Raw genomic sequence first — 57,092 nt, forward strand, 5'->3', positions numbered from 1 at the left:
GGAGAACAAAGAAAAAATTCAGAAAAAGTAAAAACAATATGTTCCCAAACTTCGTTTTGGGAACATAATAAGGATAAATGAAATGTAAAGGAATACGGGGATTGTCACGATGTAGTTACGTTGCAATTGTTTAAATCCATGGTCGTCTCAAACGTCTTCTATAATTGATTTCGGCTGGTATTCAATGTAGAAAAAGAAAAGACTAAATGTGCAAATAAAATACATACCTACTATCATTTGTTTTGCGGAAAAACAGATCTTAAATCATAGTTACAAATTATAGTCTTAAGAAACAATATCGATGTATATATAGTAAGTATTAAACGTATCCACTGTTTTGCTCATGCACACTTGAGTAATATTAAACTAATAGGAAAGACAAACATCAGAAAAATATTTTTTTGAAGAATTGAGTTTATATTAATATTCTTGTCTTAAAGATATGATTTAAGTTATTGAACATAAATGGTATCTGATTCCTTTACCGTCTTAGGGCGACACATGTTTTTCAGCGAAACATTTCAACCTTTTCATGAAAGTTTAACTAATCGAGATAGTTCAGTATGGGGATAAACAGGAAATTTAAAAAAGTAAAAAAATATAGCAGTTTCATTGATTTATTGTTACTTATCTATTTACGTCATAGAATTTGTAAATGTTTTACAAACAATTTCTTTACATTGAAATTTTAGCTATAAGAACGTTCTTTTTTTATTTCCATTGAAGCTATCACACCTATTTAATGGGACATTCCAAAGAAAAGGCACGAAGATTCACTCGTGGCGTTTGGCGCTAAATTTTGAATAGTAACCCGCCTTTCATTATTCTAAGAACGATGTACTGTTTCAGAAGTATATACAAGTAGATTTAGGGCTGTGGTCCCCATAGCGTAATAGTAAGCGCTTTGGATTTTCATGCTGGCGACCCGGGTTCAATCCCCTTTGTTTCCATAAAGTTTTATCACTTTTTCAGCTCGATTTTGCGGGGGGTTTTTTCGGAATCGGACGGAAGACCTCTCGTTGCTCGCAACGAGTTTCTTATCTAGTTATTATTATTATTTTTTTTTTCTTATTTCTTCTCCGGTACTTTTTTTGTCCGCGAGTGTTCTCAGAAACTGTTCACCCAACTGAGCTAAAACCTTTTTAGGGTTAATACAGTGTTTTCAATAAGATTTTCAATAGAAGGAAAAATAGAAGGAATAGCAGGAAACCAGGCGAGGGGTCTGGGGGCCGCCTTAGGCCCCCAGCGGGTCCAGGGCAGAGCCCTGGGAGGGGGCCCAGGGGGGCAAAGCCCCCCCGGCCGAAAACGAAAATCAGCATTTTTGACTCATTTTCTTACCTCTCAGACTATTAAAAAAGTACCATTTTTTCACATTCCTGTCACTATCAATTATCAAATTTTACCTTAAAAAGCCAATTAGAAACATTTTTTTACCTTTTCACAGATTTGTTTGACAGTTTTTTGACAGACTGAGTTTTTTTTCTTCTGAAAACTAAGTGTCTATACAAACATATAGACAACTTAAAAGTATGAAATTCTAGTACAGACAATTGTCTGTGGTAGAATATTATACTGAAAATTCTACATATTTGTCCCTTTCACATAAATTAGTCAGGTCTTTTATTCAAAATTCAAAAAAAAAATTATTTAGTTAAAAATGTATTTTTTTTTAACACTTGGTGATATACAGTACCCTCCAAAAATTGAAATATTCTGCAATCTTAGACGTTTCATAAAATAATTTTAAAACTTATTTATACTTTGGCATTTTCATTATGTACAGATTGTCAGAACAAAATAATTAAGAAAATGGAATTTGATACAAAATACTAGTACATTAAAACCTTCCCAAATGTGAAAATGACACTGTTCCTGTATTTCAAGATATCTTTACACGAATAAATGAGAATAAAATTTTACATTTTCAGTTTGAGGAAATTCTGTAAGAATATTTCTACATGTACGTCTGAGTCACGATCAAAATATTAAGACTTTTATTCGTAATTATTACGTCTTAGCTTAACACTTGAGATTTTCAGTTTGAGGAAATTCTGTAAGAATTCAACATTTTTCGTAAGGGCTTAAAATTATATTTATTTGCCGTTTTTTCACCGGGGAACCCTTCACTTAATATTAAGGCTGCCGCACAAATCAATTTTCAATCGAAAATTATAAAACACAAACAAATCTTTTTGGAAGGGACCATTCTTTATGCCTCTTAATGTATGTGATCTCAAACGCATGTGTTACAGCAGCAACAGCACGTTTCTCCACGACTTCGCTCAAATATTCGTTGTCCGCGCCGCCATTGCATAACACGATCGATCTAACCAAACTTCCATAAAAAAAGAGCGCACTCAACGGAAGCTACTCTAAATCATGGAAATAGTTGCGACAAAATCTATGGATTTCACGTATCAGCCCCGGCAAAATCTTAATGACGGAAATTTCATAGCCGGCAAAATTTCTCGTACAGGCGGTTAATTTTGCCGGTTGCCGGCTCTTATTGAAAACACTGGTTAATAGGTGTGTAGTGTAGGTGTGCGGAACGAAGGTCATTTTGCGCGCATACGCATGCACGTGCGTGCGCGTGAAATGAGTGAATTGACTGATATAATTAATATAGCTATAACTTTTACATTTTTTGATGAAAAGATTTGAAACTCATTATATAAGGATAGATTAGTAGTGTAGATAATGTGATACTGTCAAATTCGCACGAACTCACGCGCATGCTCGTGCGCCTTGCTCTGATTGGCTGAAACAAAAATCTCAATATCTCTTGTTTTTCGACGAAATGCTTTGAAATTTTTGACATTAACATGAATTAGGATATCCTACAACATAATATGGAAAAAATTTCATGAAATCACGCGCATGCACGTGCGCTGCAATCTGATTGGCTGAAACTTTAAATGGCTATATCTCCTTTGTTTTTTGACGAAATGCTTTGAAATTTAAAACATAGTCATGCATTAGGATATCCTGCAATATGATATACAAAAAAATGCAAGAAATCACGCGCATGCACGTGTGCTGCAATCTGATTGGGTGAAACTTTAAACGGCTATATCTCCTTTGTTTTTTGACGAAATGCTTAGAAATCTAAAACAAAGTCATGCATAAGGATATTCTACAATATGATTTAGAAAGAAATTCTTGAAATCACGTGGATGCACGTGTGTCGAATCTGATTGGCTGAAACTTGGAATGGTTATAACTCCCTTGGTTTTCAACCAAACAGGATGGGATTTAGAACATAGATAGATATCAGGGCCTCCTACAAGAAAGTATAGTCATCATGCACGTGCACGCATGTGCATGCATTTGGAACGAGTGAAATTAAAAATACACTTGAATGAGTGATTTTTTAATACTTTTGGACTGAATGCTTTAATATAAAGTATATCTAAATATATAGAAAGTGTAGACAAGATTATATGATCATCGCACACGTGTATGCACATGGGCACGCGTTCAATGTTAAAATTTGAATATAATTGGTATCCTTTTGGATAAACGTTCTCAAAGTCAAAAATGCACAGATGTTGTCTTATTTAATGAGGCTTACAAGGAATATGGCACCAAAAGGGAGTTGGGGGCGCTTGGGGAACATCTGTAACGGTTCCCGTTACAATTAGCACTAGTTACTTATAAATTAAATTATCATAGCCATTCAGGAATCGTTTATATCGTGTTTTGCAAATCCCATACTCGGTCATTCAAGTGATGTAGTTAAAATCGTCCACTAAATTTTCTCAACATTGCACCGAAGATTTAACGTGGGATGTAATTGGTCAACAGCGTTTTTCAAGAAAAGATTTGACTGATAGCTTTTCGCCTTCTAAGTTGCATGGTTTTTCAAAATGTCGTCTGTTCTCAGCTCGGTCCTTCCCTTGAACGAAAAAAATCAACAGTAATTAAATTAAATTTTTAGTACACGACTTAAAGTACATGGATTCGCACCATTGGATATCGAGTGAGTAAACCCAGCTTAAAGGATATATTAAGGTTTCAGTTTTTTTCAAAGAATATTTATAAGGGCCACGCTCGGCGGGCGCCCTATAGTAATCAGTCTGTCCGTCCGGCTATCCATCCGAGATCTCTTGTCCGGAGTATATTTTACCTCCCCTTGGCCCAATCTGGCTCGCACTTCACCAACAGAGTGCCTTTGGGTAACCGGTGTGCAGTGACCTTGAACCATGTTTCTAGGTCAATGATCAAAGTCATAGCAGAATTATTTTTAAAATCCTTGTCCGTAGCATATCTTCTCTCCCCTGGAACCAATCTGGCTCATTCTTCATCCACAGAGTACCTAAGGGTAACCGGTGTGCAGTGACCTTAAACCATGTTTCTAGGTCAAAAGTCAAGGTCAAAGCAGAAATATATGAAAAATCCTTGTCCAGAGCATATCTCTTCTCCCACTGACCCAATCTGACTCATACTTCACCCAAAGAGTGCCTTTGGTTATCCATGATCCATGTTTCTAGGTTAAAGGTCAAAGCATAATAATATGAAAAATCCTTGTCTGGAGCATATTTTCTCTCCTAGGATCTGTTCAATGTGGCTCATACTTCACTCACAGAGTGCCTTTGGGTAAAGGGTGTACAGTGTTTGTGAACCATTTTTCTAGGTCTAAGGTGAAGGAAATAGCAGAATTATATTAGTATTATTAGTATTAATATAAGAAAATGCTTGTCCGGGGCTTGTCTTCTCTCCCCTTTGTTTTTTTAATGTATTATTTTTCAGGGACTAGTTACTTTTTGTCCCCTTTAATCTTAAACACCTTCAAAATTAACCCTTTTTTCAGCTACATTACATTTTCATGTTCATTGCTAAAAGCAGGGCTTTTGAGATGGCCACCATCTCGATGATATCTAGTTGTAAAATGATTTTAGTTGTAATTTTATTCTCTGCGTGCTATTTTCAATGAAATACGAAACATTTCCGATATAAACCCTGTGTACATTTTGTTTACTTTCCCTATTTGCATATTTGTATACATTGTTATACGTAAATTCAAATATATATTCAAATATATACTCAACAAAAAAAGACACGCATATTGTTTTACTCGTCAAAGAAATTTTTAAAATGTACTTGGAACAACAATATTTTATATCATTGGATACCTGTGACCTATTTAAAGGACATCATGTGGTTTTAAAACCCAAGTGTTGAATTATCTCGCTTGATTAAAAGTTTTTTATGAATGTAGTATTTTTCCTGATTTCTTTAAAATCGGTTGTCTATTTTCGTTGATATTTTGGATTAAGAGGAACTATTAAAACTCCTATTTAACCCATTTTTAAGATTTGATTGCAGTGTTGAAGCTGCAATGCCACGCCAAAACAAAGATGAACACAATCAAGCTAACGATGATACTAAACGGAGCTACGCAACAAGAAGTTGCAACTTCATTAGAAATACATCAATGGGCTTTGTAACCTTTAAACTAACGTAGGAAGACCATTGGCCGTCCGCAGGTAACCACACCCAGGCAGGACCGTCAGACCCCCCCCCCCCTTCAGCACCTCGTGCGATTCAGAACTTGCTGTAAAACTGCTGCTACAATTGCTGGATGAAAAAATCAGCATAAAAGTGCATAAATTGTTCGCAAGAGACTAAGAGGAGATGGTATTCCTCCACGACATCCGTACATTGGAAACCCACTAGCGTTGAGACGTCGCACAGTACATATTGTTATGCCCCTTGAATTTGGGGGCGATAAAAATGACATGAACTTGACTTTTCATTTTGCAACGTAGGACATGTTTGATTTTTATCACAACACACTCTAAAATTGCTTAAATAGAATAAGGTTTAAACTGAAAACTTAGATTTTTATATTATTCTGAATATGCGTTTCTTTTTTTGTTGAGTATAGTACCCCGGTATGTTACCTGCGATTGTGGGTTTTTCAAACACACCAATCCATTTGAAACCAGATTATTGCGTTACAGATGCCCACAAGATCAATATCGGTGCTAATGTGGAATCTAATGGTCAGAACAAGAAAACAGTGGTTTGCCCTAATGAACCTTTTAAAGGAATGAATTATACAAGCGCAGGAAAAACAGGTACCAAGTTCTTCAAGGAATTATTTAAATGTTTTTAAATTTCTTTAAAAAAATTTGAAAGTATTTAAACATTTTTAACGTTTGTTTGACAGGAATTCAAGGACGCCAGTTTTTGGTCTGTTTTACTGGCAATCACAACGATGTAGACAACAGAACCAAGACAATATTCATTTTATCGGATGAAGATTTTGAGTTTAAATTAATTTCGAAGTTTTCTACACAGCTGTTTAATGAAGTTATGGCACCAAGGAGAAATGTGAAAGAAATTAACGTTTCAAATTCGATTGCACTTTTATACAACAAAATCGAAGAAAAAGCACTGTTGATCGAGACTTCCAGAGACGCATCCGTTATCATTATTGATAATGATATCCTTTCATCTGATAGCACTAGCATTTTACCAATGAAGACGATATCTAATTCATATGTTATTTCTTCACCCAAAATTTTCAACAAAACTTCACAAAGTTCACAGTTTGCAATAACCACACCAGAGAACGGTACCATAATCAAAATTAATTTTCGTTTTTATCCTGATTTGCCGAAAAAGATAGATGGGGTAACTTACCAAAATGGCAGTGAATTTATTCTCGTTTTAAATGAGCTTCAAACCTATCAAATATGGCACAGGGTTGACATGTCAGGAACATTAATTGTAGCAAGCTCGGCTATCGCCGTTTTTTCTGGAAGTCACTGCCATAAAGTACGTTTTGAAAACAGCACTGATTTTGGAGCTTGCAGTAAGCTTGATGAACAACTTCCACCAGTTGATAGACTGGATAAAATGTATATAGTCCCACCTAACTATAATAGGGAGGGGACATTCCTGAAAATTATATCTCCTTTCGAAACTCGTCTTACATACAAGATTGGAAATGAACAAAAAGAGAAAATACTTCATCCCAGTGGATATTTTGAAATAATATTTTCGGATCAAGACGTCGTTGTCATAGATTCAGAAAAACCGGTTTTGGTCACCAGTTTTGCCACTGGGTCTGACGACATGGGGACCCTTACATGATTACTGTACCAGGAATTAGACAGTATACAAATAAATATCTCGTGATGGTTCCTGAAAACTTCAAAGATAATTACGTCGCTATGATAGTTGAAGCAAAATCACTTGACAACTTGATGTTGAACGAAACGAAAATCATCCATTACTTGAATGACAGAAAATTCTATAAAACCGTAACATTTAGGGATTTGGACTTTGTCGTTGTTGTTTTACAAGTACAGGGAGGTCTGTTAAGAGTTGAATCGACAAAGAATGCGGCGTTCGGGTTAATCGTGTATGGTCATAGAAAAAACGATGGACACGGATTTGCAGGAAAATCAGTATTGCCTGACGTATGTGTTCCCTCTCATGAATAATTTCATTACTTTTTTTCCGAATATGGAAACATTGATCGACTGGACAGAGAATCATTGCGTACATTCCTATCTTACCATTAGAGTTTTTTTTTTTTTTTTTTTTTTTTAATTCAACAGAGTAGTGCAGTATGGTTTTTTATGCGCTCATTTACAGATAAAAAAAAATCATCATCAGATCAAACGAGACGCGATACCCCCTTATAACTAACTAAATATAGCAAAATAAAACTTAAGAGATCAATTATATAATCAATTATATAATATTTATCCATTTAGCAAAGCTTAATAACAAGGGACTTTTTAACGCGCAAGAAAAACGTCATGTTTTTGCGTACTACGTCATCAGTTTCAGAGAGTGGTGATATGCAATCGCAACTTCTCGGGCCTTTCCGACTAGTGGAAAAACGACCTCGAATGTATATGGTAGACGCCATGACAACCCTCCCTTTTCACGATCTTTGAAATAAATGCATGGGGACTTTTTATCTGTAGAATATGGAGTTTAACTTTATTCAATTTAATGATATTACCTAAAATATAGTATAGAAGGGACTTCTAACTCCGTATATCCTATATTGAATAAACAGGAAATGTATAAATTTTTAACATCTGGTGATCTTAATACATTCGAGGTTGTTTTTCCGACCTCTGACGGAAAGACCCGAGATGATGCGATTGTGGTGATATGGATTCAGAAAACCAAAGTGTGGTGATTCGGAAAGTGGGATCACGACATCACGTGATTGCGTAAAATCAACAGTAAAATTGGGTGATACACATTAGGTATATTACAAATGCCTAGATCACATTTTTACTATGTCGCATGCACAGGCCTTTAGATCGCTTAGAAAAAAAAATGAGGTGTTGAAAAAAAAAACTTTACACCGACTTTTTAGCTCTACTGGTCAGAGACCAGAAGAGCTTATGCGATAGTTATGCGTCCGTCGTCCGTCCGTCTGTCTGTCTGTCTGTCTGTCTATCCGTCTGTAAACAATTTTTCAAAATGTTACTCCTCCTACAGTTTTGGTCTGATTTCAGTATAACTTGGCACACAAGTAGACTACACTTAGATACATAATTCTGTGTATCTGTTTTTGATTTCGATGAACGGTGTTGCTGTTGTTACTAAAAATAGAAATTTTTGTGAAAATCATTCAAAATGCTACTCCTCCTACAGTTTTGGTCTGATTTCAATATGACTTGGCATACAAGTAGACTACACTAAGATACATAATTCTGTGTATCGGTTTATGATTTCCATGAACGGTGTTGCCGTTGTTACTAAAAATAGAATTTTTTGTGAAAATCATTCAAAATGTTACTCCTCCTACAGTTTTGGTCAGATTTCAATATAACTTGGCACACAAGTAGACTATACTAAGATACATAATTCCATATATCTGTTTTTGATTTCGATGAATGATGTTGCTGTTGTTACTAAAAATAGAATTTTTTGTGAAAATCGTTCAAAATGCTACTCCTCCTACAGTTTAAATCTGATTTCAATATAACTTGGCACACAAGTAGACTACACTAAGATACATAATTCTGTTTAGCGGTTTTTGATTTCCATGAACGGTGTTGCCGTTGTTACTAAAAATAGAAATTAAAAAAAATACTTTCAAAATGCTACTCCTCCTACAGTTTTGGTCAGATTTCAATATAACTTGGCAAACAAGTAGACTACACTTAGATAAATAATTCTGTGTATCGGTTTATGATTTCCATGAACGGTGTTGCCGTTGTTACTAAAAATAGAATTTTTTGTGAAAATCATTCAAAATGCTACTCCTCCTGCAGTTTTGGTCAGATTTCAATATAACTTGGCACACAAGTAGACTATACTAAGATACATAATTCCATGTATCGGTTTTTGATTTCGATGAATGTTGTTGCTGTTGTTACTAAAAATAGAATTTTTTGTGAAAATCATTCAAAATGCTACTCCTCCTACAGTTTAAATCTGATTTCAATATAACTTGGCACACAAGTAGACTACACTAAGATACATAATTCTGTTTAGCGGTTTTTGATTTCCATGAACGGTGTTGCCGTTGTTACTAAAAATAGAAATTAAAAAAAATACTTTCAAAATGCTACTCCTCCTACAGTTTTGGTCAGATTTCAATATAACTTGGCAAACAAGTAGACTACACTTAGATAAATAATTCTGTGTATCGGTTTATGATTTCCATGAACGGTGTTGCCGTTGTTACTAAAAATAGAATTTTTTGTGAAAATCATTCAAAATGCTACTCCTCCTGCAGTTTTGGTCAGATTTCAATATAACTTGGCACACAAGTAGACTATACTAAGATACATAATTCCATGTATCGGTTTTTGATTTCGATGAATGTTGTTGCTGTTGTTACTAAAAATAGAATTTTTTGTGAAAATCATTCAAAATGCTACTCCTCCTACAGTTTAAATCTGATTTCAATATAACTTGGCACACAAGTAGACTACACTAAGATACATAATTCTGGTTAGCGGTTTTTGATTTCCATGAACAGTGTTGCCGTTGTTACTAAAAATAGAAATTTAAAAAAATACTTTCAAAATGCTACTCCTCCTACAGTTTTGGACTGATTTTATTATAACTTGGCACACAAGTAGACTTCACTAAGATACATAATTCTGTATATTGGTTTTTGATTTCAAAGAACATTGTTGCCGTTGTTACTAAAAATAGAAAATTCTGTGAAAAACATTCAAAATGCTACTCCTTCTACAGTTTTGGTCTGATTTCAATATAACTTGGCACACAAGTAGACTACACTAAGATACGTAATTCTGTATATAGGTTTTTGTTTCAATGAACGGTGTTGCTGTTGTTACTTAAAAAAGAAATTTCTTTGAAATAATTTGAAATGCTACTCCTCCTACAGTTTTGGTCTGATTTCAATATAACTTGGCACACAAGTAGACTACACTAATATACATAATTCTGTGTATCGGTTTTTGTCATTATTCCATTCATTGCTTTTGTAAAGTTTTATATCCCAACTGCTACTTTTCTCTTTCTTTATTATAACTACAAACCAGTAGAGCTTCAGTCTCGACAGAGACTTCTGGTTTTTAAAGCAATCCAAAGAACTGTGGTCGCATGCATAAAACTTGAATCGTTACTATGTCGGAGAAAATTTTACTGTGTACGGAAAACAGCTCATGGAAAACCCTGGTCACTATTATACCACCGGTATTAAAGTATATATGTTATTGTAGTCACTAATTCAGGGGTCGTTGTGACAGGGGCTTTTATCATGGTGTACTATCTTATACCCCGTTATTGATAGAACCGGTCATACCCGCAGTGAGGCGTACGTATTGATTAGATCGACGAATCTTTAGGGTGTTTCAGGTATATTTGCATCAGGACATAATAGCGATATTAAATACTTAGCATGACTTTTCAAAGTATACATTTAAATTTTTAAAAATTGCAGAACTTCGTTTATTTCTCAAACTTTTGCTATGGACTAGTAAAGTGGACAAACTTGGAATTCGCAGGGAGAAAAATGGGAAAAAATACCGGTAGTGTTTTGGGGGACGACATTTAAATTCTGAGGGTAGAGTTGTTGGCAGATTGGCTATATCCTGTTATCTGCAACGCGTTGCTTATAAGTTTTGGGGTACTTCAACTGTATTTGAAAAGATGAAGTCCAACATTATCAGAAAAAGGCAAATTATCGATCTTTACGCTTTTACAGAATAAGCCGCATGATTTTAAACTATCCTAATAACAAACACACTCACTCACAAAAACAAAGCAAAAGAAAAAATGTAGTTAGCCAATAAAAAGTACTTAAATTACATTTACAATTGGTAATTTTATCTCGGACAAAGACATTGGAAATGTAAATATTATTTTGTAAACATTCATAGAAAATTTTCTCATCACTTTCATCTATTTGTTAAAAAAAAAAATATATGACTGTATTTGTTGCGATAGGTATCACATTTTATTCCAATAAATATTCTTATATTATCCTTTTTAGAGGTTAAACCAAATTTCTTGGAAGAAGAAACATATATTTTTTTTCATATATATTCAGTTGAAATACTGAACAGATGAATTGCATTTTTTTTTCAATATTCGACTATCAAAACCATCTTCCAGGAAAATATTTCGTTTAAAACAACATAACAATGAAATCCGTGGCCTTATACTCCTGTCGTTTACTAATTATTGAATTAGAAATTCAAATAATGAGTACACGACAATTATAATTGTCGTGTACTCATTATTTGAATTTCTAATTCAATAATTAGTAAACGACACTCCTGTTATTTGCAACGCTCTATGGAGAAATCGGTCATTTTACTATGGAGCGTTGCGTGCAACGCATGCAAAATAAAATAGCGCTTTATTCCGTCAAATGTATTCATTTTTGCTTGATCCCCCCCAAAATAACCAAGCCCCATTTTTTCTGATATTAACCCCCCAAGAAAACCTTCTTCCCGGAGACACTTCCACTTTATGTACACTTATATATTTCAATAGCAGGAAAATAAAATTCGTCGCCCTATATATACTCCTGTTATTTGCAAAGTTCTATGGAGAAATCGGTCATTTTACTATGGAGCGATGCGTGCAACGCATGCAAAATAAAATAGCGCTTTATTCCGTCAAATATTTCTATCTTGATTCCCCCCAAAAAAGCCAAGCCCCATTTTTTCTGATATTAACCCCCCAAGAAAACCCTCTTCCCGGGGAAACTTCCCCTTTTATGTACACTAATATAGTTTCAATATCAGGAAAATAAAATTCCTCGGCCTATATATACTCCTGTTATTTGCAACGCTCTATGGAGAAATCGGTCATTTTACTATGGAGCGTTGCGTGCAACGCATGCAAAATAAAATAGCGCTTTATTCCGTCAAATGTATTCATTTTAGCTTGATACCCCCAAAATAACCAAGACACATTTTTTTCTGATATTAACCCCCCAAGAAAACCCTCTTCCCGGGGAAACTTCCCCTTTTATGTACACTGATTAGTTTCAATAGCAGGAAAATAAAATTCGTCGCCCTATATATATTCCTGTTATTTGCAACGCTCTATGGAGAAATCGGTCATTTTACTATTGTCGTTTACTAATTATTGAATTAGAAATTCAAATAATGAATACACGACAATTTGTCGTGTACTCATTATTTGAATTTCTAATTCAATTATTAGTAAACGACACTATGGAGCGATGCGTGCAACGCATGCAAAATAAAATAGCGCTTTATTCCGTCAAATGTCTATATTTTCATCTTGATTCACCCCAAAAAAGCCAAGCCCCATTTTTTCTGATATTAACCCCCAAGAAAACCCTCTTCCCGGGGACACTTCCACTTTTATGAACAATAATATAACTTCAATATCAGGAAAATAAAATTCGTCGCCCTATATACTCCTGTTATTTGCAACGCTCTATGGAGAAATCGGTCATTTTACTATGGAGTGTTGCGTGCAACGTTTTCCAGAATCAGAGAATTAATAGGATAAATTTGCTTCATACTTGTAATTTTAATTATTCTTAGACGCCTTAAAAATATTTCCTTATAATTTTCTCAAATATACCTGAATGAATTTAATTTGATAAGGATCGGGTATATTATTTCAATTATTTTCTGTGGTAAAAACTTAAATGCAACGCGTTGCAAATAACAGGATATAGCCGGCAGATTTATAGAAATTAATAAATTGCCCCGGAAAATATATATAAAATTTGTGGACTAGCGAGATTTTTTTTTCAGAGAGGGGGGTGCTTGGCAAACTTTTACAGTGAAGAAGAAAATAATTTGTCCTTGATCTAATCAGAAATTTCCCAGGCCCTCCTAACCTTAATTGGATCTTAAAATTTTAAAATGCTTTTCCTGTCTAATGCATGTGCAGCAATTGTTGATGTAAATTTAGGTGAATACGTGAGGTATTTTAGTGAAATATAATAAAAAGCATGAATAATGTACTTATTTGGAATTTGTACCATGACAATGGACTTTGACTAACCTATTAAAGACTAAGTACTCAAATCTGATCATGCACATCTACTTGTAAAATTTGTTTTTATGTACATCTATTTTTTTTTAAATGTAGATAGCGATCCCAAACACTTATATTCTACTTCAAATTTGCTTTATTTTTGTTCATCTTTTTATTTGTTTGGTTCGAGTTCTTAATCTCTTTTGAGTAAGTAGTACTTCAGAGGAAGCTTCCTAACTGTTACTAGAAGATAAAAAGCCGACATCAAATCAAAAAAAGAAAAATAAAAAATAAACAATGAAACGGCGATATATTCACATTTTATACAAAATGAAATCTGTTGTTACTCTATATAAAAAAAAATGGCTCTGAATTTTGACTTTCCTACTTTTCCTGATTTATCTTCCTGGTTTAATTATTTGTATATGTATATTTTATAACTGAGGAACATTTTTAATCCATTTTCAAATCCAATCGCTCTTTTGAGGAATTCATTTATGGGATTGCTGAAGTAAATGTAAGAGAAAATATTTAATTTTAAAAATTGATGAGACTTTTTTTTCAAACTTATGTAATTACCGAGTTTCATGATATTTTCATTTCGTTATAATCTATTTCAGTTCACTTTATGCCTTCTGTAAAATTGATTTTTTTTTTGTTTTGTAAAACCGTTTCTCTTTAGTTAAGAAATGAGAGTTCTTCATCTTTTTGGTGTAAGATTACTTGAATATTGCTTAAGATCAATCTCGGGGACTTTTCACTTATATGGAGACGCCACCAATTGCCAATGGAGAGCTGTAAATGTTGTCCTATACTCGGCACTTAGGGCCATTGAGCAGCGAGATTTTTTTCGTGCCAACACCTACTGCAACACCCCGCCTCGACATATACGGTCTCATTCGAAGAACCGGTCTTCACGTCACACGATGATATTCGAACCTGCTGTGTAAGGATCAATTCCATTCTTCGTTGCCATTGAGCATACATGAACGCTCTAGCCACCACACCACGAGGGCGACTTTTGAGAAATGAACACCAAAAAAATTGTCTTCTTTCCTTGTGCTCAAAAGAATACAGAAATTTCGTTCAGTAATTATACCCCAAGCAACAAGTTGCGTGAGGTATAATGTTTCTGACCCGTCCGTCAGAGTGTCATTCAGTCAGACAGTCCTGTTTTTTTTTGTGTGTGTTTTTTTGTCAGCGCAACTCATCATAAACCGTTACAGAGAATTTCGTCAAACTTTGCAGATTTTTAGGACACAATGTGCAGATGTGCATATCACCAGGAAATACCTATTCCTTTACTTTATCCGGTCATTTCCACACTTTTCAAATTAGATTTTTTGTCATACCTTGAATATAGAGATGAACATTTTGTCAGCACAACTCCTTTTAAACCGCTGCACAGAATTTCGTCAAACTTTGGAGATATTTAGGACGCAGTGTGTAGATGTGCATATTACCAGGAAATTCCGATTCCTTTATTTTTCTGGGAATTTCGGCACTTTTTAACTTAGGTTTCTGTCCATACCTTGAATATAGAGATGAACATTTTGTCAGCGCAACTCCTCATAAAACGCTGCACAGAGTTAGTCAAACTTTGTAGGTATTTAGGACAGTGTGTAGATGTGCATATTACCAGGATATTCTGATTCCTTTTTTTCTGGGATTTCAGAACTTTGAGATTGGGGGAGTGTGGGGTATATGAGCTTGCTCAATTTTTCTTTTAATTAAAAGAGTTTCAATTTGCTCTTCATTAACAAAAACTGCCCTCAAACTCGTGTTTAAACAAGATGTGTTTGTGAAACACTATGCGCGCGACGGCAACAAAATTCCAAAAAAAAAAATATTAATTTTGCATATAGGTCACATTCAAGGTAACAAGGTCATTGACCTTGATGTCCTTTGAAGTAACTAAATTAGTGGAGTATGCATAGCAAATATGAAGACTCTTTAGTCCCAGAAGTCAAAAATTGTGGCGAAAGTTTAAAAAAAAAATTTTTAGCATAGACAGTAGGTCACAGGCAAAGTAACAAGGCCATTGGCCTTGAAACATTTGAAAGAGTTTAATTAGTGAATTAAGCATACTAAATATAAAGGTTCTATCTCTCATGGTTTAAAAGTTATGGCGCAGATTCAAGTTGACAACAGACATATAAACAGACAGGACAAAAACAATATATGTCTTGGAACTATCAGGACAAAAACAATATAATCGATCAGGGCGCATAAAAATGAAGATAACTGAAGTAAAGATGTTCTGGATTTAAAAACCGGTAATTAGTTTTTAAGAGATATTTTATGCACCCCCTTGCTGTAACATTACATAGATAGATAGCATTTTCAGTCCACAGAATATGAGAACTGGTTTGTTTATAGTGCAGGTCAAGTTAGATATTTTTTCTTTTTCTCTTCCCAGATGAAATAAAAACAAGAACATATTATCTTAAATTTATAAAGAAAAATTTTTTACTTATATATTTCCTATTTTTGTGTGTAAAAATAAAATAATTGAACATGATTTTCAACTTTATTCTTTGCAAATATGTTATCCGACTTGATTTTAACCCTATATAATATTTTTCTCATCCTACTTATACAGCACAATATTACAGAAAAAATTGTACAATATAAATACAATGTATAGAAATTTACGAAGCCCAAAATAAATTATATATTTATGTACTAATGTAAGTTAAAATTATGTTTAGGTTAGGGAAAATCGCGGAAAAACAACTATTGTAAGATGGCAGAAAACAAGCTTGAGCAGGTACATGTATATCAATCATCATAACCATTTTCCTTAACATTACATGGTCATTGAAAATATTTTAAAAACGTTTTCATATTCTATATTCTTTATTTTGTTACTTAATTATTACGTTGCCAAAAAACAAGATTTAACTACCATTTTCTTTCTTACTTTGGGCTCAAATATAATTTTTACAAAACAGATCTCGGATCACGTATAACGGATAAAAATGTGTACCTTAATTGCAATTGTAAAAGTATTGATGATACCAAGGACTTTTTTTAAAGGCTTCTTTCATTTTATTTATTCCTTGCAGCGGTTTGAGAACGATTATTTCACGATGGGCGATGTCAACCCGTATGAAGTTCTGGTAAATAACTACTAGACAAAACATGATGTTTTTTTCTTTTATTTTTTGAAAAAAAAAGTTTTGTTTGCAAAGATCTAATTTAAAATATATTAACGTGTTACATTCCCTTAGATCCTAAATTGTTGATTCAAAAATTATATTTGACGGGGAATACTAATACGGAAACCTGAAATCTACTATTATTTTCATTGATTTTTTATTGTTTGCCCCCCAAAAATATTACTTAAGGTGCTTTGACAAAGAATTGAAGTTAATGATGTTTTTTTTTTTTATTTTCTGTTTAATATCCTGTTGCTATAGCATTTCATATCATTAACAACTCATTTTATTGATAAATTTTTGTAACTATGAATATTGGAAAGGGTTTGATTGAAACCTCCTTGCACTTTCAGAAGTTTTTTTTCTGAATACTTATTAAGAAAAATTGAAATTCTAAAGCGTTTCATAAAAGTTTCAATTCTGTAAATTCATGAATTTTTTAATTCGGTAAATTCAAAGTAGAATGTGAGAAATCAAATCCAATTCATCAGCATTAATGCTGCTTCCCGACTTACACAACTTTTTATTTAAAGACCACTAATATGAATTCCATTGGAGATTTTGAAGAGCATACATGCAGAAAACCAAAACGGACGAATACTTCGAAGATTTGTGTTAAATCACTTGTCATCTTCGTCGTCCTTGTTTTAGTCATCGGCTGTACAACGATGACTGTTTTATATCTTCAGGAAAGAAATAAAAGTCGAGATGAAAATGACGGTAAGTATCTTTATCTGAATTCCTTATTTGATGCACTAAATTCTTATACTTTATTGACGTTTATTGTATTTTAACATATATTACATCGTAACATGGTGTCTTACGTATTCCCAAATCAATTGTTGCCCTCTACACAAAGCCTTGCCCGAACGAATGCTGGACTCTGGTGGGGTTTTTATACACACAAATCCTTTTAAAATTATATCATTACATTACAGACGCCCACAAGATCGGTCGTAATGCAAATACTCATGGTCAGGACCAGAAAACTGTGGTTTGCCCTAATGAACCCTTTAAAGGAATGAATTATACTACAGCAGGAAAAACAGGTACCGGGTACTTCAACGAATATAATCGTTTAAATTTATTTTAATTTCTTCAAAAGCCTCTTATGCCCAGGGGTAGAAAGATCCTGGGAGTTCTGGGGGTATATTGTTTTTGTCCTATCTGTCTGTTTTCTACTTTAACCTGGCCCATAACTGCGCTGTCAAGGGTAAGTGTATACCACTTCAGTCTACATCCTACTCCACTGGTGGCATACTGTTTCACAAACACATCTTGTTAAAAGTATGTTAACGTGTTTAACATTTTTATAATTTGCTTTACAGGTATTCAGGGACGGAAGTTTTTGGTCTGTTTTACTAAAAATCACCCCAATGCTATAAATCAAACCAAGACCATATATATTTTATCGGATGAAGATTTTGAGTTTAAATTGATTTCGAAGTTTTCTACACAGCTATTAAACGAAGTTATTACATCAACGATAAATCTGAAAGAAATTAACGTTACAAGTTCGATTGCACTCTCATATTTCGAAATCGAAAAAAAAGCATTGTTGATTGAGGCTTCTAGAGACGTGTCCGTTATGATTATTGACAATTATAGACATTCCTCTGATAGCACTAGCATTTTACCAATGAAGACGATATCTAATTCATATGTTATTTCTTCACCCACAATTTTCAACAAAACTTTTCAACAAATTTCACAGTTTGCAATTACCACACCAGAAAACGGTACCATAATCAAATTTTTTTTCGTTTTTATCCCGATTTGCCGAAAGAGATAGATGGGGTAACTTACCGAAATGGCAGTGAATTTATTCTTGTTTTAAATGAACTTCAAACCTATCAAATATGGCACCATGTTGACATGTCAGGAACACTCATTAAAGCAAGCTCGGCTGTCGCAGTTTTTTCTGGAAATCAGTGTTTTATATTAGGTTTAGAAAACAGAACTGATTTTGGATATTGCAGTAAGCTTGATGAACAACTCCCACCAATCGATAGACTGGATAAAATGTATATAGTTCCATCTAACTTTAACAGAATGGGAACAATCCTGAAAATTGTGTCGCCTTTCCAAACCAGTCTAAAATATAAAGTTGGAAACGAACAAAAGAACAAAACACTTAAGCCGACTGAGCATTTTGAAATAACATTCTCGGATAAAGACGTCGTTGTCATAGATTCAGAAAAGCCGGTTTTGGTAACCAGTTTTGCCACTGGGTCTAGCGACACGGGGGACCCTTACATAATTACTGTGCCAGGAATAAGACAGTATACAGATAAATATCTCGTGATGGTTCCCGGAGACTTCAGAGAAAGTTACGTGGCTATAATAGTTGAGGAAAAATCACTTTACAACATGATCTTAAACGAAACGAGCATCATTCATCACTTGAATGACAGAAAATTCTATACACCAGTAACATTCTGGGAAATGGATTTTGTCGTGATTGTTTTACCAGTAAAGGGTGGTCTGTTAAGAGTTGAATCGACAAAGAATGCGGCGTTCGGTTTAGTAGTGTATGGTCATAGAAAAAACGATGGACACGGGTTTGCAGGAAAAGCAGTTTTGCCTGACGTGTGTTCCCTCCCATGAATAATTCCATTTTTTTCCCGTTATTATTTTTCATAAATTGACTCTACGGAATATCAATGCGTACAGTAGTCATATTTGAAGTTTTCTTTTTAATTCATTTAACATCGGGAGCTAGTGACATACTTTTTGCTCAAGTGAACTTTTCTGATCAAAATTTGTCTGTCGGCGTCGTCGTAAACTTTTCATATTTTATCTTCTCAAGAACGACTGGGCAAATTTCAACCAAACCTGCAACATTATATACAGGCATAGGGTGGGGCAACAATGGTGGATCAAAGTTGCACATAGTAATACATAGGAAAATCTTTTAAAATGTTGAAACTCATGTGGAAGCATTCTTATGTAGTGTAGATTTAAATTTGTTCAAATCGTGACCCCCGGACATAGGACGGTGCCACAATGGGGGATCAAAGTTTAACATAGGAATACGTAGGAAAAATCTTCTCATCAAGAGCCACTGGGCCAGGAAATATGAAACTCAAATGTAAACTTCCTTTGGCAGTGAAGATTCAACTTTGTTCAAATCATGACCGCCGGGGGTAGGGTGGAGCCAGAATGGGGTATCAAAGTTTAACATAGAAAAACATAAGAGATTCTTTAAAAATTTTCTTCTCAAGAACAGCAAAGCCATGATTGGTCATAGTTATATGGAAGTATCCTCTGGTAGTGTAGATTTAAGTTTGTTTAAATCATGACCCCAAAGGGTAAGGTGCGCCCACAATGAGGAAACAAAGTTTAACATATGAATACATCATTATTTGGAAATCATGACCAACCAGGAGAACACAGGATCCATCAAATTGGTTCATATTTAAATGAAGGTTTATCAAGAAAAAAAATTCATTTTATAAACAGCAAAGTCATTATGTATCAGATTAATTTAACAGCAAACGTAGGTAGTATAGATTTTAGTTTGTTCAAACACCCCACCCCACTCCCTGATCACATTTTTCATTACTGAATTGATTTTTACTCATACCTAGCTAGTTGCTCCGGTGAGTGATGTGGCCCCTGTGCCTCTTGTTTAGGGATGCGTTCATTTTAATCAAAATATACCATGTGTATATATGTACATAGTTAAAATATGTCCAGTAATATATCATGTCTGTTAACTGTTAAGATATGTCATTTTACTCCAGAATTGAAAAATATATGTTGTTATCAAAATTCTTACAAAGGCATGGGAAATTGAAATAAAATTTTGGTTCTTGAAATTTCAGTAAAGAATTTCAAGGTCATATTTAAACCAATTGCCGGGCGACCAAATTTTAGCGGCAGTAGTATCCGATTGACGCGGAGCAGTCACATTTATTCCAAGAACACCGATAGATTAAACAATTAAGCGGCCCATGGGCCTTATAGGTCACCTGAGTATAATGTAACAACATTCCACCAATTGAATTGGATTAGTGTTTTAAACCAGAGGCCATGAAATTCACAATTTTGAAAGAGGCACCATTGCTTATCATAACTATACACTCAGCATGACTTATTGCTTACTTTGCTTACTTATACCTTACTTGCTTACTTATACCCAGGGGTAGATAAGAGTAACAGTGAGAAAATACATTCGCAAGTGAGAGAATGATACGCATGGAGGTTTCTATACACAATATGTAATTAAAACCCATACTTTTTTATACATACCGCAAAGAAAATCTTAAGACTTGTTTTAAAGTATGTATATGAAAATCAATTTGAATTTTCTCCGTACATAAAGTATACAATTTATGCTTTTTTATCTCAATATTGAAATGTTTCCTTGTTGTGAGAAGGGGAATTTGAATTTTCTATTCCTTGAGAATGACACTTATATATCAATAAAGCAATCATGTATAATTCTGCTATACTTGAAAAAAAAGATTTTTAAAAATTTCTCCAATATATTACTTGATCATCCATTCTGACTCATTTACAACACCCCTACCTCCCTCTGGGACATTATTGGAATAAATTAAAATCTGCAATACTTAAAATGCTAACAAGTAAATTTGACTAAACAAAACTGTTCTATTCTGTGGAGAAGATTTTTTCCTATATATGTACATTGTCAGGGGTTCAAAAATCCTCAAGCCCGACGTCCCGGACTAACAACTTCCGGATCCGGACTCGGCATTTAGAATTCGCCAAAGTCCTGGGACTTGGCTATGTTTCTTGTTTATCTTTTTTTATAAGTTAAAAAAATGATCGTAAAGCTAAAAATAAAGCAAATTCTCAAATGTATTAAGTAAAAATGTGGGTTTGTGGGCGTTAACATACCCATAAAACATTACGAACGTTTCGAAAATACAATCCGTCTTTTTATTTTCTGTTGCGGTTAGACTCTTGCTTTTACGCAATTCCGCATGTTTCCTCCTATATGACAAATGGCAATGAGTTTGTTAAATTTCGGTTTTAGCTGTGACTTACAGCACATTTTAATTTCTATTTATTGTAAAAGATGGTTTATTCAGTAGTGAGTATTTGTAAAAGTTATTGTAATGTACCAGTAATCTATCAGTCTGGTATTGTGTTGAAATACTCGTGTATGACTATATGACAGTTTATGGAGGAAAAATAAAACATATATTAATACATATAGTCTTTATTCATTCAATGCAACTAATGAAAATCAATTATAAGTTTCATAAATTTAATGATGTATAGGTAAATATGGACTCTGAAATTTCTTCCTCGGACTTGCCTAAAATTTACTCTTCAAGTCCTGGACTTGACCATGACAAAAAAAATTTTGAACCCCTGATTGTTATGCAAAACTTTCATTCTTCATTTATATCTGAGGATGCTTCGATATACATGGAAATATCACCAAGCATTCCATGACTTTGCTGTTCTTGAGCAAGCCATTCTGGCCCCGCCCTACGCCCGAGGGTCATGATTTAAACAAAATTGAATCTACACTACCTAAGGATCCTTCCACATGAGTTTCATCTTTCTTAGCCCAATGGTTCTGGAGAAGATTTTTTTCTATATATTCCTATGTAAATCTTTAATCAGCCAATTGTGGCCCCGCCCTAGCCCCGATTGTCATGATTTGAAGGAACTTGAATCTACACTACCTATGTGTATGTTTCCAAGTGATATTCATCTTTCCTGGCCAAATACTTCTGGAGAAGATTTTTGTAAGATTTTTCCTATAAATTCCTATGTTAAACTTTGATAAGACTTTGTGGCCCCGCCCTACTCCCGGGGGTTATGATTTGAACAAATTTGAATCTACACTACCTGCGGTTGCTTCCACGTGAGTTTCATTTTTTCTGGCTCAATGGTTCTGGAGAAGATATTTTTAAAAGATACCATTAATTTTTCAATTAATAATTATTTCCCTTTGGAAGAGAGTTTGGTCCTTCACTTGAACATACATGATTCCCGTTTACCCAAGAATACCTTGTGTCAAGTTTGGTTGAAATTGGCTCTTGAGAAGAAGATGAAAATGTGAAAAGTAAACGACGACAACAACGACAACGGCAGACAACGGACAAAGAAAGTGGGCGCTTTAGATGGCGATTCGGCAGGAAACATTGATACGAAACAAACCAGATTTAAATGTCCAAACACCATGTTGTTTACATATCTTATACAATGAACCTACTTAGATACTTCCTCGAGATGGATATCTGTCTTATGTTTGTTTATTTGTAAATATTTGTCTTTTAATTAATAGGTGTCATGAAAGATGAATTATCTATGCTGGATATATTTAATTGAAAATAATAGAAGTAAAACACTAAATCATTTTTGTGCTGAGTTTTCAAATGCATTGAAAATATTAATTGTAACAGAATGATCGAAGTTGCTATTTTTTTTAAATACACATTGTATTCAATCTATCTTTTAATCAGGTGTAACTTAAGTTTGTAGTTAAAAGTTCATGTATGTTTATTCCTATTTTGGAACGTCAGCACTGTAAATGACAAAATATGAACACATTGAAATATAAAACTATGTAAAATAATTTATAAAACAGAATTTGCAACTTTATTCAAGGAGTGATTTTTTTTACTTCAAAATCAAAATTTTCAAGCAAAAAGAAAAAAACATTTAAAAAACACTGTATTCGAACCTAAAAGGTGCGTCGGCGGGGCTCGTATCCAGCGTAAACAAATGTAGCCACCGGGACATTATACATAGTTTGTATTTATATCATATAAATCCAAAGCCCTATACAACTGGAGTTTGTCAGTTTTTTGCCAGAAAATAAAAATAAAAAGTTCAGATTTTAGTATTTCTGGGTCGTCTCTCCATTTAAAAAAAAACGGAATAAATTTTACAGTTAAAAATACATTGATAACGCACTAAAAATCCTGGAGAGAATACCGAGAAACAACAAAATTAATGAAAAACGGCTATTAAAGAGTCGATATATATTCAGGTGCATATTCAAATAAAATCAAACATATTTAACTGAATATTTGCCCAATTTACATTCACCTAAAACATAGTCAAGGGCTAGGTTTTGAAGAAAAAAATTATAAATCAATATTTTTTTATTCATTTTATGGGCCACTATTCCTGTCGAATCGCCATCTAAAGCGCCCACTTTCTTTTCCTCAGAAAAGCTCAGTTTATCCTTCGACATAGGTGAGCTAAAACGATTTCATCATCAATGGTTGATTAATACCACGATTTCGTCATAAACGGTTGATTCATACCAAAGAGCAGATTTCAAAGCATTAATGTATTTTCAGAATATGTAAACCCCCCCCCCCCCTCCTAGTACTCTGACCCAGAGGGCCTGAAATTTACCATTTAGGAAGAGGCAGCTACTTTATAAGAAATATATATACTTAGATCATTTTTGTAATACCCAAGGACAAAGGAAACGATTTCAAAGATTTTGAAAGAACTCATGCATTTTCACTACTGTAAAATCACATATTTTCGTGGGGTCAAATTTTCGTGGTTTGAGGAAAATCTCTTAGTTCGTGGATCAAAAAATTAATGAGTACTTATGTATGTAACATTTTACATTTCGTAGAGGACATGAATTTGTGGGTCTCGTCATACCTCGAAAATTAAACCTGTGATTTCACAGGTATATAATCAATAGAGTCCCGCCCTGTCTTTTGAACCCCTGACCCTGGGGCCCTGAAATTTAAAATTTTGGAAGAGACATTCAGTAGCAGAGAAGATTTTGAAAGAATTAATGCATTTTAACTCTATAATAATCAATAAAGCAATTCCCTAACATCAGAACCCTGATCCTGGGGCCATGAAATTCAAAAGAGGTAGCCTTATTCAACATAACTTTGAACGTGGCTAGTTCATTCAATACCCAGGGGCAGAGGAGATTTTAAAAGAAATAACTTATAATTACTATATAATGATCTAGATGAATACCCGTGCAAGCGCGGGAAATTGAATTTATATATAGGTACTTTTTACAACAGAAAATATATTGTGTTTGTAAATTGAAGCTTTTACTGACAGACAATAGGCTTACAGAAGGAAGAAATACCTTGTTTAGAATCACACATGAAGTAGATATACATCACCCCCCCCCCCCCCCCCCCCCGGATAAAAGCAGCGAATATACACAATTTACAAATAAATTGATTTGGGGGGGGAGAGGGATAAAATTCACGAGTACTTGGGTCTTGGTTTATAATTATATATGTACCTTTATACTGCCTTTTGTTAATACCAAAGGCCGAAGGTATTTCTGCCAACTTGGCAAAACAGACACAACTTGGTAATTCGATAAGCTTATTAATACAAATGCCACTTCGTTTCTAGCCACTTGTCTATATCCGTCAACTGGGCAACCAATGGTTTTGCCAAGTGACAAATTGAAGAATTTACACTTGTTTATATTTAATCAGAAACTTACATTCCTCTTTTTCAGAATATACCTTATTATACCCCCGCTTGAAAAGCGGGAGGGTATATATATATATAGTAATCGGTATACCCGTCCGTCTGTTACGCTTTGGAGCAACCATCTCTTATCCGCAACTCCTCTCCTACCACTGAATGAAAATTGATGAAACGTCCACAGAATCTTTATTACATATTTCTATTGTGCACCTCCTATTTTCGTCCCCCGCTTGAAAAGTGGGGGATATTAATTTGGGTCTGTTCGTCCGTCCGTCATTCTGTCTGTCTGTAACGCTTTCGTTACCACACGATATCTTGAGAACCCTTTGAGCTTTCACAATGAAAGTTTGCATATCAACTTCCTATGGACTAAAAAAGAACCTATTGATTTTGAGGTCAAAAGGTCAAAGTTCAAGGTCGTAAATATATACATTTTGTCTGTGTAGCATTATCTTTTCCGGGCGATATTTCAAGAGGATGTGAGCTTTTGCAAAATAATTTTATACCAAAACTCCCTAGGACCTCTCTCACCCCTCTCAAAGTGTCTCGCCCCGTTTGTTTTATTAGTATTTATTGTATTACATGTCGCTATTTTTAGCACAGGGGCATGAGGAGAGTTATTACGTATAAAACAGGTTCTCGGCGGACTTTGTATTCTTATTACATTAGAAATTTAATAAAGGTTAAATTAGACACTATGCATTGTGTAAAATTTTGACAATATCGAACGTGAATATATAAATACATGTATGTGACTTCATCTTCATACCCCCCGCTTGAAAAGTGGGAGGGTATATAGTAATCGGTATTTCCGTCCGTCCGTCCGTCTGTTACGCTTTGGGGTACCCATCTCTTATCCGCAACTCCTCTCATACCACTGAAGAAAATTTAATGAAACTTTCACAGATTCTTACTTACATATTGCCATTGTGCACCTCCTATTTTACTTTTTGATCTGAAATATATTTTTGATTTTCCAGAGCAAAACATGGACACTGCCATTATATTCATATGGGAGGCGGGGGGTATCATTTAGTGAGCTCATTGCTCACAGTATCTCTAGTTGCTTATAATTTTCGCCAGTGTAAAGTAGTTCTGTGGTCTTGTGGTATGTCTCTCGCTTCACATGTGAGAGGTCCCGGGTTCGAATCCCGGATGATCCACTTTCTTTTTTTTCGAAATACTTTTTTTTTACTAAATGATAGTATTCAGTATGTGAAATGAAAATTTATGAGGTCTGGCTTGTACATACTCATAAAATCATCATTACAGTGTGATAAATATTCCATATAAAATGAATCTTCTATACAATTAATGAAGAATAAGCAATTAAATTTTCATATGCATATTGACATACATGTATTTTATTTGCTTCAGTATACATGTATGCATTTAATAATTCTACAAATTCAGTCAGGTGGATCCGACTTTTTCCCCTAAGCGGGGGACAGGAATTCTCTGAAGTAGCTTGTACTTTTTGATCCGACACATACTTTGGATGTCCCACAGCAAAACATGGACACTTCCATTATATTCATTAGGGAGACGGGGGTATCAATTATCGAACTCATTGCTCACAGTATCTCTAGTTTTGTAAATTGGACAGTTACGTAAGGCATTCATCAATGAGCCATTTGTCTACTTGTACAATCCTTGTATCAAAAAGTATTTGTGGCTTTACCGTCAACAATGTCATGAATGTGTTTCTGATAAATTTCGAGCATACTTTGCTGTCTTAACCAAACTATTGTTTTTATTGTATTTTTATTTATATAACATCATTTGTCGTAAAACTATTTAATCAAATAACTCGTTAATAACATTATTTACAATTATTTCTTGATTAAAACAATGTAGCGAAAAGAAGATAAGTCTAAACCGTTTTATGATTTTCTAGAAACTTCCGTCAATATTGAGATCGGTGAAATTTGACGAAAATAATTTGCACTTTTCGCTTTTTAATTGGTTTATCACAACTTATTTCTTTTATATCATTTGAATTGAGTTTTGATTGAATAATTCAGTGATGACATTTTATGAAATAAGTAATTGATTGTTTGTTGTCAGTTTTATTAAAATTTGTCAGTAGTTTAGATCCGCTAACCGGAAACGCCACCATACTCACGTGGATGCTATTTCTTGGCTGTTTTTAGAAAAATTAGTAGACTTTTAATTTTATGTACGATTCTTACTATCCAACTGAAATGTAAATATAGTTTACGGACATCATCTTATAAGTAGTTTACTATTAGAGGAGTAAGGAGGAACTCTGGTGCACCTGTTTCGGAGTTTTTTTGCAAAATTTATTAATAGATAAGCCCTGCACTAACACTAGATCCCTGACCCTGGGTCCATGATATTCAAAATTTTAGCATCCTTCTTCAACATAACTATGCACCTGGTTAGTCTATTTAATGCTCAGGAGTATAGAAGAAGAAATTCAAACAAATAATACATTTCACTTTATAATCTACTTAGCCCCGCCCTAGCACTAGAACCCCTGACCTTTGTAGCCGACATAGTCTTCAGCAAAAAAAAAACGAAATGCGCCGACTTGTCCTATCGGCATAAGAGTCGTTCGTTCGAATCCAAGTTTGGGACGTGGATACCGGTCCTTTGGATTAGGCTGTATAAACCGAGGTCCCGTGTCGCACAAGGTGCTTGAACGAAAAAGATTCCTCACTGCTCAAAAGCTGTAAGTGCCGAGTATAGGACGGCTGCATTTCATTTCCGAAATTTTTTGTTTTGATTAACTTGTCATTGACGACATTTTGTAGTTTTTATTATTGACATTTTTCAGATAGTACCTTTGGATGTGACGCAGAAAAATTAGTACTGTGTAAAGCAGGATAATGCGTTATCAACCGGAGTAAAAACTCGATTAGATAGTTACAGTGTACATCACGTGTCTTCCACATAATTTTGCTGCTGTCACTGACATTAATTTAGTACACATTAAATATATTGAAAAAAAGTTTTATGCTCATTGAACTCTTCCAGGTAGATTTAGTACTACAAGTATGCATATATGCAAAGAGGGATTTTTATTTTTTTTATCTTTATATTTCAATAAATACTTCTAAACTTCGCACAGGTAAATTCCGGAAATGAAGAAAAAATATGTCGGAAATGAAAAAAAAAATGTGGGAAATGCTATGCATATTTCCGTAAATGAAATGCAGCGTATAGGACATAATTTTCAGCACTCCCCGTCAAGTGGTGGCGTCTCCATATGAGTGACAATAAAGAAGAATCAAACAAACATTTATTAATCGTAAATTTATTTAAGTTAATTATATTTTTTATAAAATAATGTAATTTTTTAAACGTAACCAACAGTATTATATGGGATAACTACTACATATTTTTATATATAGAATTATACTTTGCATATAAAGATTTTTTCAGTCTTTGACACTACTTATTGATTCGTCACTGAAATTAATTGTTCTGTACATGTATTACTGCAAATTTATAAAATTCTGAATAAGGAGGATAGTTGTAGAACTTGTGTTTTATCCTTTGACTTTGCCAATAATATATTTTTAATTGTAGTAGGATAAGCTACTCGACAGATATGACTGACGTACGACCTATCTATTACAAGTATAGAGACTACCAGGGTCCGCCGTCATAAAACATACTTAAGTCTGAGAATTTTCTCAAATCCTAAATTCTCAGACTCAGCGGCCGTCGTAAAAAAAGTTGAGCAAAATGAAAATTCTCAAACTCTCTTTTATTCTCAAATAATTTAATTTTGTTTTTATTCTCGCCTCTCATTGGTTGATTTCCAAAAAGGAACGCAAATTATTTTGTATAATCTGGTTTGGTATGGGGACACACCCCTTTGACGACCAACTTAATCATCTTATCCATGCAATCCCCTCATTTCCAGTCCTCGGAATCCATGGGAAATTCCAGATTAAATAAATATACTTTTAACTTTAAACAGTTACTCGATCTTACCTCATGTAAACAGACATCATGGCTGCTAGATCTATGTATCAGTTATTACCTCCCCTCGCTTCCCATCACTTCCGTTACTAAGGTTGTATTTATTGCGCGGTAAATTTGAACTCATTAAGAGAAGCACAATTTTAAATCCAAATAGGGCTTTAAGTTTTATTTATTTTAAAAATAAATTATAAGGAATGACTTTAATTCTTGGCCAAATTATCGAGTATAATCTGGTTTTGGTCAGTTTACGCTTTTTTTTAATCCGCTTCGCGATGAGGAATTAGAGTCATTCCTTAAATATTTGAGTTTACTACAAAGCAAACTTAATTCCATTCTCAAGCATTAAAATTGGGTGAAAATGTATATGTAGATTAATAAAGGCTGATGAAAAAAAAGTAACATCTTAAAAAAAGTCTATATAAAGATTTACACTTTTTATGCATTATTTACAACAAATTAAGTCTAAAAAGTAAAAATGCATACCGATTACCAGTAAATCATTTTTCAGTGTACAGAACATATCTCTTTATTTATTAAATCTTCCTTATATATCAATTTTTTTTGCAATGGCCAGTCTAGCATATACAGTGTGATATTCAAGACAGGGGGGGGGGGCTTTCTTTTCTGAGAATCTTTTGCCAAATAGAACTTTGAAATTTTTCCTAAATATTTTCATTATTTGGTCAAAGTCACCAATGGCTCCAATGTTTTTTCTCACATATACGTAACATCTTGTACATTTTGAAAAAAAAATCCTGTAGGTAGCGTCCCTCCCTGCATCTCAGGGCTGACACGATCAAAGAAAAAAGCTTCCCGTGTAATGAGTTCTCACCATATGATTCGTAATATTAACATATTTTTTTTCAAGAACTTCATGATTTCAGACAAAAATCTGAACTGAACGTGTATTCCGTTTTATTGTTCCAAAAATAGATTTTAAAAACCCAAAGTATAAAAATAAATATGTAGTACAGTAATGCTTGATAGACTTGTACATTTGTATTTACTATCCAGGACAATTTAACAATCATTCTTACGAGTGCAGAGCGTAGGCAATGCACTGCCACTCCTTTAGTTTCCCCCCTCGTTCCACTTCGTTTCAAAGACCCAAACAACGTGTCGGCACGTTCTTTGATGCCCTCTATTAGGGCCACCTCTTCCCCACTACTCCTATTTTGAGAGCGCTTAACTTTTAAAGGAAAATAAGGTTTAATTAGATGTCAGCGTGGCGCAGTAGTAAGAACGCCTGCTCTAGACTTGCGGAGTAAGGACCCTCGATGGGTTTAAATCCATTGTGGGATGTGGAAAACGGGCAAAAGTATGAAATCTACCAAACCGAGGACCCGAGTCGCAGTAGGGGAAGTTGGAACAAAAGAGAGCCTTCGCTGCTAAAATGCTCTTCTAGCAACAGGTGAGGGGGGGGGGGCGAGGGGGCCTGCCCCCCCCCCCCCACTTTTTTCCCAATACTACCTTTACTATTGAAAATGTCTATTGGAAGGTTGGTTCCCCCCCCCCCACTTCTTACCACAGTATAATGTTATCAAGGAAATGTATTATTGTATGCAAAAAATTGTAAATGAAAGGAAGTAAGCCATCCCCCCCTCCCCCCCACGAAATAGGATTCTCGGCAATATCTTTTTTTTTTTGCTTGTCAACTTTTTTCAGGCAAGTAAAAAAAAAATTCTGTGGTTGCCCCCCACATCTTTCAAAAACGATGCTACTGCCTGCTATAGTGCCGAGTATAAATATAAATTTGCAATCTTCGTGTCAGTAAGAAAGATGGACGCTAAACAAATACCAACATTTACCATGATGACAGTTTTGAACCAGGTGAACCAAGACTCGGAAAAAAAATTAGATGTAAATAGTCGGCTTCTAGACCATTCAAACTTATCTGGGGTTTTTACTATGTATAGATATATTTACAATATTATATGCATTGAATTCAGTTGTTCATTGTAAAATCAAATAAAAAGATCGGTTTAAATCTTTAATTAACTCCAATAAATCAAGATGAGTGTATGGTGTGGAAAATGCGGACCTCGAAAAAACATGAAACAAAATGGCGACAGTGCCAGTTGATAATGTTATGTCTTTTTTTAACTTTAGGATAATTTGATAAATATTCAAGGTATCAAGCTAAAATTTTCATCATTTCTTTAAGTTTTGTTGTTTAATGTTCCTTAAAAAAATTTGTAAACATAGACATCATAGTATTAATTTTATCGCATCAGTCCACGAACTTTTCGAACAACACTCGTATATTAGATTATATAATTTTGATGAAGATTGTCAGTCACGTATATATATTGTTTTTGGACTTGACATGACTTAAAGTAGATAAGAAAGGGAAACTATAAATTATGTATTTAACAAATAGCAATCAAGCTCATAGTTACTTTGGCTCCACTTAAAACTGTTCATGTTAAATTTGAACTCAACAGCCAATGCAATATTCGGTGAAATAATTTCGTATACTTTTGAGTTCATTCAATTTCAACTTTCCCAATAATTTTTCTTGTTGAAATTGACACTTATTTTAAAAACAAGGAAACATATCTAAACCCTTTTCGTCTAAATCCTCTTATATTAAATAAAGTTACTCATGAAAAATAAAGTTACAACTTACTGAAGTGCCCAAGAACAAATGCTTTGAAAACATTTAATTTTAGACTGAGGAGCCTTTTCTCAAACTTTATGTAAGTACATAAAAATTTTGTTTGTTGTTGTTGTTGTTGTTGTTTTTTGTTGTTTTTTTTTGGATAATTTTTTTAACTTTAATTAATGTCCACTTTTGAAAACTTATTTCTCAAATCCAATTATATCTAGGCGGGCAGTTGAAAGTCTAAAACATTTTGTTATATGATTTCAAAAAATACTTAATTTTTCTGCGCTGTAGAATATAGCATTTTTTATGTTTAAATATGCATAATATTCACACTGAATTGTTCTATGAAACTTTTTGAAAATCATATTTTCTTTCTCTTTACTAAAAGTGATTGGGCCTTTAGAATTGGTGTTTTTTAATTTATTCAGCTCGCAAATTCATCAATTATATTGACATATATATATCTTTAAAAAGATTTATGTGAAATAGAAATAATTCATAAAAAAATATATAAATGAACTAAGACTAATATAAGACAAAAAATTATCTTTAGGTCAACAAAACAAACAAATCAAAACTGAAACGTGGTGAATAATGGCGGAAGGCAGGTGTAGGCAGGTAAACACTGTTTATATTTTTCATAAATCATTCTGACTATAACATAAATGTCATAAAAGAAACAGGATCGTGGCTCTTTGCGTAAATTTCATGCTCTTGATTAAGATTAAAAAACGTAAAGTTTCTTTGTTTCAAAGGTATTAAAGAATCCACTATATATAAATTATTTACATGTAATCTCTGTGATTGTAAGTAGAATACTCTGCTATGTATATGTATAAATACAAATTAATATAATATCCTTTCAGAATTATGAAAATGAATATCACCAGAGAGACGACATAAATTCGTATGTAGAACTGGTAATTAATTAAGACAAAAGTCTTCTTTTTTTTTTTTTTAAAAATAAAACTTTATGTGTACTATTAAAGAACAACATAAGTAATTTTAAAACGTTACCAAACCCCCTAAAGGAAAACAAATGCATGAAAACCTGTATTTTAATTACAATTCAAAATGAAATCGTTTTTTTCTTTTGTTGAAATGTTAATAAGTGATAAATGTAAAACAATAAACATGATAAAGAAACATGAAAATATTTCGAAATTTAATGAGCAAAATATGAGCAATACCGTTGGTTCAAAATGTAAACATGAACCGGGGAAAATTTCATGACTTCGTTTCCCTTTTTCATGTAGATCCCGAATTTGGAATCAGATTTCGAAGAAGAAAGACTCGTAACACAAAAAATTACATCGAGGTTTTATGTTAAAACAGTTGTCTTGTCCGTCTTATTGGTCGCTGTCGTCGGCTTTGTAACGATGACCGTTTTATATATTCAGGAAAGAAATAAAAGGAGAAATGAAGATGACGGTAAATTTTATAATGTCAAAAAAAATTGTACATAATGCATTGGGATCATATTTCATGTTATTTCTTTTCGTATTTCAAGGTGAAGATAAAGCCAGTTGACTTCCTTGACAATTCTTTCATACCACTGCGCTCCACATAAACCCGTAACAGAATAGACTGACTTTGACGGAATAACCAATTAGAGCGAATAAAATAGAAAATGCAGGAAAATATTGAAAGTCAGTTATAATCTCCATAAAGTTTTAACTTTAAAGAGAGACAAGCCATGTCCTTGTTTGTCTAATAATTTAAATATTAACTGTTTTTTTTTTATTCTGTTAAAAACGAACGTTATTTTGTTCATGAAAACTTTGATAAGGTCAATCAGAAAGAGCATCTTATAGTCAGTCTATTCCCTCAAATGTTTTAATTTGTAGATCTGGTTTAGAAACCCCTTATTTAGGAAAATGGTTGATGGAATAAGAAGTATACGTTTAAGAGTGTTAGATTGCATGTCTTAATTGCAAATTGACATTTAACCACATTGGCACAAAACCTGTGTGTCGAATGTCGATTTGCACTTTCCCTGAGTAGCATATATACATGTACCGCTTTGTAAAACTTCCTACTTCAATTTAATGATTCAAGAGTAATGGAATTTTGCGAAGAGCGCTGACTTTTACAGTCCACAACTTACTTTTACACTTGGGCACTTCTTAACGGAAGTTCTTTTGCAATAAAAACTAATTAAGCTCAACATTTAATTATACTAATATACCGAGCTGAAATAAGCACAAGTAGTCCATAAAGAATCCGACAACAATCTAGCCTGAAATTACGCATTATGCCTTACGCATTTAATACATTGATTTTGCTGGGGGAAAAACTATACAAAAAATAGATTAATCAAATGAAGTCTTGAACGTTATTTTTCTGACATATACGTAGGTACTCTGTAGGTTTCTTTTAAAAATAGGTTGACAATAAACAACTTACGTTTTGCTAGAGATAATATTTGCTTAAATTTATTTCAATTTATTTAAAAGCCTTTTTAACATGTTAAACATTTTTATTTCTATATCGGTCATCAAGGGGAAACTAATGGTCAGAATCAAAAAACAGTGGTTTGCCCTAATGACCCCTTTAAAGGAATGAATTATACTACAGCAGGAAAAACAGGTATCGAGTACATCAAGGGATTGTTTAAATTTATTTTATTATCTTTTAAAGCCTTTTTATGCCCCGAATCGAAAGATCCCTGGGGATATTTTTTGTCTTGTCTGTATGTTTGTCTTTTTGTCCGTTGACAACTGTAACCTATCTCATAACTATTGCTCGGTCAAGGGTAAGTGTATACCACTTCAGTCTACGTCCAACTCTAGAGTTTTGTAACAGGTAGAGACCACTAGATTTTCTGACGCCAGCATAAATTTGCATGTAAATTAAATGTAGCTATCTGTTTACTTTACCTACTGCTGAATGAGCCCCAATGCATTGTGGGCTACTATAAGTACACAGCTGTGTTGAAAATAAAGGGCAACTTGAATTGGCTCTAGGAAACTTATTATCACTTTCTTTGAGATTTGTGAAAGAAATATTTAAAATGATGTATAATCTTTCATTTCTATGCTCACATTTGTAAAATTTGCTTTATGAAGCCTTATATCAATTTATAATACATCGGCCTAACCCATTGTTTAAAGAGATGTAGGTGCTGTCGTGTCGATAAAACATTGAGTTTTTTTCATGTGATATACATGTGTATGTGTACATAGTTTTAGCAGGTAGTATATACAGCTGTAGGTCCTTAGTTTTAGACAGCAGGAGAAAGTGTGACCTTCGGAGCGGGGGCTATACTGTTTTACCCTTGTTTGTCTGTCTGTCCGTGTGTCTGTGTGTCCGTCCGAAACAAATTTTCGTCGCAGTTTTCTCAGCAACTACTCATCGTAGATGCTTGAAATTTTAACAAAAACTTCTCGCAGGAATGCCATATGGTACGATATATTTTTGCTGAAAGCCGATGTCAACTTCCTGTTTGTCTGTGCGTCTGCCCGTTTCATACATAACAAATTTTCGTCGCAGTTTTCTCAGCAACTACTCATCGCAGATGCTTGAAATTTTAACACAATCTTCTCTGAGGCATGCCATATGGTGGGATACATTTTTGTTCAAATCCGATATCAACTTCCTGTTTGTCTGTGCGTCTGTCCGTTTCATACATAACAAATTTTCGTCGCAGTTTTCTGAGCAACTACTCGTCGTAGATGCTTGAAACTTTAACACAGTCTTCTCTAAGGCATGTCATATGGTGGGATACATTTTGGTGTAGATCCGATGTCAACTTCCTGTTTGTCTGTGCGTCTGTCCGTTTCATACATTTGCATTTTTTAATTATAAGATCTTTAGTACCGCTTGTAAATCGCAATGAAACAAACAAATTAAAGTTAAGATTTATAGTTAAAAAATATTATTAACCTCTCATCGATCTACTTGATGATTACGATATAACGCATAGGTGTCGGAACCGGGGGGGGGGGGGGGGGGGGTCGAGGGGGCTTAGCCCCCTTTTTGGTAAATTTAGACATATATATAATACAGACATTGAAAATTGGGGTTTACTTTTTCTGTTGGTTTAGCCCCTCTCCCCCTTTCAATTAGCCACCCCACTTTCAATTTGCTTCTTTCAAACAAAGAAATCACTTTAAGCCAACATTTTTTCTTGAATATTGGAACTCTCAATAGTTTACATATTTGAATGACAACTGTTCTAAATTCTGTATTTACTCCCAACCGGTTAATTCAAAAATAAGAACATGTCAAAAGTTTCAATTCCACGTAGTATGCTAGGAAATCGGGTTGGTCGAGGTGGCTTGGTCCCTCGTTATTTTCCGAAGATCAGTTTATTGTTATTAATTTATGATAGAAGTTTTGATAAATGATCGGTCCATCCCCACTTTCATTTTTTAATTAACAAATAACCCATTACCCCCCCCCCCGCAACGCCCCAATACACATAGGTGTATTAAATATTATTTTGTGAATGAACACTTCCTTTTTTATGTCACAGTTTTTTTTCCGAAGATTTTAGTTTTTGACTATTCACTACGGAACTTTCGAGATACTCTGGATATGGCGGTTTACGTTCGGATTTTATACACCGCTGTCACGTGATAAGGCTGAAATGTAGGGCATATTTTGTTGACATCGAAACAAAATGGAGTGTAACGAAGCAGACGAAAACAAGCCCCCAAAGAGAAAAAGTGAGAAGCATGGAGACGAACCAAGTCATTATTGGTGTTCCGTGCCGGGTTGCACATCAGATGGCAGGAAAAAGGCAAATTTAATTAAATATCCGTGGATGAGGGGAGTGCAGTTCTACCCATATCCAGGAGCTAAACGTAAGGCAAAGTTGAGAAAGAGGTGGCTGCAGCAGGTTTTCAGGGATGAGAAGTATGCCCCAAAACGCTACCATTCTGTGTGTTCACGACATTTTATAGATGGTTGTCCAACAGAAGAAAATCCTGTCCCTACGTTATTTCCACGCAATAAAGTCGCCAAACAGTCCAGAACAACAACCTCTATCGAGAAACGTCAACCAACCAATTCTTCGTCTGATTCAGCTACAGTAGCGGAGACGTCAGTTCATTCCACCCAGTGTGCACCAATGGAATGTTTACCGGTAAACAAATTATTTTATTCCTACATAAAAATTTATGCATGCTATGAGGCTATATATTGTGTATCATCAATGTAACTAATTGTTTGAACTCAGAAATCTAATATTAACAAAATATACATGTTTATTCACTGGGTATAATACTATGTGATATATAGGCCTATATTAAATTTAATATTAAATATTTATTATTATTATAAATGCATAATAAAGTTTAATACCAAGAGAATTATGCATTCAAATTGATATGTGACATTTCAAAGCATTATATATTTTTTTCAGATGGAGGATATCACAGTTTCATGTGAGGGGAATGCTGGTGTACATATACCTCTTCCAGTAGCACATGAGTGTGTCATAGAACAGATATCAAACGAAACCTGTATCAAGGAACCTTGCTCCAAGACTGAGGATATTTCTCGTGGAAAATACAGTAAGGGTGATGACTCAGATATTTCATTAGCATAACTCTGAAATGTGATATGCAATTTGTAGTATACATGTATATCAATTAAACTTATTATATATTATATAAGTTATTATTTTTATAGACCACGACCATATATACAGCAAACAGTCTGTGGAACCTAGATGCAGTGAAGATTTTGTTGATTTTGCTCTGCAGACAGACCTGACCATGAAGGATATACGTCATATGGAAACTATGACTAAAGAGACAGACCATATCCACAGAGAGCATTTTGTCAATAGAATTACACAGTCCGACTCAGCAGTCAGAAGATATTTAGGCGTGCCTAGCATAACTATGCTCTTTGGATTGTTTGGTAGGATTTTTGAGGATTTATTTTAAAATTTACTTAATACTACTTAATATGTATTTTCTTAATTGCAGCTAATATTGATTTGTACAATATTTGAATGCTCTGCAGTATTTTGTATATATGCTTTTAGATAAAATTTTGTTTCTGCTTACAGCAATACTGGACAAAGTATGCACAAAACTCAAGTACTGGTCAGGAAAGAAAAGCATAGCGAACATGAACTAGTTCTAATTGTAACGGGGACCGTTACAGATGTTCCCCAAACGCTCTCCAACTCCCTTTTTGTGCAAATTTCAATATGCTTAGTTTTGCAGGATTTCATAAAAGAATTTTAAAAACTACAATGATATTAACTTTTTGTCATTTAACGCATTGTTCGCAAACGCACGTGCATGCACATGCAAAGTGATCATGACATGTTGTCTAAACCATTAACATATCTTTATATTCCAGAAATCAATAAAAAGTCATAAAAATATAAATGTTACCGTTTTTCAAACGTATTGTTCATTTTACGCATTGCGTGTGCGCATGTGCATGCAAGCACGTCCTTGCATTCAATTTTGATAGCAATATCATGTAGGAATCCATAATAGCTATTCATATTCTAAACTTCATCCTGTTTTGTTGAGAAACAAGAAAGATATAGGCATGTAAAGTTTCAGCCAATCAGATTGCAGCACACGTGGATTTACGTGCTTTCATGATAATTCTTATATATCATGCTGTAGATCTTCATAATATGTGACTAAGTTCAAAATTTCAGAGGATTATGACGTAAAACAAGAAAGATATTGAGACTTTAGTTTCAGCCAATCAGAGCAAAATGCACGTGCATGCGCATACGATCTTGCAATTTTGACCATGTCATCTTGTCCATACTACTATTTTATTCATGCATTGTGAGTTTCAAAAAATTCCATTAAGAAATATGAAAGTTACGGCTTCATCCATTATCTTGGTAATTTCACATGTTGCACGTGCGCGCTCTTGCCAGCACATGCGCATGTACGTGCTTTCATGAAAATTATTATATATCATGCTGTAGATCTTCATAATGTGTGACTAAGTTCAAAATTTCAAAGGATTATGACGAAAAACAAGAAAGATATTGAGACTTTAGTTCCAGCCAATCAGAGCGAAGCGCACGTGCATGCGCGTGAAATCTTGCTATTTTGACCATGTCAAGACGTCTATACTACTAATATATACTTATATTATGAGTATGAAAGCATATAATCAAAAGATAGAAAAGTTACGGCTGTATCTATTATTTTGGCCATTTCACGCGTTGCACGTGCGCGCAAAATGACCTTTGTTCGGCAAATCTACATAACATGCCTACTGACCCTAAAAAGGTTTCACCTAAGTCGGACGTGTAGTTTACAAGATCATTCGCGGAAAAGATTTTCCCAGGAAGAAGAAAAATAATAATAATAAGAAGAAGAAGAAGAAACAGAGTAAAAACAATATGTTCCCCAACTTCGTTTGGGGAACATAATTACGAAACCTCTGAAATCAGAAAACCAGGTCCAAAGAGGAAGTTGGCAAGGTTCCATGAGCTTTTATTAACACTTCTCAGACTAAGACTTTCTGTTCCCTCCTTTTTGATTGGTGATTTGTTTGGTGTATCAGAGACACGAGTATCAAAATAGTGTGTACATGGATAAACTACATGTTCCAGGTTTTTAAACCTCAACTGAAATGGCCATCACTACAAAGCATCAGGAAACATATGCCAAGGTCTTTCAAACAGACATTTCCTCGTACAAGAGTCGTCATAGTCTGTACTGAAATACTCATTCAAAAGCCAAGGACACCTACTGCTCAAAGCCAAACGTACAGCAATTACAAAGGACATAATACGTTTAAATGCCTTGTTGGTATAACTCCTACCGGTGCGTTTTCTTATGTATCTGAATTGTGGGGGTGGCAATGTGTCTGACAGGTACATTACAGCCAATAGTGATTTCTTGGATTTGATATCTGCTGGAGATGAGGTGATGGCTGATCGGGGTTTCATCATCAGAGACTATCTATTGGAGCGAAAGGCAAAGTTGGTCATACCACCATTTACACATAAATGTGGATGGAGAAAAGGAAAACGGTTAAATGCGAGTGAGATTCGGCGAACAAGACAGAAAGCGAAACTACGGATTCATGTGGAACGTGCTATACAACGTTTGAAATCATATAAACTGTTATCTGGCATTTTACCAATCAACTTAAAGCCAATTGCAAGCCAGATTCTTGTTGTTGCTGCATTTCTATGCAATTTGTCAAAACCTCTTGTGAAAAATTAACAAGATGCTTCATATTTGACATTTTTTAATTTGTTAATTTGATTTTTGGTGTTACCTAAAAAATATAGAAGTTGTTGTTTTTACATTTACTGTTTTATTATTGTTGATTTAACAATGTTCAATTTTATACATAAAATATTTAACTGAATTTCATTTTCATATTCATGTAATACAAGTCAACAACATAGAAGTATGAGTGAGTGGTTCTTATTGCTATTCAGATGTCTTAATTTCAATCATTAGACAAAACACAATACAGTGTATCATACAAGATGCAATGTAATCTAGTACAGGGCATCAAATTACAGCAGAGAATTTATATTCTACATTTTAGCAAGCAGTGCAGGATGAACATAATTTGTGAAAAAGGTGCTGCGCTTGTTAACAATTTCATTGAAGAAAGATTCATCAAAATAAATTCTATCACTGATAAAACCCATGTCTGTATAAAAAACAAAGTCACACAACCTAGCATTACAAATACCAAGCTTTCCTTGAATCTGCACATACCATGGTGAATCTGCTCTAAGTTTGACAACATCATTAGTGTCTCTATATAAATAATAATGACGGTCACCTGCAACATCATACGGTGTTTCATTTCTGTGGGAGTAGGAGCATTTTACCTCAATTAAACCTTTCCCACAACATTTGCATGACAAATATGCATCTGGTGATGCACCTAAAAATGGATGTTGCTGAGATATGTTTAAGCCACAAGGTCTCATTTTTGCATTTACATGATCACGAGCATACATGTCAAAAAACAATTGTTTAGCTACAATTTCATTCTGTCTTCCATACCTTACTGCATCTGTGTTTAAGGCATTGGGGTTATCATTTAGAATTTCACGTGTGATGTAATTATCATGACCCCCCCCCCTCTAAAATGGCATACTTTTGAAAACAAGGAAGATGTTATTCTACCATAATTGTATTTGTACCATAATTCATTTTCACTTTGACCACAAGTGATCTGCTCAACTTCCTGAATAATATCAGAGTTATACACATTTCTTAAATAACCTATCAAGGATTCTCCAGTCTGAATTGTGTGTGTCAAAGCAGCTATCATATCAGGCGGATCTTCATGATGATCTTCCTCCTCATCTGAATGGGGGTCTAATGTGTGTAATAGAAGAGCACCCGTACCTTGACACATTGTATACAGTTCTTTTTCGACTTCTCTGTTAATGTCACTGGTGAGAGTAGGGCACGGCTGGTAGTCCTCTTTGTTTGGGATGAGTGGAACTTTCCTGTGGGAGATGCAAATTTCCTTAACGCGACAAGGCTTGCTTTCCTTACGGGGCTTGTCCCAAACACACTTCACATCGGTCCCCACCTCGGTATGCCTGTCCTTATGGCGGTCGCAAAAAGCTGCAAGAGCAAATGACAGGGCTGTGCAGTGCTTGCAAGAACCATCATCCCTAAAAAGACAAAAAGTAGCATGTTAATAATTGCTCGAATTTAGGGATTGATATAATGTAAATCATAAATACTATGACTGTAATTACATGTAGTAAAGCACAAAACTGGACTTACGCAACACAGAAGCAGCCACCTGATATGATATAGCCATCAGCCTTTACCAGTAGCCATGTCCTATACGGGTACTCAGATTGACGGGTTTCTGGCATTGTGTTACACATAATATAAGAATATTCTGAATCCAATAAGCACACTCGAACACTGTCAACATGATTGTTCTGATATAATAAATAGCCCTTGTCTTCTTTGTAGGAATGAAGGCGATTTTGATCCCAACCAATGTTAATCAAATGCACAAAAACATCGGCAATGTCTATATCTCGAACATTCTTTACATCTCCATTCCAATCACATAATTTAACCTGAAAATGTTGTAATACTCCAAATAAAATTCTGGATATTATATAATAAAATCTCATTACATATATTTGATGTTGGCAAGGTTCATGCCTGTCTTACCCTCTCATTTGCTGTAACTTTATATTTATTTAATTTACTTATTGTTGTATATGATATAAATTTGAGATAAATATGATTTTCCCCATAAAAAAACTGACTTAAAATGTACCTCGCTTATGCTGGGCAAGATGCGGTCTCCGACCGTTCTACGACGAACATCCATATCCACATAATCATCTTTAGTTTCTACATCTTCTAGGTCTATTTCTCTTGCCAGTTAACACAGTTTTATCAAATGAGCTTTTCTGTACATGGATGTTGTTATGCCTTTCGTACTTAAGTAATGTTTTAACGCTGGGACTTGATAACTATTGAAGTCTTCCATATTTGTTTACACCGTTGCGTTGGAATGCGGAAGTGAACTATGCCCTACAATTACGTCTGGTGAGCGATAATATCCGAAGCGGATCCGTAACTCGAAAGTTCCGTATTGATTAATATATTCAATTTACCCTTCTTAACTTGAAAAAGGGTAAAACGTAATTTTAAAAAAAATTAAATTTTCAAGTTCAATATTCAGGTGCTTCTCCATAAAGTAGAAAATATTAATATCATCTCTATATTAAAACTATCGAAAATTGTAATATATTTTGCAAAGAAGAAGCCTTTTTGTAACATTTTCTTTTTAATTATTTGTGTAAATTAATAGCTCATACACGGACTGCTGAGAAACAAGAAATTGTCGCTAATACTTGCAATGTTCAAAATCAAAAGCATCACAACAAACTTAGGATGCTCTTAGGACAAGCTTTGTGTTGTTCAAAAGTTAGGAAAACTAAGGCAAGTCTCTTAATTTAGGAAAACTTCGAGAAACTGAATTAAGATTATGACATTTCCTAAGACGTTCTTAGGACACACACTGTGGCCCTAAGATAGCTTCATGAACATGCCTGCAGGGCTTTAATTCTTAATATATATATTTATATAATGTTGAAAGACATTTTATTGGAAACCAACAACTTTGACTTTGACGATTTCCCTACTTATGAAAAAACTCTAACCTTGGTCATAACTTTTGAACGGTAATGGCTTAGTGCATTCATGCTTCACATATGTAATTCTTGTGAGAAGACCCTTTATTGGATACCAAGAACTTTGACCCTTCGACCATGACCTTCCAGTTTGACCTACTCTTATAAAGCAACCTTGACCATGATTTTAAAGGGTTAAGGATAGTGCTTTCATTCTTACATATTTAATCCTTGTGACAAGACATTTCATTTGATATCAAGAACTTTGACCTTGACCTTGGAGTTTTGCATACTTTTTAAAAAAAATTCAGCTTGACAATAGCTTTGAACGGTTAGGGATAAGGGCTTCCATACTTCAAATACTAGTATGTGATGCTAGTATGCAAGATATTTCATTGGATACTAATAATCTTGACCTTTTGACCTCGGTGATTTCTGTACTTATGAAAAAAACTTTAATCTTGGTCCACTTTCTTATTTCACAATTGTATTTTCAGTGAAAATACCCTACTTTGGGTACCAATATAATAGATTTGCATGTAAGAAAAGAATCTTCGCTACGTTGCCATACGGGGGCATCAGTGTTTCACAAACACATCTTGTTGAGCATGGTTTCAGTCTGTTATCTCCTATTTCAATGGAACATATGTGTTCAAGACTAGTGTGTCGTCATCCCTTCTTGTCACTGAGCAAAGAGTTCAACATTATAGTTCGCTATCCAGTGAAAATCTTTCAGCTGCGCAGTACACAGGTATTTACACAATGTACATGTAAATATAAACAGTACATCACTGTTATCCGTTTGATTCGTACCGGCGGGTTCTCAGGTAGAAACATCTATTGTTTGGACTAAATTCTTCGATTAAATTATAAATTTTTAAAGATTAAATCAAGTCTCACATAGATGTCAAATTCAAATTTGTGACCGGACTATCTATCAATGCGTATGACATTAATGCGTGTATTTTATTTGAATTGTAGATAGAGTTCAAAGATTACAGTGGTAGTGCAGATTGTGAGGCAATAGAAAAAAGAAATCGCACAGGAAATGATTTATCTGCAAATCAAGGAAAACAAGATGAGGTAGAGAAATTAAATTTTGAAACCAGTTTCAATCAAACAGCGACGGTTTTGAAGAATCTAGGCATCGGAAACGACTGTCTCTCCGTTAAAATTAGCAAAAAAAGTTCATTATCCTAAAATGTATTGATGAAGGTTGTTCACAAAATTACATAAACTCTCTAATCTTTAAAATTTTATGCAATTTAGAGAAATACCAACCACCTATCAAGATCACTGGACCTTTTTATGTAGGCATTGTAAATACTTTTTTACAGCTAGATTGCAGGTAGCACCTTTATGTCGTCCCTTTAAAAGAAAAAAAAAACAAGTATATACTGACAAAACGTCAGAAATACTCAAGCTGTAGAAAGTCAATTAAGAAGTGTCATTAATATCCTAAAATGGTTATAAGAGCTATAAGAGGGCTATATATTGAGTTCAATCCTCTGTTGAATAAACTACATGACTGTATACATGAAACAACAGTATTAATCGTACTTAATTATGTTCCCCAAACGAAGTTGGGGAACATATTGTTTTTACTCTGTTTCTTATTATTATTATTATTATTATTAGGGTCTTCCGTCTCCAACGGAAGACCCTTCTATTATTCTATTGTTTCTTTTTCACTTTTATTATTATTCTTCCTTTTTTTTTTCTTACAATTTTTGTGCAGAAGATTTCTCAGAGATGCGTGGACGGATTTCTTTAAAATTTTCAGAGATGATGTATCATGATCTGAACTTGATTCGTTTTTTTTAATTTTTGAAAAATCACTTCCGGTCGGGAGTTATCGACCTTTAATCGAATTTTTAGTGACCATTTTGTCGACACAAAAACTCAAAAACAACAAAAGCTAGAATGTTGTCATTTTCAGGACTAATAGATGACATGTTGTAGTTTTGCACCAAACTTTCAAATCTTCCGTCAGTGCTTCCGGTCGACACCGGAAGCGAATTTAAAAAACCGCAATTTTTCAACTTTTTTCTTTTCCAATATTTTTCTTTTATATTAGATCTCTTAATAGTGACTCTTTTGCGAATGCAAAATATGTAATTTGTTTTAGAATTAAAAAAGGTAATCTCGAGATTTTCGTATTTAAAAATTTGAAGCGGTGTTTTCAATGGCTGAATGGTTAGTGCGTCGGATTGTCACGCGGGCGACCCGGGTTCGCTCCCCCGAATGTCCGAATTTTTTTTTATCACTTTTTCTGTTAGATTTTTCGTTTTTTACTTCAGAATCGGACGGAAGACCCCTCGTTGCTCGCAACGAGATCGTATCTAGTTATGTTCCCCAAACGAAGTTGGGGAACATATTGTTTTTACTCTGTTTCTTATTATGTTCCCCAAACGAAGTTGGGGAACATATTGTTTTTACTCTGTTTCTTATTATGTTCCCCAAACGAAGTTGGGGAACATATTGTTTTTACTCTGTTTCTTACTATTATTATTTTTCTTCTTGGGAAAATTTTGTCCGCGAATGATCTTGTAAAGTACACATCCGATTAAGGGGAAACCTTTTTAGGATAAGTAGGCATGTTATGTAGATTTGCGGAACGAAGGTCATTTTGCGCGCACGTGCTTGCAAGAGCGCGCACGTGCAACACGTTAAATGACCAATATCCTTGAAATTGCCGTAACTTTTACATTTTTTGATGTAATGCTTTAATATTTAGAATATATAGACATATTATAATTCTAGTTAAGATGACATTGTCAACATGCCATTTTGCGCGCACGTGCTTGCAAGAGCGCGCACGTGCAACACGTGAAATGACTAATATAATGGATATAGCCGTAACTTTTCTATTTTTTGATGAAATCTTTTGAAATTTATAATGTAAGGATATATAAGTATGGTAGACAAGATGACATGATCAAAAAAGCAAGATCTCACGAGCATGCACGTGCGCTTCGCTCTGATTGGCTGAAACTTAAGTCTCTATATCTTTCTTGTTTTCCGACGAAATCCTATGAACTTTTGAACATAGCCATGCATTAAGATATCCTACAACATGATATATAGCAATTATCATGAAAACACGTGCATGCACGTGCACTGCAATCTGATTGGCTGAAACTTTAAATAGTTATAACTCCCTTGGTTTTCAACCAAACAGGATGGAATTTGGAACATAGATAGATATAATGAACTTCTACAAGACGGTATGGTCACCATGCACATGCATACACGTGCGTGTACGTGCGCTGTAATCTGATTGGCTGAAACTTTAAACAGCTATATTTCCCTTTGTTTTCAATCAAACGGGGTGGGATTTAGAACATAGATAGATGTAAAGGACTTCTACAAGAAGATATGGTCACCATGCTCATATGTATGCACATGCGAGCACATGAAATGAGATAAATCAAAAATACACTTGAATGAGCGTATTTTTTAATACTTTTGGATTAAATACTTTAATATTTAGTATATTAAAAATATAAAGATTGTGTAGACAAGATGATATGGTCATTACGCACATGCATTCTTATGCGCACGCTTGCAATGCTAAAATTTGAATGAACTTGGCGTTGTTAAAGTCTCAAATGCATAGATTTTGTCCTATTTAATGAAGCTTACAGGGAATATGGCACCAAAAGGGAGTTGGGGAGCGTTTGGGGAACATCTGTAACGGTCCCCGTTACAATTAGCACTAGTTATTATTATTTTTCTTCTTCTTCTTCTTCTTCTTCCTGGGTACTTTTTTGTCCGGGAGTGATCTTGTAAACTGTTCGTCCGATGTAGGTAAAACCTTTTTAGGGTCAGTAGACATGTTATGTAGATTTGCGGAATCAAGGTCATTTTGCGCGCACGTGCTTGCAAGAGCGTGCACGTGCAACACGTGAAATGACTAATATAATGGATATTGCCATAACTTTTCTATTTTTCAATGAATCTTTTTGAAACTCATAATGTAAGGATACATTAGAAGTATAGACAAGATAGCATGGTCGAAATAGCAAGATCTCACGCGCATGCACGTGCGCTTTGCTCTGATTGGCTGAAACTAAAATCTCAATATCTTTCTTGTTTTTCGTCATAATCCTTTGAAATTTTGAACAGAGTCCTACATTATGAAGATCTACAGCATGATATAAAAAATTTTCATGAAAGCGTGCGCATGTGCGCGTGCTGCAATATGATTGGCTGAAACTTGAAATGGCTATATCTCCTTTGTTTTTTGACGAAATTCTTTGAAATTTTAAACATTGCCATGCATTAGGATATCCTATAATATAGTGTAGAAAAAAAATCATGAAATCACGCGCATGCACGTGTGCTGCAATCTGATTGGCTGAAACTTGAAATGGCTATAACTCCCTTGTTTTTCAACCAAACCGGATGGGATTTAGAACATAGATAGATGTAAGGGACATAGATAGATGTAAGGGACCCCTATAAGAAGGTATGGTCATCATGCACGTGCACGCACGTGCGTGCATTTGGAACGAGTATAATTGAAAATACAATTGAATGAGTGATTTTTTATTACTTTTGGACTGAATGCTTTAATGTATAGTTATTAAAATATGTAGATAGTGTAGACAAGATGATATGTTCATAACGCACATGCATTCATATGCGCTTGGGTGCAATGCTAAAATTTGAATATAATTGGTATCCTTTTGGGAAAACGTAATGCACAGAGTTTGTCTTATTTAATGAAGCTTACAGGGAATATGGCCCAAAAGGGAGTTGGGGAGCGTTTGGGGAACATCTGTAACGGTTCCCGTTACAATTAGTACTAGTTATTATTATTATTTTTCTTCTTCCTGGGAAAATTTTGTCCACGAGTGATCTTGTAAACTACACATCTGACTAAGGTAAAATGTTTTTAGGGTCAGTAGACATGTTATGTAGATTTGCCGAACAAAGGTCATTTTGCGCGCACGTGCTTGCAAGAGCGCGCACGTGCAACACGTTAAAAGACCGATTTAATTGATACAGGCATAACTTTTTGCATTTTTGATGAAATTCTTTGAAACTCATAATATAAGGATATATTAGTGGCAGTGACAATATGATATGGTCAAAATAGCAAGATCTCACGCGCATGCACGTGCGCTTTGCTCTGATTGGCTGAAACTAAAGTCTCGATATCTTTCTTGTTTTTTGACGAAATCCTTTGAAATTTTGAACATAGCCATGCATTACGATATCCTACAACATGACATATAGCAATTATCATGAAAGCACGTGTATGCACGTGCGCTGCAATCTGATTGGCTGAAAATTTGCATAGCTATAACTCCCTTGGTTTTCAACCAAACAGGATGGGATTTGGAGCATAGATATATATAATGAACTTCTACAAGAAGGCATGGTCACCATGCACATGCATACATGTGCGTAAACGTGGGCTGCAATCTGATTGGCTGAAACTTTGAACAGCTATAACTCCCTTGGTTTTCAACCAAACGGGTTGAGATTTAGAACATAGATAGATGTAATTGACTTCTACAAGAAGGTATGGTCACCATGCTCATGTCTGCGTGCACGTGAAATGGGTAAAATAAAAAATACACTTGAATGAGCGTTTTTTTGTTTTTTTTTATACTTTTGGATTAAATACATTAATATTTAGCATATTAAAATATATAGATTGTGTAGACAATATGACATGGTCATTACGCATTCGCACGTGTGCAATGATAAAATTTGAATGAACATGGTACACTTTTAGGTAATCGTTGTTAAAGTCTCAAATGCATAGAGTTTGTCTTATTTAATTACGCTTACAGGGAATATGACTATAAAAGGGAGTTGGGGAGCGTTTGGGGAACATCTGTAACGGTCCCCGTTACAATTAGCACTAGTTATGTTCCCCAAACGGAGTTTGGGAACATATTGTTTTTACTCTGTTTCTTATTATGTTCCCCAAACGAAGTTGGGGAACATATTGTTTTTACTCTGTTTCTTATTATGTTCCCCAAACGAAGTTGGGGAACATATTGTTTTTACTCTGTTTCTTATTATTATTATTATTATTTTTCTTCTTCCTGGGAAAATTTTGTCCACGAGTGATCTTGTAAACTACACATCCGACTTAGGTGAAACCTTTTTAGGGTTAGTAGGCATGTTATGTAGAGTTGCCAAACAAAGGTCATTTTGCGCGCACGTGCTTGCAAGAGCGCGCACGTGCAATAGGTGAACTTACCAATATAAAGGATATTGCCGTAACTTTTCTATTTTTTGATGAAATTTTTTGAAACTCATAATATAAGGATACATTAGTAGTATAAACAAGATAGCATGGTCAAAATAGCAAGATCTCACGCGCATGCACGTGCGCTTCGCTCTGATTGGCTGAAACTAAAGTCTCAATAACTTTCTTGTTTCTTGTCATAATCCTTTGAAATTTTGAACATAGTCCTACATTATAAAGATCTACCGCATGATATATAAGAATTTTCATGAAAGCATGCGCATGTGCGCGTGCTGCAATCTGATTGGCTGAAACTTTAAATGGCAATATCTCCTTTGTTTTTTGACGAAATTCTTTGAAATTTAAAATATATTCATGCTTTAGGATATCCTACAAAATGATATCTAAAAAATCATGAAATCACGCGCATGCACGTGTGCTGCAATCTCATTGGCTGAAACTTTAAATTGCTATTTCTCTTTTGTTTTTTGACGAATTTTTTTGAAATTTAAAATATAGTCATGCATTAGGATATCCTACAAAATGATATAAAAAAAATCATTAAATTACGTGCATGCACGTGTGCTGCAATCTGATTGGCTGAAACTTTAAATTGCTATTTCTCCTTTGTTTTTTGACGAAATTTTTTGAAATTTAAAATATAGTCATGCATTAGGATATCCTACAAAATGATATAAAAAAATCATTAAATTACGTGCATGCACGTGTGCTGCAATCTGATTAGCTGAAACTTTGAATGGCTATAACTCCCTTGTTTTTCAACCAAACAGGATGGGATTTAGAACATAGATAGATGTAAGGGACTCCTACAAGAAGGTATGATCATCATGCACGTGCACGCACGTGCGTGCATTTGAAACGAGTATATTTAGAAATACTCTTGAATGAGTGATTTTTATTACTTTTGGACTGAATGCTTTAATATATAGTATATTAAAATATATAAATAGTGTAGACAAGATGATATGGTCATAACGCACATGCATTCACATGCGCTTGGGTGCAATGCTAAAAATTGAATATAATTGGTATCCTTCTGGGAAAGCGTTGTAAAAGTCAAAAATGCACAGAGTTTGTCTTATTTAATGAAGCTTACAGGAAACATGGCACCGAAAGGGAGTTGGGGAGCGTTTGGGGAACATCTGTAACGGTTCCCGTTACAATTAGCACTAGTTATTATTATTCTTATTATTTTTCTTCCTGGGAAAATTTTGTCCGCGAGTGATCTTGTAAACTACACATCCGACTTAGGTAAAACCTTTTTAGGGTAAGTAGGCATGTTATGTAGATTTGCGGAATCAAGGTCATTTTGCGCGCACGTGCTTGCAAGAGCGCGCACGTGCAAAACTTAAAATGACCAATGTATAATGGATATAACCATAACTTCTCTATTTTGTGACGAAATGTTTTGAAACTTATAATGTAAGGATGTATTAGTAGTATGCACAAGATGATATGGTCAAAATAGCAAGATCTCACGCGCATGCACGTGCGCTTCGCTCTGATTGGCTGGAACTAAAGTCTCAATATCTTATTTGTTTTTTGATAAAATCATTTGAAATTTTGAACATAGTCATATATTAGGGAGATCTACAACCTGTAATATAAGATTTATCATGAAAGCATGTGCATGCACATGTGCTTGCAAGAGCTTGCACGTGCAACACGAGAAATGTCCAATATAATTGATACAGACGTAACTATTTAAATTATTGATGAAATGCTTTGAAAATCATTTTATAAGTATATGTTAGAAGTATAGACAAAATGACATAGTCAAAAAAGTAAGATCTCATGCGCATGCACGTGCGCTTCGCTCTGATTGGCTGAAACTAAAGTCTCAATATCTTTCTTGTTTCTTGTCATAATTCTTTGAAATTTTGAACATAGACCTACATTATGAAGATCTACAGCATGATATATAAGAATTTTCATGAAAACATGCGCATGCCCGCGTGCTGCAATCTGATTGGCTGAAACTTTAAATGGCTATATCTACTTTGTTTTTTGACGAAATGCTTTGAAATTTAAAACATTGTCATGCATTAGGATATCCTACAATATGATATAGAAAAAAAATCATGAAATCACGCGCATGCACGTGTGCTGCAATCTGATTGGTTTAAACTTGAAATGGCTATAACTCCCTTGTTTTTCAAACAAACAGGATGGGATTTAGAATATAGATAGATATAATGGACTCCTAGAAGAAAATGTGGTCATCATGCACGTGCACGCACGTGCGTGCATTTGGAACGAGTGAAATGAAAAATACACTTGAAAGAGTGATTTTTCATACTTTTGTACTGAATGCTTTAATATTTAGTATATTAAAATATGTACATAGTGTAGACAAGATGATATGATCATAACGCACATGCATTCACATGCGCACGGGTGCAATGCTAAAATTTGAATATAATTGGTATCCTTCTGAGAAAACGTTGTTAAAGTCAAAATGCACAGAGTTTGTCTTATTTAATGAAGCTGACAGGGAATATGGCACCAAAAAGGAGTTGGGGAGCGTTTGGGGAACATCTGTAACGGTCCCCGTTACAATTAGCACTAGTTATTATTATTATTATTATTATTTTTTTTCTTATTTGTTCTCCGGTACTTTTTTGTCCGCGAGTGTTCTCAGAAACTGTTCACCCAACTGAGCTAAAACCTTTTTAGGGTTAATAGGTGTGTAGTGTAGGTGTGCGGAACGAAGGTCATTTTGCCCGCATACGCATGCACGTGCGCGCGCGTGAAATGAGTGAATTGACTGATATACTTAATATAGCTATAACTTTTATGTTTTTTGAACAAATGTTTTGAAACTCATTATATAAAGATATATTAATAGTGTAGATAATATGACACTGTCAAATTAGCACGAACTCACGCGCATGCACGTGCGCTTCGCTCTGACTGGCTGAAACAAAAATCTCAATATCTCTTTTGTTTTTTGACGAAATGCTTTGAAATTCAAAATATAGTCATACATTATGATATCCTACAACATGATATATAAAAGTTTCATGAAATCACGTACATGCGCATGCGCTTTAATCTAATTGGCTGAAACTTTAAATGGCTTTATCTCCTTTGTTTTTTGACGAAATGCTTTGAAATTTAAAACATAGTCTTTCATTAGAATATCCTGCAATATGATATATAAAAAAATTCAAGAAATCACGTGCATGCACGTGTGCTGCAATCTGATTGGCTGAAACTTTAAATGGCTATATCTCCTTTGTTTTTTGACAAAATGTTTTGAAATTTAAAACATAGTCTTTCATTAGGATGTCCTGCAATACGATATGAAAAAAAAATCATGAAATCACGTGCATGTACGTGTGCTGCAATCTGATTGGCTGAAACTTGAAATGGCTATAACTCCCTTATTTTTCAAACAAACAGGATGGGATTTAGAATACAGATAGGTATAATGGACTCCTACAAGAAGGTATGGTCAACATGCACGTGCACGCACGTGCGTGCATTTAGAACGAGTGAAGTTAATAATACACTTGAATGAGTGATTTTTAATAATTTTGGACTGAATGCTTTCATATTATAGTATATATCAAAATATACAGATAGTGTAGACAAGATGATATGGTCATAACGCACATACATTCACATGTGCACGGGTGCAATGCTAAAATTTGAATGTAATTGGTATCCTTCTGGGGAGACGTTGTTAAAGTCAAAAGTGCACAGTGTTTGTCTTATTTAATGAAGCTTACGGAGGATATGGCACCAAAAGGAAGTTGGGGAGCGTTTGGGGAACATCTGTAACGGTTCCCGTTACAATTAGCACTAGTTATTATTATTATTCTTTTTTCTTCTTATTTCTTCTCCGGTACTTTTTTGTCCGGAAGTGTTCTCAGAAACTGTTCACCAAACTAAGTTAAAACCTTTTTAGGGTTAGTAGGCATGTTGTGTAGATGTGCCGAACGAAGGTCATTTTGCGCGCATTCGCATGCACGTGCGGGCGCGTGCAATGAGTAAAATGACTGATATGTTTAATATGGTTGTAACTTTTATATTTTTTGATAAAATGTTTTGAAACTCATTATATAAAGATATATAAGTTGTGTAGATAAGATGACATGGTCAAATTTGCATGAACTCACGCGCATGCACGTGCGCTTTCCTCTGATTGGCTGAAACAGAAATCTTAATATCTTTTTTGTTTTATGATGAAATGCTTTGAAATTTATAACATAGACATGCATTAGGATGTACTACAACATGATGTATAAAATTTTTCATGAAATCACGCGCATGCACGTGCGCTGCAATCTGATTGGCTGAAACTTTAAATGAGTATAACTCCCTTGATTTGCAACCAAACAGCATGGGATTTAGAACATACATAGACATAAAGGACTCCTACAGGATGGTATGGTCACCATTCACATGCATGCACGTGCGTGCACGTGCGCTTTGCTCTGATTGGCTGAAACATAAATCTCAATATATTTTCTGTTTTTTTACAAAATGCTTTGAAATTTAAAACATAGGCATACTTTAAGATGTCCTACAATATGATATATAATAATTGTCATGAAAATACGCGCATGTAAGTGCGCTGCAATCTGATTGGCTTAAACTTTAAATGCCTATAACTCCCTTGTTTTTCAACCAAATAGGATGGGATTAAGAACATAGACAGACATAATGGACTCCTACAAGAAGGTATGGTCATCATGCACGTGCGTGCACGTGGAAATGAGTAAAATGAGTAAAATTGGGAAAACGTTGTTTACGTCTTAAATGCATAGATTTTGCCTTCTTTAATGAAACTTACAGGGAATATGGCTCGAGAAGGGAGTTGGGGAGCGTTTGGGGAACATCTGTAACGGTTCCCGTTACAATTAGCACTAGTTACTTTTTAAGATGAATTTACGTGACACACTTCCAGGAATATCTTATAGAGCATAGTAACGTTTCCGTTTCTTAATGAAATATTTTTTATGTAGACATTTAGTATATATACATGTACTTCAAACTATATACGTTTTTTGTATTTTTTGCTTAATAACGTACATCTCATTCAATACATACATCAATTAAGATAGCTTGCTAAAAGCCTGTAGAAAAGTTTTTCAAAGTGAAAGGGGGGGGGGGGGGGGGGGGCTCCAGGCTCCAAAAAAACCACGTGACTACGGGTTCATCCATCGTTGCAAACCACGGACAAAATGTAGATTCCTACTGCGGACCGTGGCTTGAGATGATGGGGTCCATCTATCTGAGCGGCATGTCCAATGCATATTCGGTACGAACCAAAAGAAGTATATAATTTCCGGTACCAAAGCTTAATACGAGAATTTAACATTGATTTTGTGCTTTTATTTTACTGTCTCTCAAATTACACATCATCTGCAGGCCCGTGAAAAGCAATTTCAGTTGGGGGTACAGCCATACATTTTCTGGCCATGCATTGTAGAATTTGTTAACGATGGGGTAATCTGCGTCACCTTTCAGAGTCTGCAGTGGACTCGTCCAAGGATGCTTTGTCGGCGACTGTAAAAAGTTACCTGAGATTCATACGCAAAGGAAAGCGTGAAATCTCTGTATAGAAACTGTTGCGGCTGCGACGCTTCACTCATTGTTCATTCGCCATAGAAAATAATCCGCTATTTAACACTTAATATCTTTGAATATACAGCCGTTTTCAAGATAAGCCACATTTTTGTTTCTAGAAATATTTTTATATACAAAAATAATATATTTTCGTAAATTTAAACTGAGTAATTCGATGACCTAGCATCGTTTTAGATAACTCAAGCCCCTCTAGGGCTTGAGTAATTACTATTTGCGACTATTTTGTCTGATGAAGTAAGCAATGGTCAACTTACATCTTGTTTTCAATTATCGTTATCAGGTATTACAAGTTTCTATTCCGACAACTGACCTGAATGCACTACTCATATGAAGACATATACAAACTATGAAGCATAGCTCGTCTATACAAACTAATACAGACGAAACATTCTCGGAGTTGCTTCCCCTAGATAATCCTACAAAATACATATATTTATGAATAGATTGAATTGTTATTTGAAAAAGAAACCAATAGTTCTAATTATTTAAAGATAGATTTCATCAAAATTTTGAATGTTTTTTTTTTAAAGAAACCAAATGTTAAAACATTCTAAAAGGGAGTGAATTTTCTTTAAAATATCAATTTTGAGTTATTGTTATACTGTATTTTTCTTTATTACAGTTGAGTGGCAGACCTCCATGTATTAACATAATTAAAAAAATTCTGACAAAGAAGACGGTTGTGATTGGAGCTGTCGTTATCATTATTGTTGGTATTTTATTAGCAGTTCTAAGGATGATGTGACATAAATGCTATCCGGGGCCCTTTTTCCACGAATTATATGTAATATACAACGATGTTGGTAGTTTTCAAACATGAGTGAATAAATACGACGCCTTTTGAATAATTTCAATAGTTCAGACACATTTTAATTATAAGGGATACTGCATTATCTTTGATTTTTTAGACCCTATCACAGCTAAATTTGGCCAGGTTTGTGAGAATATGTTCTTTTATGGAAAGAGAATGGGCAGGTCTTAGTACAAAAGAGGGATATGCGTGTCCCAGAAGACCTTATATGGCTATTGTTTTTATTTGGCACATAGTCATTATCATCGGATTGTCCAATCCGATGACAGAACAACAAAACATACTTGTTTACTACGTTTACATTTTATCACAGACACGTGGTTTAAGTCAATGTACCTGTTATCCTTTTCTACATTTCAAACTTTTATAATGGTCAGCTAAATGAGGAAATTGTACCTACCTGAACGCGTATATTTTAAGGGCTTCAAAGAGTGGGGCGGGATTAAAATGCAATGGGAATTGGATGTAAACATGATACCCCTACCCCATTAAAAGATCTATATCTTTCAAATCACGTTTCTATTTTTGTTAAAAATAGTATTCTATAAAGGTACACATATCAGTGATTAGTTATAGACAGAAATTTTAGTAAAATTTAGACATTTATTTTTTTTTCAATTTACCGGGGGCCGCAAGTCACCTCATCCTTTATGTATTGATTTAAATTGTTAAATCAATTAACATCACATCCTACTCTTCATGTATACGAAAAGCGAGACTTAGTGATTATACGAATTCATGATGATCGATTGATTGTATACTGTTTAACGTCCCTCTCCAGAATATTTCACTGATATGGAGACGTCACCATTGCCGGTGAAGGGCTGCACATTTAGGCATATGCTCGGCACTCAGGGCCTTTGAGCAGGGAGGGATCTTTATCGTGCCACACCTGCTGTGACACGGGGCCTCGGTTTATACGGTCTCATCCGAAGGACCGCCCCATTTAGTCACCTTTTACGACAAACAAGGGGGTACTGAGACCTATTCTAACCCGGATCCCCACGGGGCCATGATGATCGATATTATTAAGATTAATTATATAGTCATATAAAAAAATGCAAAAAATAATTATGTATTTATGAGTGTTCCAAAATATGTTTGTTTTATCTTGTCTTGAGAATATATCACAAAGAACTAGAAAATTTTACGCTACATGTATGTACATGTATATGTACAAAAAAAATATAGTATTGTCATTGTTCATTTGTTAAAGTACCTTAGTGAGGCATGGGCTTCTGAACAATTCTTCATTGAATAAAGATTGCGAACATTTTATTTGTCTTTGTAAGTAAGTTTTGAGTTTTCAGAATATGCGGTCTTCTTTATTGATCCAAAGACAACCTCCACTTTTCTTTTCATTTTTAAAGCAAGATGGATATTACATAATTTATTTCAAAGGCAAAATATGTCACCATTTTTGTTTTCTTAAATTTTCGAAAATTCGTTAGCCCACATTGTTTTTCTCACAAGAAAATGCTACATTTTCCTTACAACAAAACTTTATAAAACTTGAGTCAAACTGTATTGCGATATGTATTGCAATATTTTCAACGAAAATAATATGGCATTTTCTTGTTATATTAATGTTAATTTACATGCAGAGTGTACATAACTATGCAAAGTAACCCAAAGGAAAAAAAATCTTGATGATTTTATTAAAGGTATGCTCAGAAGTACATCCATAAAACAGCTTATGTCTTACTGTATGGCTTAATAACAAGTCTTTCTTAAATTTAATTTTACATTTAATTATAAACTTTGTCTAAGCATTTTGCCAATAT

General features: G+C 34.4%; 4 protein-coding genes and 1 long non-coding RNA gene across 5 annotated transcripts; 4 read left to right on the forward strand and 1 right to left on the reverse strand.

The window, feature by feature from the left end:
* The first annotated feature begins 5,896 nt into the window (after nucleotides 1–5,896).
* LOC134238140 (IgGFc-binding protein-like) lies at nucleotides 5,897–7,101 on the forward strand. The gene is made up of 2 exons (XM_062720260.1): nucleotides 5,897–6,080; nucleotides 6,173–7,101. The coding sequence occupies exons 1-2, from the start codon at nucleotides 5,897–5,899 to the stop codon at nucleotides 7,099–7,101; spliced, it is 1,113 nt and encodes a 370-aa protein (XP_062576244.1).
* Nucleotides 7,102–16,174: 9,073 nt separating this feature from the next.
* Nucleotides 16,175–34,471, forward strand: LOC134238135 (uncharacterized). The gene is made up of 6 exons (XM_062720257.1): nucleotides 16,175–16,198; nucleotides 16,497–16,550; nucleotides 17,123–17,309; nucleotides 17,528–17,638; nucleotides 34,081–34,174; nucleotides 34,441–34,471. The coding sequence occupies exons 1-6, from the start codon at nucleotides 16,175–16,177 to the stop codon at nucleotides 34,469–34,471; spliced, it is 501 nt and encodes a 166-aa protein (XP_062576241.1).
* Nucleotides 32,126–32,927, forward strand: LOC134238138 (uncharacterized). The gene is made up of 3 exons (XR_009985943.1): nucleotides 32,126–32,196; nucleotides 32,445–32,498; nucleotides 32,835–32,927. It is a non-coding gene; the product is annotated as an uncharacterized LOC134238138 (long non-coding RNA).
* A 1,731-nt stretch (nucleotides 34,472–36,202) lies between the features above and the next one.
* On the forward strand, nucleotides 36,203–37,671 carry LOC134238136 (THAP domain-containing protein 11-like). The gene is made up of 4 exons (XM_062720258.1): nucleotides 36,203–36,667; nucleotides 36,947–37,097; nucleotides 37,216–37,449; nucleotides 37,601–37,671. Exons 1-4 carry the CDS (start codon nucleotides 36,203–36,205, stop codon nucleotides 37,669–37,671), a joined length of 921 nt encoding a protein of 306 aa, XP_062576242.1.
* A 2,652-nt stretch (nucleotides 37,672–40,323) lies between these two features.
* On the reverse strand, nucleotides 40,324–41,615 carry LOC134238139 (uncharacterized). Its single transcript, XM_062720259.1, has 2 exons — nucleotides 41,292–41,615; nucleotides 40,324–41,176 (listed from the first exon to the last, which is right to left on the reverse strand). The coding sequence occupies exons 1-2, from the start codon at nucleotides 41,396–41,398 to the stop codon at nucleotides 40,591–40,593; spliced, it is 693 nt and encodes a 230-aa protein (XP_062576243.1). The 5' UTR covers nucleotides 41,399–41,615; the 3' UTR covers nucleotides 40,324–40,590.
* Between the last annotated feature and the right edge of the window lie 15,477 nt (nucleotides 41,616–57,092).

This window comes from Saccostrea cucullata, unplaced genomic scaffold, assembly GCF_032062105.1.
Source record: "Saccostrea cucullata isolate Sc308-1 unplaced genomic scaffold, CSIRO_AGI_Scuc_v1 ctg7626, whole genome shotgun sequence".
NCBI lineage: Eukaryota > Metazoa > Mollusca > Bivalvia > Ostreida > Ostreidae > Saccostrea > Saccostrea cuccullata.

What these genes read in the sequence shown, in the direction of transcription:
- LOC134238139 (XM_062720259.1), bottom strand. Translation starts at nt 41,398, where the DNA reads ATGTGTAACACAATGCCAGAAACCCGTCAATCTGAGTACCCGTATAGG. An exon ending in GGTGGCTGCTTCTGTGTTGC is followed by an intron (nt 41,177 to 41,291) that starts GTAAGTCCAGTT and finishes TTGTCTTTTTAG; the next exon opens with GGATGATGGTTCTTGCAAGC.
- LOC134238140 (XM_062720260.1), top strand. Translation starts at nt 5,897, where the DNA reads ATGTTACCTGCGATTGTGGGTTTTTCAAACACACCAATCCATTTGAAA. An exon ending in TACAAGCGCAGGAAAAACAG is followed by an intron (nt 6,081 to 6,172) that starts GTACCAAGTTCT and finishes TTTGTTTGACAG; the next exon opens with GAATTCAAGGACGCCAGTTT.
- LOC134238135 (XM_062720257.1), top strand. Translation starts at nt 16,175, where the DNA reads ATGGCAGAAAACAAGCTTGAGCAG. An exon ending in TCAACCCGTATGAAGTTCTG is followed by an intron (nt 16,551 to 17,122) that starts GTAAATAACTAC and finishes TTTTATTTAAAG; the next exon opens with ACCACTAATATGAATTCCAT. An exon ending in AAGTCGAGATGAAAATGACG is followed by an intron (nt 17,310 to 17,527) that starts GTAAGTATCTTT and finishes ATTACATTACAG; the next exon opens with ACGCCCACAAGATCGGTCGT.
- LOC134238136 (XM_062720258.1), top strand. Translation starts at nt 36,203, where the DNA reads ATGGAGTGTAACGAAGCAGACGAAAACAAGCCCCCAAAGAGAAAAAGT. An exon ending in TATTTCTCGTGGAAAATACA is followed by an intron (nt 37,098 to 37,215) that starts GTAAGGGTGATG and finishes TTATTTTTATAG; the next exon opens with ACCACGACCATATATACAGC. An exon ending in TATGCTCTTTGGATTGTTTG is followed by an intron (nt 37,450 to 37,600) that starts GTAGGATTTTTG and finishes TTCTGCTTACAG; the next exon opens with CAATACTGGACAAAGTATGC.